We start from the raw sequence: 62,932 nt of genomic DNA, 5'->3' as shown, positions 1-62,932 counted from the left end.
ATCCCTAGGGAGACAAGCGTCTTCCATGAGCCTTGGTGTGCAAGTTCCATAGCAGGACGTGACCACTGTGCCATCTTCCCTGTGGTCACTGGTTGGACGCCTAGAGTCCCCGATCTATGCACCCGTGGCCCCAAAAGACCGCCTGCAGTTGATGTAGGCGGGATTTCTGCGTATTTTGCGTGTGAATTCGGTTACTACTTACCTATATTATTTCTTTGGTATTTTTCTGGGCAAACAGCAACGATTGAAAGAACAAAATTGAACTATTTTATAAAGACTATGTTATATAGGCTATTTTTTTTCTCTGACCATGTAGGCAAAGCCCTGAAAAACATTTAGATTTGTTTATTATTTCTGTTTTTATTAGTTCTCCACTGACTCTTAGTCTGTGCCTTTGTCATACACTTTTTTTTACATTAAGTCTAATTAATGTTTGTAGTACCTATGTTAGCAACAGTTAGTTATAAAATATATTTGTAATTGTAGTTTGACTTTTTCAGCTCTATCAGTAATATTCGAGAGACGTAAAACATCATAAAAGTGTTTATGATTTTTATTAAAAACTCAATAATAGTTTTCTATTCAACGCGATAGCTGCGTGACATAAAACTGAACGATTATTTTGTTGAGAAAAAAAAAATCAGAAGGTAAAACCATTAGCGCCGCAATGTCGGCCATAAAATAAGAATTAGGGGTCGTAAAATAAAAATTTGCTGTGTGAAATATTTTTTTACAAAATTCATTGGACCGCATTGCTAGTAAATAAAAGTAGGTACCTACCACCTATGTACCCATAGATTGATCAACAAATCTACTGGTGATGCATTTGAAACACGTAGGTAGGTCTTATTTCGGCCTCTGCTTAGTCATTGCATAGTATTTGCATTTGCATAGGTACCTACTTATTGTAACTACAAAATGATTTTTCCGTACTTAAATTTTTCCCAGTTACTCAGGTCACTTAAGTAATGGTGCGAAAGCAATACTAACAAAAGTTTATTTGGCACAAAAACCTGATGCACTAAAACCAAACTCCCTTTTATTATTGAGACTCACAAAATAATTAAAAATACCTACATCAATAAGATTTTACACATCCCAGAAATGGGATCCGAAAGCACTTGCTCGCTTGTCGACCTTGCTCGATCAACACTAAGAATCTTTACATTCTAAGCGTAGCTACGTAGAAAAAATACACAGAAAACGTTACAAAAATACAGTACTATAGCTACTAAGGTACAATCATATTGTTTTCTAGTGTTGTTACCGAGTAGGGAGTGGAGAGACATAGGTAAACTTATTTCACTTGTAGTTCGAGAGGCTATTAGCCGTAAGGAGCGCAATAAAACACTGCTGCGCGCGACGGAATGTAATAATGAAAGGATTTTATTGACAAACTGCCTTCCAGCCTCCTAGCCTGTTTGTGTTGAGTGCAATCGAAGCCTTAAAAAATACCTTATAGACGAATTGTTGAAGAAGTCTATATGAAAGTACTTAGGTAAGAGTAGATCTTATTTCTCGAGTGCAACCATGGAAACCCAATATTTATTGGCTGGGAATCCAATGACTTCTCCCGCCTTGGACGAGGCGAGAGGGAGTTTCAGACTCTTACTGACTAAAAACCAACCCGTTCTTACTCCTGCTTTTTGAGCCGGAGCCCCGGTAATCCTGTTATCCGCAGCTCCGGATAATCATACATAGCTGTCTTAATATTTCAGCGAGTGCAACTGTTGAGTATAAGGTTTTAGGTTCGATTCCCACATCTTAAAGTTTGTATGTTTGTTTGTTACTCATTCACGTCATAACGGTTGATTGTAACAGTGATAGATTATGGTCTGGAATAATACGTAAGCCCCGTTTTTATCCTCCGAAAACGTGGGCCAAGTCACTGAAAGAAGCTAGTCATGCTATACTCTTAAATGAAAATATAGAAAATCTCAGTGATCGGTAAATATTAGATAAGCAACACGAAAACTTTTGTTTTAATATTAGTTTTAGAATTTGTCTTAAACCGACAGTAGGTACTCGTACCTAAAAACAAACAACTCTAAGATTAACCACTTAATTAACAAACGATTAGAAAACTAATAAAACTGTTCAAGATCATCTTCAACAGCCACTTTCGAATTCACGAGTGAACAAAAATTATTGAAGTTAAATTAATTTTACACAAAGAATATTTTCAGTACTGTACCTATGAATATTTAATAGAAAAAAAAAAACATAAAAAACGGCTCTACTTTACGTGCAAAACTAGTATAACTAATGCATAAAGTCTTTAAAATCTCATTAGAACATCAGAAAGAGGTTAACGACGCACAAACGTAGCACTTTTTTATATTTCTTTACCTTATTTAGTACCTAATAGGTAAGAACTTTGTATGAGTACCTAAATAGGCATAAATAGGTAAGGGTCAACTACTAATAATACTTAGATATATATTTAGTGTGATTGGTCGTAGCGTCTTAGGGGCTTTATTTTAAGGGGGGAAAATGATCTAATTACTTCTCCTGCCTTAGGCGAGGCGAGAGGTTGTGTCAGACTCTTACTGATTAAAAACCACCCCGTTCCTACTCCTGCTTTTCGAGCCGGGGTCCCTGTAAACGCGCTAGATAGTCCGCAGCTCCGGATCAGGCATCAACCCTACTGGGCCCCATCTGTGGTGGTCTGATGGCTAGCGTCATAATATGGTTTCGGTTAAACTGAAAAAGTAGGTAATGCATAATAAAGTAATTTGTAATGTATGAGCATCTTACCAATGCAAAGTTAATTTATGTTATGTACCTACCTATTTTTTATTCTAAATAGACAGGTACTAACAGTAAACAATACTGTCAATATACTTAACAATACATACCATCAGCAGTCATTGTTTTACCGAATTCATTAGCAAATAACTAAACACTTGTGTCTGTTTACCGTCGCTTCACTGTCCTTTCAAATAAACTACGGCCGCTAAACATAACTTATGACTATAATGTCTTAGAGATAAATCATTAAAACTAAATAATTTCCTTCTCATTATTATTTTAAACTACGAAATTAAAATAAGAGGTAAGTATTAACTAGCAGTTTAAATAAATTGGCTTACAAAAGTCAGTATTATTAATAAAAAACTAAACGTAAATAAATTGTTTTATTACGTTTTGGTTTTGCTCCGATCTTTTGATCAGCTGTTTGGACAGCTGATTGCGTAGCTGTCATCGGTGACAGTTATTGTGGAGTTGTCAATGTTGTCAATCCGGGAAAACTGACGCAGTCACGCAGTACAGTTATCGAATGTTGTCGAGCTACGCTTTAGGAATTACGTTTTCATTATATTTGTACATCGTAATATTGCACACGGGTTCGTGTTTAAATAGCGATAAATATATTAAATGATAAAAGGTCGCCTTCCAGCCAGAAACTGCTCAAGGTCGCACTGTGTTGTTTTCACTTTTAACAGTTTATCATGTAATAAACACAGCTAGAGTTCAGTATTTTTAAAAGAATCGGAAAAATGTCGCTTAAAAATATATTGCTAAGGTAGGTCAGTGTGAAATTTGCACCATTTAGTGCTAATCTAAATAAGAATACGTGTGTAAAGTATTATGTTTATTATATTTATAAGTTATTGTTTTTAATTATTATAATTGTGCTATTGTAGAATACTTAGATATACCTAAAGTGATACTTGACCCTTATAAAACAAGATAAACTAAAAAACAATAGTTAAAAATAAACTTCCAGCCTCCCCATTAATTATTTTTAATTTAAAATACACTACAAACTAATTATTTGCTTCTAGAACTATCAACCAGAAGAACAAATTCATAAGCGTGGCTGCCTCAGCAGTGAGGATCAACCAGGAACAATATAAACACAGAGAACAAAACAGACAATACAAACAAACAGTAGCCACAGCTTTGTTCAGCTCTGTGCTAATTGGAAGTGTATTAGCAGCAGGTAAATTAAACACTTTATTATAATAAAATTAATCAGCCTTTAATCTGGCCTGTTGTTGAAAAGCAAACCTAGTTACATTGAGTGTAAAGTTCATATTTCAGCAGTTTTTATGACACCCACATTATTAAGTTTTAAAGAGCTAAATCTAGTTAATAATGATTACCTATCTATAAGAGTAAACAATCTACAAATATGTACCTACTATTTACATTGCTTAAAATAAATTTTAACATTTATTTTAATTATCTTTCATTACAGAGAAATCTAACAAAGATAAAGACAAGGGTAAAGACGATAAAGATAAAGAAGACAACAAAGATGATCCATGTAAAGCGGGAGAAAGGTTGCCGGATCTACCAACATTCAGGGCTGACGAAGTTATCACTCATAACACTGCGTAAGTTACTGTTAAGTACCAATTTAATATTGTGCTATCACCTTTTTTAAGGGAAGAAAATCAACCAATCTCTCGTCAGCTCCCATCTTGGGAGGGGCAAGAGGGAGTATCAGACCGTCAGCTTTTGCACAAGGACGGTGGCAAAGTCTGCAAAAGAATACAAAATAAATAAAAATGTAGACTCCTACTGACGAAAAAGAAAGAAGGATGTTTTGGTTGCGTGCTATGGATGGCTTTCTTACTATTGATACATCATAATTATAGTTGAGCTGTGCATCTTCCTTGTATAGCTGCATAGCTTAGTATCAGTGGAAAGGGTCACATAGTTTCATGACTTTGCTATTACATCTTCATAGCATAGCTACATAGCACATCTCAAGGACCTTAAATTCAAAGGGAAACAAGATTATGCATTATCCATGCATAACTTTTTAAACTAAAATTGTATTGAAATAATGTAAAATATTGTACAGTCCTTACCTACCTGCCTAGTCATGTTGGCTGTGCAAATACATGAATAACATACATTTCTTGGAATTGCCTTATTAAATACTTTAAGGAAACATATCATACAAAAATATTACTATTTACCTGAATTAGGTGTGCTCAGCGTTTAGTCACAACAAATTAACAGGAAGACTTATGCTATTTATCATTGCATATCTGCAATACATACAATACACATGCATGTTTCATTTTATTTCCGAGATTAACGAACACCAATAGATTTTTATTTATAAAGATCGATTTTAAATTATAAACTGCAGAAAAACGAATACTGCAGAAATTGACAAACAATAACTATAAATAAGTACTAGTTATTTATATTGTTTGTCAATTTCTCGATTTTGTAAAATGTAGAATCTAGGAACCCATGTGTCGCCCTAGCAACTGTAATACACACAATATGTACCTACAAACTGGTTCTCGTTTTGATACAATCAACCAGTAAAGACAAGCCAGACTTACTAGATATCTTGATAAAATTATAAAATAGTTACCCATATTGATACCATGTATTTTTGATAATCAATTGAATCGATAGATAATAAAATAAAGATTGTGTCATTGTTAATTTTGTATCAAGATTTTAAATCAATGATATGGACTAACTGACAGGCACCTGAAGGAAATTTGTATTTTACCTTTGCATAATATATGTATGTAGGAACACCTCATGCAGTATAGAATTTCATCATGCCTGTTACCTAGGTGATAGTAAATGCAAATGGTTTTATTTACATGAGTGTTTCTTCACTTAATGTCACACATGTTAAGACTACCAGAAGTGAAAGTTGCCCTACAAAATAGCACTACGCGATAAAAGAATGTTGTTGAAATCGTATTTTAGCAGACGATATAATTCTTGGGCCGCCTTGTTGGTTAAGTGGTCGCAATTGCGACTGCCGGGCAAGGGGTCTCGGGGTCGATTCCCGACTTTGCTTCTTTCAATTTATTGAAAATTTCTCAGTAGTATGGCAATAGCCGCACCCCTATTAAATGGGACTTATTTTTATATTTAATTAATCTTAATTAATCTAGCCAGCTACTCTCACCAGTTAAGTACCAATTTGTAATGCAAATTGCACAATTGGAAAGGTCAAGAAAAATACTGAAAAGTTTCCTCAGATAACACATACCTACGACATACGTAATAAGATGTTTTGACAAGATCTACACACGTTGATAAGCATCGTACATAACTTCGCAGTGCTATCGGCTCCCGTGCGGTAACTGAATCTAATCTTGACCTGATAAGACGCATGTCAAGTAGATATTACTGTGTACCCAACACAGTAGGTTACCTTGTCAAAATATTAATGTGATATTTTTTTATAGATACATAATATTTTTAACAGTCTGTTATCCAAAAAACACTTCTATATTCAAACACTTAAGTTTTCCATGCTCACGTTAGTCCAAATGCTTACAATTTCCACTGTCTCCCATTGGCGTAAGCAGAGATAAATAATTATAAATAAAGTTGATACTTAATATTATATTAATGTATGATCGTTTAAAAGTGTGAAAAACATCCAATGACTTCTCCGGCCTTGGGCGAGGTGAGCGAGAATGTCAGACTCTTACTGACTAAAAACGTTACTACTCCTGCTTTTCGAGCCGGAGCCCCGATAAACCCGCTAGCACGTGTCTAGTTCTGGCCGGGTGTTGAGTTACCCTAGCTCGCCGTCCGCAGATATCTTCCTTATATTATGGTGGCCGGAGGTCGTCGGGAGTGTCTCTCGCGACGGCTGGGGCGTGAGGACGATTGTTCACACACACGCCCCTCCTCCTACTTAGTATACAAGTATATGATAGTGATATTTGATATGAATCATGTAATGCTTTAATGAGACTTTAATTACTGTTAGAAAAGTCTCGCAAAAAGCAATAAGCTTTACATACAACAATACAGTAATTATAAGTACTTTTAAACAGTGTAATAGAATGCTTTGTCTTCAGTTAACAACCACATCAGTTGAATAAAAGCATATTATGTATTGTTATGTTGCTATGTTTTAAAGCAGGGGTTCCCAACCTTTTCATGGTCAAGGATCATTTTTATGTCATTCTTGTTTGGCTAGGGACCACTATTATTATATTAACTAAAAAGCACAGTTTAGTCACGTACATTAATGGTAAAAAGTCTACTAGTTTCGAGTCACAAAGGGACTCCTCATCATGAGCAGCGTGTGCAGATGCGGTGAAGTCGCGCACCCTACTATTATTTATTTTTCATTATTGATCCCATATTAAGATTTTCTCCAGACATGAATCCCATGAGCATTATTCCTAATCAGCTGCTCCTCTGAGTTCTCTCTTTTGTCATAAGTTTAATTCTAGCTTTATCCCTTCTATTTATTTAGGACAGAGGTGTTGTCTTGTGTATTTTTTTTTTCATTTTGCGGACCACCTATTGAGAACCCCTGTTATAGAGGTATTACAAAACCACACATAACATAATAGTGGTTGCCATGGATACAGTATTATGTGGTCACCCAATGGCTATGATTGTAAAGTTTCTACTATAGCCAACCTTTATGTGCTTATTGAACCTATTATGACATTGTTCAGTAGTGATTGTGGTTTTGGTTATCATAATAATATAATTACGATTCAATTTGTGTAATTTCTAGAGATTTATTCACAGTCAATAAATAAGTACTTAACTATTTCTCTCCATTCTATCTCTGTCCTTTCGAATCTACACTTTAGAACGAACACCTAGCATCACTGACAGACAGACTGAAGTACAATTCAATTGGACGTTTCAAAAGTGCCTAATGTAGAATTTAAATAAATGTTTTGACTTTGACTATTTAACCATTTTGTTATCAGTTGAGTATTTTTAATTTATGAACGAAAAGGTTTTACCAATATTGGTGAAGTAGTTTCTAAGATGTAATGAACAAAGACTGTTTGTTTTATTTATGAAGTTGCTGTAGTTTACGAATATTTTGTTACATGTCGTTACGTTCCGTTTATTTTTAGTACATTTTTGTAACATAATTGAAACTGTTAGTGATAAACTATTGACGCACTCTGATAACAAAGTAATAAGTACGTATATAACTATGTGTAGAACTGACGTAGATATTGCTAAATCGTGATAAAATATTTAAACATGTGTCGGCGACGTAAACTGATATTCACCTAATAATTAACCACTGACATGTTTTCTATTGTTAAAGAAATCGTTTCGTTATAGACTTCATATTTCGGGTAAAGCAAGTTTTGCCTATATTTTGTAATATAAATCATATTTATGTCGATATCCTCCTGAGTCCGAGGGTATGATATTTTCGTTTATTGATTTGATTTTTACAACATGATATCTTACCATTATATAGACACAAGAAAAAATAAAATTATAATTAAAATTAAAATTATAATTATTAACTAAAAATTACAACGTTTCGTTTCACGAAAAAAACTTGATGCTAAACTGGTGCACTTCGGTAAAATATTTTATTTTTTTGGTTGTCCTAAATTTAGAACTTCAGTACTCAGGAGGATATGTTATGATAAAATATCGATAACATGACTTGTTTATCTTTCTTTCGATAATAATGTAACAATCTTAAACGCACACCCCTAAACGAAATTACTTCATTATTCGTAACAGTTAATTAATTTTAAATTATCTAATTAATTACCTTTAGTACCATTTTTTCAACTTTATACCTCGAAACTCAATGATCTTTCACCAACTACTATAGCTAATTATACTGAAGCGGCACTCTGATTAAAAACTAATAAAAAAGTTAAGTAAAAATGTTCAATTCCTTTCCTTTAATTAATACGGACATTCGTACAAAACTCAATAATAAGGTAGGTGCCTATTCAATCATCTTATTCGAAACGAAACGAAACGAAATAGCGCCATGAAAGTGTAATTTCGTTGCAGTCCAATAAGCGTGGAAATCTGTGAGTAAAACGAGGAGTTGGCTGATTGACTGTTAATCTATCGATAGTTAGCAATTTACTGATAGGTAAACGATTTGAATAGATTAAAAAGATAGACATCATAGTTAGGTACTGTAGTTAAGGATCAAAGAGCTACAATCCCCTAGCATTTTTTTTAAATTAATAATACTATTACTTGGTAGCAATTTAGTTTAACACATTGAACGCCGTGGTTGTCTCCGTTGACCGACGTTAGCGGAGGTTTTTCCTTCAACAGTTTTCTATTGGCAGTCATAGTTTTAACAATGTATATCGTCATGCATTCTTAGTCTTAAATGATAAATGATATTTATTTTTGAAAGTAGGTTTCAAGATAACACTTTTACACGTCAATCTCGCATTTCCTATCGGACTATTCTAAGAAGAAATGCCGAAACAAATTTAGAGGCTCTTGTATCAAACCTATACCACTATTATAGTGCCTTACATTAATTTGTCTCTGCCTTTTGTACACAGGGAAAGCTTTTGGGTAATTTACAAAAACGGCGTATACGATGTGACCTCATTCCTGCCCTCCCACCCTGGAGGGGATCAAATCATGATGGCGGGAGGACTCAGCATCGAACCCTTCTGGAGTGTCTACGGAATGCACAAGACGCAGGAGATCTGCGACTTACTGGAGACTTACAGAATAGGTACGTGTAAGATGGTGAATGGGAAGATAGGTCACAAAGGAGGGGCTACCGTTTATAGTTTAATACATGGGACTGTGTGTATACCTTACGTCTTTTCGTCCAATAGTGTCACACCATTGGACACTAAATTTTTGACAGCTGCAATGATTGGACAAATAAGACATCACGTTACACTAACATCATCTGATAAGCACAATGAATGCAAATATCCCATAAAAATCTATCAGGAATTTAGTACTTCACGATTGGCAATCATAATATACGATGTGTTTTCCCAGGTAACATTCACGAAGCCGACATGATAGACCATTCGGCCGAAGAAGAGCTCTGGTCGAAGGAGCCGAGCAGAGACGAGCGGCTGATAGTGAAGACTAGTAGGCCCTTCAACGCGGAGATACCGGCCAAGCTGCAGGTCGCACACTTCGACACGCCCAAGTACGTTGGTACAAGCTGTGTGTTTTTGGATTGCACTGAGATATTTTGTTCTATAAATTACCTAATTTTAGTGTCTTTAGTGATTGGATTTCAAATCTAGGAAATCAGCTATCTTATCACCATCATCTCATCAACCTGCCACCATAATTCTCATCTCTCAGTCTTCTTAATTCATTAATACTTATAACTTTTCTTATTGTACAGATTTGTGTTACTTGATATTATCAATTTCACACACTTCAATCACCCTTCCTTAAGATTCTGCACGCAATTTTAACCCTTATCAACCTTATCTTACAAAACAGCATATGCAACACACTCTTCATTTCTTTACGGTGTTCTTTTGTTTGCAGCGAATTATTTTTCGTCCGTCAACACATGCCTGTTCCAGAGTTGGATGCGTGTAAGCATAAAGTGAAGGTGATCGTAAAGAATGGAGAGACAAAGACGCGTGAGTTCAGCCTGCAACAACTGGACAAGTTCCCGCGGACCAAAGTACGCGCCGCACTCATGTGTGCCGGGAACCGGCGCAGTGAGATGAATGAGGTACTGCCTTATTCTTATTGCAGATGTAAATTTATCTTTTAACTAGCTTTTTTGATCACTGGAAGTTCTTAAATCGCTCTATCCACTAAAACGGGGGGGGGGTAAAATGGGGTGAATAGAATTCAAAGGGTGAATAGATACAGGAATGGGGTGAATAGACACAGGAATGGGGTGAATAGATGTTAGAACATTTTCCCAACATTTATTCACCCCTTTTCTGAATCTATTCACCCCGTTGTACGGTAGTGAAAACCGCATAAAAATCTGTTCAGTAGGTTTTGAGTTCTTAAGTATTTTTGACGGTCTTTTATTCTCCACGTTTATAAAAATGATCAATCAAACTGTTACAAATGGTCTTCTTAGCAGCAGATAATAATTTTATTATTAACTGTTGATGTTGATAATTTATGGTTTTTTAATAAGGTCTAAATTCTATTGAAGAAATCTAATTGCTTCCTTTACTATTAATTTTCAAGCAATAAGTGTCTGTTTTGTTTGAACCCGCAGGAGGTGAAGCCAGTGAAGGGCATCAGTTGGCAGGGCGGCGCCATCAGCAACGCGGTGTGGGAGGGCGTACTACTCCGCGATGTACTCCGCGACTGCGGGGTCGACTGCAACAACGTCGCCGGGAAACACGTCATTGTAACGTATATACCTACTATACTATATCCTAGAATCTTTGTATGTAGCGTACATTTTGTTTGTAGTTTGATAAAGTAACATATAAGTCTTGTAGTATAATAAATGGGTATAACCTGGGTGTCTTCAAGGCCCGAGTGAATAGGTTCCTTATGGGCAGACGGGCTCCATCGTAGGCCGCATCATCACTTACCACCGTGCGAGATAAAGGACGAACGCCGCCCCATCACAAAAAAAAATGTACCTAAAATTCTGAAAATAGGTAGATAATTGATCCAAATAAACACGTCTATTGACCTTGAACTTCCCAAAATCAACTTTGACCGACCTTGGGAATGATGATAATAAATCATTTTATGTTAAAAAGTGTTGTGCTATCATCTTCCTTTCTTAACCTTTTCTCAAATAGTTTTAGGGCAGCACTGAGTCTTAACAGGTTAAGGAAAATTTATATAAAACCAACCTTATTTATATATATACTTTTTATCCCCAGTTCACAGGCGCGGACATAGACGCGACTGGCGTGAACTTCTCGACCTCTATTCCGTTGGAGCAGGCGCTGAACCCCAACAACTGCATCCTGCTGGCCACGCACATGAACGGCGCCGAGCTGCCGCCCGACCACGGGTACCCGCTGCGGGTCGTCGTGCCCGGGGCTCCCGCTGTCAGGAGTGTCAAGTGGCTCGGTAAGGGAGCTTTTGGGAAGGTTTTGTGAGACATACTAAATTAATCATTATGTGGTTTACTCACGTAACTGTTTGACGAGACACTCGACTAGTTTCAAGCCATGCTAGAGGCTCATATTCATGAGCAGCATTCCGCGACACACGACGCGGCGATTGTCGCGCTGCTACTGGCGACTCGAGTTTCGCGCCCATCGCGCCCTCTGCCTGGACTCACGCGCACTTTCCAGCGCGGGAGGCAATGTTGGCTCGTTAGACTCGTTGAAACTAGTCGAGTTCCTCGTCAAACAGTTACGTGAGTAAGCCGATAACATAATAATTAGTTTTTATTATATTATCTACCTTTATTGGTTAAATACGGGGAGGGAGATGTAGATGAATGAACCTCGGCTATGTTGTTTTAGTGGGATGAGTACAAAATTAAAACAAACATCATTTTCATCACAATTCCTGTTTCTTCGTCATTTCTCCTTGTACCGAATTCTAAGCTTTTTGGTTTTGTTGTAGGTACGTGAGATTTTATGCCCTTTTAATAACCTTTACGTTTCAATGGTAGCTAACAGCTACGACTGTGCTTTATGTGATTTATATCTAAACAATTTTCTCTCATCAACAAGCCATTCTGTAAGTATCTCAATACCAATTTTCCACCTATAGAATCAATTACCGTCTCAAAAGAAGAGAGTTGTTCCCACTGGCACCAGAAGGACTACAGATCATTCAACGCGTCCGAGACGTGGGAGACGGCGGACTTCTCGACCGCGCCGCCTATATACAGCCTGCCTATCACGTCCGCTATATGCGACCCAGCCGACGGAGACACCGTCGTTCCAAAGGATGGAGTCGTCGAAGTTAGAGGTAAGAATTGGAGTTGATTTTCAGCTGTTCTTTATATAGATGTGACGACATCTGTTGTCATATAACGAAGATTTCAGTTTGCGTAGGTAACCAATAGATGGCGCGGAACACATTTTCTGTTTCACTCGGTAAAAAATCAAAACAGATAGAAATTCACACTGTATAATCCTTGGGCAGCGGCCCGTAAAGTAAACTTAGGTTTACTTTAGTTAGCTATCTAATCCATAGAGGATTCTCCTTTTGCAGGATCAAACTGATTCTTGTAACAGGCACAAAACTTTTTGCTTGTCTCAGAGACATTGAATTACTCCTTTAAAAAGCTAATTTGTTAATGCATTTTTTTTATCCTCTTACAATAAGGTTACGCATACTCCGGCGGCGGTGCTAAGATCGTCCGAGTGGACATATCACCAGACTGCGGCGAGACCTGGATACAGGCTGACGAGCTGCAGACTGATGATGCACCGGCCCAGCAACACCACTCCTGGGCGCTGTGGACTGTCACGATACCTGTCTGTAAGGGTCAGGAAGACGTAAGATCATTCGTATTTTGCTTGATATGGGTTAGGGCAACGAGCAGAGGTAGATCACCTGATGAGCAATCAGTATCACTCATGGACACCCGCAACACCAAAGGAGTTACAAGTGCGTTGCTGTCCTTTTGGTGGAAGGGGATTGGATCTTCGATAACCTCGCTCACATGGTGAAACAACACAAGCTTGAAAAGCCAAGCTTGTGCTTTTCTTGTTTGGATCAGAGAATTTGTCGTTTAGAAGTTACAAAAGCTAAGTAAAATACAATACTATTGATAAGTAAACTCTAAATACGAGTACCAATAGTTTAGGGATAGGAGCATATTCGACACATTACTATTTGCTTTTTCCCCCACAAAGAAGAAAACGTAATAAAAGGTTCCTGAACAATCGTGTAGTAACTTTATTCGGAGATACTTTGTAGAAATAGAATAGTATTGTATGTTCATCCAACTATTATTTACAGATGGTACTATGGGCGAAGGCAACAGACAGCAACTTCAATACTCAACCAGAGAGATTTGACGATATTTGGAACATTAGAGGAGTACTCAGCAACGCCTACCATAAAATCACAGTACAGATCGCACGTTAGTTATAGTCATTTTTATGAACAACTTTATTTCTTAGTGTTAAGGTCTATTTTTGAAATTCATTTGTTACCGTTTTAATAATAATTTTCTACGACTGTTAGTAGTAGATCGTTGATTTTGAAATGTTTGATATTTAAGAACAAAATATTTGTATCGATATTCCAACTGAGAACACTGTTTTACTTTTACCAAATTGCTTTAGTTCGGTCGATAGTATTTTATGTATTTTTTATTTTTATTTTGACAAATTGTACTTATGATTAATTTATTATAATATCGTGCACCAATTGAAAGGAAATGGCTCGACGTTTATATACTCTGTTTTAGTCAATCTCGTAGTGTTGTGCTTACATTTAGTTTTTAATGTTACCATGCTCGAAACTTGATATTTTTCACATGACTTTTAATAAACTTATCGCGTATATTTTTATACACTTTTATTTTTACGTTGTTTTCCGTACAAGATTGTTCTTTAGTGCTGTCGTTGTAATGATTTCATGTGTCAAACATATCTGAATTATAATGTTTACAAAAATAATTGTATATTATTTTCTTTTATTCTTTTTTTTAATAAATATATTCATAGGTATTTGAATAACTGTTTTCTGAACAGTTAGTGAATTGGAAAGAGGTAACAACATACTGAACTATTATATACTTGACAAATTCCGAGATTATCTTTCTCGACCATGACAGTTAGTATAATATCATACCTACTACTCACGCCAATGCATTTTATTTGACTAAATCAAACTCTTATAAGTTATAAGGTAGTCATCAATCAAATGTTATGAATTTAGATAATATAATAATTATATTTAAATTGTTATATTAATTATAAAATTATATTTTTACATAATAAAACTTGTTTTAATAACAAAAGCCCACATGAGCGCCGAACGCGGTACTACATTTTGAGAGAGGTAAAATTTGCTGTAGGCCCCTCCCATTACCACTCAGCTTGTAGGCACCCAGTGAAATCATTTATCTCTTCAATACCTAATTGTAACAAAGACTTTGTCCCATTATTACGCACGTAGATAATTATTGTATACATAATTATACGTAATCGCACACTTAAATTAAGTTTATATTGACGACAAAAAGGTCTATGGCCTACAGATAATATGAAGGCCAATTTAGGTCCGGTTACCAAACGATTTACAATTCAATCAATGTGGACTTACACCTATAGATTTAAATATTTACTTGCAATATAAAAACAGGTAGGTAGGTATGTAGTGTTAATTTATTGACACAGTAGGCAATAATAGATCGCAGGTGTGTCTTATTTAAAGTATCATTTGGTTGAAATATTCCATCATATCTTCGTAGGCAGGTTTCTGATACGAAGGAACGTAAGGGACGTTAGTAAGATATATGTATTGATACAGTGGATGGCTGGGAATGGGAATGCTAAAGTTGAAGGCTTAATGAAGCCCTTAATTGGGCGACTTTAGGATCTTGATCCAGTTCATAGGTTTCGAGACACTGCGTTGAGGAACTCATCCGAATTTATACTGCCTTAAACAAATTCCCTCTTAAAAAAACAATAGTATTTGCCTTCGTGTACCTAAGAACTTTTGGGTTCATTATAAATATGTACGCACAGGTATACATTAGAATAAAATTGTTCTGTGCGGGAATTGAACCCGCTACTTGTACAGTAACGAGTCGTCCCGTCAATATCTAATCGATCAACTTTTTTGTGATGAGGTAGGTACGCAGTAGGTAAGCCTTGTATCCATGCTGTTTGTCGCTCCCGCCCCTTAATTTTCGTTGCAATTCACATACATATATTATGCTACATAGCACGCCCATCAGTAAATTGTTCTGACATCATCAAATTAAACAACAATTGGCTCACTTATCCAAATAGTTGTCTGCACATAACTATTCCCCTTATCAATACGATTGAATCATATCTCAGTATACACAAGTAACATCCCGGTTCGTTTAAATAAATGAATTAATAATATGAATTGTAATAGGTATGCCAGAGTCCAAACTCACAAAGTCAGTGTGGTTCGCGTGCGGTCGGGGCAGCACGTCAACATGTTCGCCTTGAGACTCGTTACGAGTGCGACAAAATTTGCAAAAACGTTGCCAAGCGCACCGTGTATCAAAACTATTCACACTGTAAATGTTCTATTCAAAAATAAAACAGACGATTTACTCAGTGTTGATATTCGCGGTGAATCTCTACAGTTCCCGTACGTGTGGTTAAGAGAGAACTGCCAGTGTGAACAGTGCTATCATACTTCAGCCAAGAGCAGGATACTCGATTGGAACAATTTTGATCTAAATGTCAAACCGAAAGACGTCTCTAAAGACCAAAATGCTTTACAAGTCACCTGGAACGACGGACATACATCGCAATATAATTTAAACTGGCTAAAGTTCAGAGGCTTCACCACGGAAAATCAAAATAAATACACAGAAACTATTTATAAACCCAAAAAGATTACATGGAACAACGAAGACTTCCCAAAAATATTTTCCAAACACGATTACAATGAGATATTAAACTCGGATGAGGCTCTGTACAACTGGCTATACCAGTTATCTGTTTACGGAGTCGCATTGATTCAGAACACACCGGACTCCGAGACTGCTATAGATGCAGTTGTGAATAAAATCGGATTTACAAAGAGAACACACTACGGCGTCAAGTTTGTCGTGCGGAATGTGCCGAATACGAGTAATGTGGCCTACTTGTCGAGCAATTTACAGTTGCACACTGACCTACCGTACTATGAATATTGCCCTGGAGTGAATTTGTTACATTGTTTAGTTCAAACAGCTAGTAAAGGTGGGGAAAATATACTCTCCGACTGCCATTATGTCGCACAATATATGAAAGTGCATCACCCAGAGCAATATAAACTGCTGACCGACACGGAAATCGAGTGGAGAGACGTCGGGGTAGAGGATGGTAACGAGTTTTTCAAACTACATCGCGATCCAGTCATCTGCTTGGACCGACACGGTGAAGTAACGAGGATTAATTTTTCTATTCCACAAAGGGGCAGTCAGTTTCCTGGGCCCATTGATTTAGTGAAGCCTTGGTATGAAGCGCACGCTAATTTCTTAGCTTTGAACCAGAAGTTCGGTGCGCGGTTTAAAACTGCTGCTGGAGACATTCTGTGTTTCAACAACATAAGGTTGCTGCATGGTCGGAATGCATATGAGGACAGTGAGAACAACGTGAGGCAACTAATAGGAGCCTATGTGGACTGGGATGAGATATACTCGAGATTAAGGTGTTTGAGAGTGAAGTTGAAGAATGAAGATGGAATTTGCTGAGATTCTATGATGTAACTATAGTTATTTTACATTACCTACCTAGGTACTTTAAATAAACAAGAAAAATAAATAAAGTATGGCTTTTGACTAGGTAGTTAAATAAAATAATATGAATATAAAACAAGTGATTTTTATTTATTAATAATATATTTCCGTAATATTAAGGGAGCACCCTAAAAGACTCAAAATTATTTGCACATTTTGTAATGAACATATCTACACAGGTTTAACCCAGCCGATTTTTTATAAAACTTAAGTTTTATTTATTATTTATTAAATTGAAAGCCAAACTACTTACAAAAAATTAAAACAAAAATAAACTATTTTAAATATTTGCGGTAAATATTACCTTCCATAAATAATGTGACAGGGTAAACCCTGATGCATAGTTATTGACTGATATTAAACTATTCACGATAAACAATATTTTTGAAAAGTTTGTTTTATAAAAATGTTTCCTCTTTATAGCCATGGCTTTATATTCCATGCATACATGACACACTTTAAGATACAATAAAATCTTCATAACTACAGTATATTTGTACTTAGTAGTTGATAATGGGATCGGCAGGATTTAAAAAGTACCATTGTTAATTACCCCTAATATTTATTTAGTTTATATCAAGTTAAATTCACATCAGTATTACACTTGTAATAACTACTAAGTTATTATATTGTCATTACATAACATAAAGTATACTTATATTACAATTTCAAAACTTTGAATACAAATGATATTACACATTACTTAAGTTCCACATAAGTATCTATGGCATAACTTCTAATAGAAAACCTGCTGAGAGGAATAATCTTGTCAGTCTCTTCAGAAATATCTTTTACTTCAATTAATGGAAACTCTTCAAACTCTGGATTTATGGACATTGCAACAGCATTGGACTCGTTGGTATGAATGTATATGGAAAAGCTGCTATTATCAGGAAGTTCTTTTAAATTATTACTAACAGAAGACAATTTCAAGCAGAAGGCACGCAAGTTCTGTTCACACTGCACTAAATACGCGTCCACAGTCTCATCAAACATGCTGTTCTTATCAAACTGAAAAACAAACTTTAATAAAGGTTTGTATTCACTTTCTGTCACCACAAACTCCACGCAGTCCAGTTGATTATTCTTCAAACATTCCACGATTGTCTTCAAGCACAGCTCAATATACTGATTCACTTCAGGGTGTATAGAACGATACACTACAACGTTGTACTTTTTACGCATTTCAAAAATATTTTTAGGATAAACTGATGTATAGTAAAGAATACTGTGAAAAGCAACTCCCAAGAATTCGGCAGTGATGTCAATAAAACAACTATCTTTATCCATGTTTATTGTTTAAGCATGGTTTAATAAAAGGGGAATATTTACAAATAATGAATAGGTACCAAAAGTAAACAAACGTGAAGAGCGCCTACTTGCTTGCCAGTCGTCTGTCACTGTCAACTGTCAAATCAACGTCAAACAAAAAAATCCAATGACGTCTTTTATCGAGTACGTACATAGTTTTTGGAATTATCGATTCAAATCGATTTAGTAATCGATTAATATTGATAATTAAAAAAGTGGTTTCTTTTTATTCACATTTCAACATACTTTACTATTTTTATTGTTTTGCTTGAAAGCAGAGCCTTAACCGTTGGGGTACAGAAAGATGCCGCGATATGACCCCGCGCGATGCGCGTGTCCCGTGCCCATAACGGAGGCGCCAAGAAAAATTAGGGGCGCCTAGATGGTGCTCGCCTAGGGCGCTCTGTACACTTAATCCGCCTCTGCTTGAGAGACTAATAAAAGAGAGAATAGATTGGATTTAACAATTTTAACCAATAACCCAACCTAACATCGCCATCTTCTATTCTTCGAAGATACAGGCTAGGAGGAGGTTCTCAATTTGGCCGGTATGTTTTTATTAACGCACTTACTTTTTTTCTGTGTGGACAACTGGACAACAATAATTATGTTGAGTTTCATAGACATTTGTGTTATTACTTATACGGGAAAACTCATTATGTACTTATGTTACCCAATCTAGATATCAGAGACTATGTTTAACAATCATGTTTACAATATACCTTTAGCATTTTAAATTTCTAGTAAGTTCTTGTTGCAATGAACCTAGTAGAACCTAATCTTTATAAATAAAAACCATTGTATTTCAAACAACAAAATAAATTATTGTGTGTTTATTAGCAACAAAAATATCTAATATAGAACATAATTCAATCAATTAGGTCTACTGCAATAAATGTTTCTCTCAATCATCAATTGTCTCCAGACCCTGAAAAAGGAAAAAAAATATTTGAAAAAATTATTTGAAAACAACAATAATTTCATAGTTTTAAATGATTAATTTAATAGTTTATACAAAAAGTATTTAAAGACTCATCAATCTGCATCAATGGCAATGAATAACGCCCAGAATGCTCATTGAATGCATATTTTATATTAACTTTTCACACAATCTAGATCACCTGTAGTACTAGTACCACGGACCAATGATTGCATAGGACAGAAAAAAATGGTTAGTGAAATGAAAAAACAAAGAACACACAAGACAACACCTCTGTCCAATAAATACTACAGTTAAAGCTTAAATCAATCAAATCAAAATTATATCAAAGGAGACAACTGGGAAGAGCAACTGTTTTCATTAATCTGATTTTATGAGTGAAGAACATCTGAGTGTGGAATCATATGAAAAAGTAATAACAATAGTGGTATCCAGCTTAACAAAATGATATAAAACCCAATGTTTTTCTGGTCAGGGACCACTTTCCCCCTTAACCCCTGATTAACACCATTTGGTACTTTGGTACATTCAAGCTACTATAGTTTATAGTAGCTAAGTTACTTACAGTTAGTTTGTAGGGATCTCCATTGAGTCTCAGATCCCTCTGGTAAATATGGCGATCCCACCTGGAGTCAAGAGTGCGCCTGTAATGCTGCAATACAATAAAACATTATTATAATGATTTAATATACATGTATAGTCTATTCTGTTTGTCTGATGATATTAAAAAAGATCACTAGACTAGAGAGCTCTTAATTAACATTTGTATTCAGTAAACATAACATTAAATCAATTTGTAGAAGTACTAGTGGTTTGATTACAATCATGCATGATGATGGCAGTACGTTAAAGGTAGGTAAGTATAATATTATCTGTGAAACCAAAATATTTGTGATTCGGCTCTGTATGATCTATGGAAGTGTAGGACACTATGTTGAGACTGAGAGTGGTTATCTAACAAGTTAATTGTACTTACATTGCCTAATACTAAATTGTGAATGTGATAAAGACCCCATCCCGGCAAACCTAAGGCCGCTGTGATAATGAAAGCGCTGGGCAGGATTTCGTACCACATTTTCACAAATTATCGGACTAAGCAAAGTAGAAACAATTTCGTAATTCGAATGACAGTAAACTGTGTGTTACCAGAGCTACCACCAAAATCCTCCCAGCTGATAGAACAGTGTGACCAACCAATGAAAAGCACAGGTTGGTAATTTTTACTTATTCTAGCATGCATGACACTAGTTTTTTCCAGCGGCTTTGCCCGCATTCCCGTGGTATAAAAAGTGGCCTATGTATTATTCCAGATCATAATTAATCACACCGATCAGAATTTCATCTCGATCCCTTCAGTCGTTTTGTGAAGGTGTAACAAACAAACATACAAACTTATAATATTAATAGGAGTGTTAAATTACCTTTATAATACAAAACAAAATAATGCCCGTTGTACGTATTTTTTACAATATTCAACTATGTCAAGCTCAATAATAGGACTGATAGAATCTACGGGGTGGTACTGGCGAGATACTTTCAATACTTATGGAGAGTACCCGGTATTCGATTCTCGTTAACTTGATATAAAAAAAATAAGGTGCTTAATTTTTTATCAAAATGTCTCTAAAAATTTGGATAAATCTCGATGTAGGTAGGCAACAGCTGTAAAATGTAGGCACCTATGTATTTTGTGTTGATAGCGCACTGCGCGACACGTGCGTCCGCGCGGTGTCCAAGTATTCCGCAGTTAAATAAATAAATACTGGACTCTCGGTGTACTGTGTACGAAGTTTACTAAGAAGTTATTTAATATTTCATTTTTATGTTATTTTATTTCATCATATATGTTCGCATACTATCACGTCCTCAAATATTGAAGGTATCTCACCAGTCACCCTGTATAAAGTAAAGTTTGTTTAATCACGCTAATCTCCAGTTAAGCTTTATACAATATCACACTATGATTAATAGGAGCTGAGCAACGGGTGAAATAGCACAGGAGTGTGAGTGTTTAAACGCGCTAATCTTTGGGATCACTGGTTCGAATTAAAACATTTTTGTGTTTGGTAGCCTATAATATTATATTGATTGAGGAACGCTGTAGACGCTGTAGTGTAAGCTATAAACTCAAACTCAAACTCAAATCATTTATTGCATTCATGTGTACATTAAGATGATACATAATTAGGAGCATTTAAAATATCAAGCTGCGATCAATAGGAACCGAGCAGCGAGTGAATTCACGTGGGAGTAGCTAAGTTTGTATAACTAGTAAGTTGTATTTTTATTGTTAGTTGTAATCAAAAATGCTATGCAATGTAAATTCGCCTCTAAAACGACACTCTGCCAATATATTCGTATAAATAAACCATTCAATAATAAATATTTTCATTACTAACGTTTCCTAGGACCAAATAGTGTAACCACCAAAGCCCGAATCCTGGCAATCCAACGCATGTAGATATAATGATGGCTCCAGGTAAAATGTTGAACCACATTATTCCCAAATTATAATGTAATATTGATAATTAATGATTTTTAGTAATAATTTATATAAATGTCAACTCTTCTAACATACGTATGACATTGAATTATGTTTAATTTATTTTTTGGCTGCCAAGGACTTTGATAACCTTTTTTTAACATCTTTGTGCCTTGAAGTTTTTTTTTAAATAAAGGTACAAAAATGTTAGTAGTTCGTAGTAAATTATTGATGCATTAAAGTATACAGTATTTTATTCTACAAAGTACCTATATTCCTTTAACATTTAATTCTAATTTAGATTTTTTGCATATTATATAGCATTATCATGGTGGAAACACTGTTTTCTAATTATTGGCAATTATTTTCTAATTTTAATTTCTTCCTTTGGCAACACTAGTTATCGGGTCATCAAAAATGGCAGACGCACCGATCGACTGTGATTTCCCCGTTTGGGGATTAATGCCGAAAAAAGAAACGGGAGTTGTATCATTTATCACCAAAAATCCAATTTATGATGGAAGAGATACTGTTATTGCTATTTTCGACTCCGGCGTCGATCCAGCGGCTACTGGACTTACGGTAAAAACTGTCATGTCACGATTTGTTTAGTTGCAGTTTATTACAATTTGAGTCAACATTTAATTATTACTGAGGTTGCAGGTAACCAGTACGGGTGAAACAAAGGTTATTGAGAGGTACGACTGCAGTGGCTGCGGCGATGTGGACACTAGTACTGTCATTAAAAAAGTGTCTGATGGGTGCATTACCGGTCTCACGGGCCGCAAACTGAAGGTAAACTCTTCCGGAATTGAATTAAACAGCTAATAATTTGTGTTTCCTTCAGGTAGGTACTACTTCACTAGTACATTGAAATATTAATACCCACTAATATCCACTTTATCTCTGTCTGTGTCAGTTTAAATCAGCTGTCTTCTGAGTTGGAATATTAGGAATATTTCTTTTTGTTTTTCTTTCTTAGATTACCTAACTACCTTTCGATTAAAGTTTTTACTATTTTTCATCTGCTAGGAATGTTTTTTACTCAACAGAAAGAGGGTATTGTTCTCCCATTACCAGCTATTTTAGTTTTGTTATTTTAGAAGTAATTAGATATGTATGTTTCAGTAAAATAACAAAGAAATTGTTGATTCATTTCAGTGGCATAGTGCCAAACATAAATAATTTGGTTTTCCTTAAAGTAATATTTAATCAGATATACCTATGTAACTATTATTTGTATAAATAAACAATTTAATAAATTGGTTTTTATGTGCCAGAAATTTGTCAAAAATGAACTTATTAATTCTGAAATAATGATTGCAGATCCCAGAAAATTGGAAGAATCCTTCAGGAACATGGAGAGTGGGTATCCTACACCCATTTAGTATATACCCAACAAAACTGAAGGAGCGCATGCAAGAGCATCGCAAGGAACATAGCTGGGACATTGGGTACAAGCCAGCTTTTGCTGAAGCTAATAAGCAATTGCAAGATTTTGAAACTGACGTTGGTTAGTACTGTATTCTTATTGTATTTACCATTTAAGATTGATTCTCTATAAAGACATCAATTAAGATACTTGATAAATAAAAATTGAAAGTTAAGGTAGCTAATTAGAGGTAATTAGAGCTTTAATTACAGGTCTGTTGATAAGTCTGCACTTATCTGATTAAATGAAATCTTCGTCATTATAATCAGCTAGTATACAGAGGTCTTACAGGACAATGTATTTCGACATTACCCATTATATAAAAGTGCTATTTAATTACATTTAATAAATGATTGTTAAACCTATGAATTGTCCTTTTTCCAGTGTACAAGAGTGTAGTATTGAGCCCAGAGGACAAAATCCAAAAGGAGGAGTTGGAAGCCAGGGTGGAGGTGTTGCATACTGCGGAGAAGAAGTACAATGATGTCGGACCTACTTATGACTGTGTGCTGTTCAACGATGGAAGTGTGTGGAGGTATGTTGGCTTTATTTAACATAATCTGGTGACCAGCAAATAATGGTGGTATAGACAAAGTAATACAGTTACTATTTCTTTAGTTTAAATATTTTCATTTAGTTACTTGAATTTAGGTTATCAATTTACATTTGCATTAAAAGCGTGATGGAAACTAAAATTGGAAATGACAATGGTATCTGCTATTTAGTCCGCATAATAGACTAGATTAGTGTTAAGTGCCATGTGTAGAAAATTACTAATTAGAATCTCAATCTAAATGAAGTCATTCTTCTATTATTGCTTATCCTTTGTTCTTCATTTTTAATTGCAAAATGTCATGCTCATAAACAATGCTCTTAATTTAACAATAGTGTACTGCTAATCCTTTTTTGTGATTAATGATTGTATGACATTAATCTGCTTATGGGATTTATTACTCTCTCATTATAATGCAAATTCATATGGCAGTTCAATAATGAGCACTTTAGATTTAATATGTTAATAAATTCATTATAAGATAATCCAATACGTTTTTTTCTATATTATAAGCCATAAATAAACAGATGGAGCTGTTGGTAAGCCATCGCCGCCGTTCATGGACACCCGAAACGCTAGAGGCCTTAAAAGTGCATTGTCGTTGCATGCGGCCTTTTGAGGGTTAGGAATCTAAGGAAAGTTGGGCAATCGGGGATTAGGAGGAGAATGCTGCTGCCCAGTCCCTGTTATACATGCAGTAGTCCTTTCGTCAACTCTTCCTCTGCAAATGTATTCTAACACCAAATATACTTGTAGCATAACTCGCGCGTTTTTTCTGTTCACAGAGCATGCATTGACACTTCAGAATGCGGCGACCTGGCCTCAGGTCCGTTCCTGGGCGAGTACAGCGTCACCCACGAACACACGCACCTTACACCTTTTGACGAGATGACAGTCAGCATCAATGTCCATGATGACGGACAAACTCTTGAGGTCGTTGGCATGTGCTGTGAGTACAATAATAACATATGATTCACTTATATTGGTAGTGATACATATTTTATTTGTCTTTTTTTTTTACTTTTATGCATTCATAATGTATATGGGTGGATATAATGCCAACGTTTTTCCTAAATAACCTTTTTGGTAGGAACTCATTTTATGGAAGGTATAGAATTTTTTTCGTTAGGGTTTTCCTTCATATATCGAAATGATATATTTTCCTGTTTCGTTACAAAAATAATACTATCCACTTGTGATGGACAAGTTGTTATCAATATAATGCAGTTTTATCAGTATTCATGTACCCAACTGAAAGTTATTTATTGATTTTTATTGTTGCTGTGACTGAATCACAGTTTTTACACAGTTTTTCTCTGTATCTTACAAAATATATCTTTCTCATTGGTTATTTGTCTACACTTTTCCTATTAGATTTCTTGTCACTCTTGGAAAAAGTATATAACAGGATAATACCACAAAAATGTGGTTTGTATCCTACTCAATATAATCTAACACTCCAATTACAATTTTCTAGCTACGCACGGCACACACGTAGCCGCTATTGCATCAGGCTACTTCCCCGATGAACCGGAGCGTAATGGCGTGGCCCCCGGTGCCAAGATCGTCTCCCTCACCATCGGAGACAGTCGCCTGGGATCCATGGAAACTGGCACGGCGCTTGTACGAGCTTGCATTAAGGTTATGGAACTGTCCAAGAAGTTTAAGATAGATGTCATCAATATGAGCTATGGAGAACATGCGCATTGGTCTAATGCTGGGTGAGTGGCCTTATTACATGTAGCTATTGACCTTACATGTTTGGTATGACATAGTTGTCTATAAATAGTAGGTAGTTCTTGATTTGTTTTTATAAGACTTATATGGGGTTTAACTAAGGTCAATCAGTCAAAGTATTTAAAATGTGTTTTACTTGTCAGAAATTTGTGTTTAAGAGGTAGACTCGTGCTTGTAGAGAATTATATTGTGCTTAATGATTGTTTGCAGTCGTATCGGCGACATAATCTGCGAGGTGGTGAACCGATACAACGTGTCGTGGGTGGTGTCGGCCGGGAACCACGGGCCCGCGCTCTGCACCGTCGGGGCCCCGCCCGACATCGCGCAGCCTATTCTTATTGGTATGTATTTTTGCTTGATAATAGTAGTTATTACTGTTTGACCTATTAGGGTAAGAATTATAAGGATGTCGTAGTGGCCCGGAGGTTTAGGAGACCTGTTTCTCATGCATGTGTGGGTGTGGGCTTATATGGCTTTTTTCGAGTTATATGTACTTTATAAGATTATTTAGATACCAGTGACTTACAGCTAAGGAAAATACTGTGAGAAAACTTGAACTTTATATGATTGAATTGCCAACCCATCTTGAACAAGCATGGTGATAATGATAAGTGTTCAAACCTCCATGTGAGAAGAGGACTTTGCTCAGTGACTAATCTACACGTATAGATTAGTCAATAAATCAATGTTTGGTGATTCGCTACAGGCGTGGGTGCGTACGTGTCCCCGGAGATGATGTCTGCGGCGTACTCGATGCGGAGCCGCGTGTGCGGCGGCGCCTTCAGCTGGTCGTCCCGCGGGCCGGCCGCCGACGGCGCCGCCGGCGTCACGCTCTGCGCGCCCGGCGGGGCCGTCGCCGCCGTCGCCAGGTACTCCTGCCCAACATCATGCACTACTTCATACACCTTCATTACTCTTCCTCGATGTCAATAGAGTCTTGAGTCGATTCCATACAGAGCTGTCATTTGATCAGTTCCGTTAGTTATTACATTAGTTGTTATCATAAGATGTCTACTTAGAATCCTGCTGGATATAATTACATCACAGCACGGAGTTTATTATTCAAAATCCCACTGAATATATAAACACAGACTTTATTTTTGTCAATATTTGTTACAGATTTACTCTAAGAAATTGTCAGCTAATGAACGGAACATCGATGGCAGCGCCTCATGTTGCGGGTGCAGTAGGTAAGTTATTCAAAATATCCATAAAAACACACACATACATTTATTAAAAGTTGTTTCTCAAATCATTGTATTTCAGGGCATGTACAACTAGTTTCGGGCAGAACCAAAGCTAATATAAAATGAAATGCTTCCTTTGTCCCCCAGCTATGCTTGTATCTGGATTGAAAGCGAAGAACCTCGCATACTCTCCGTACTCCATCAAACGTGCGTTGGAGAACTCTGCCTCTTACTTGTCACATGTCGAGCCCTGGGCACAGGGCTGTGGACTGCTCAATGTTGAGAAGGTAAAATATACTTTAAGTTATTTGTTTTAAAGTTTAGAATATAGCTGCACAGGTGGGCATCTTAGAGTGTCATCAATGTTCAGTTTTATAACATTAAAAAGCTTTTGTAAACTGCATATAATCACTGTTCAATTACGTCTGGATAAAATATAGTTGATGTAAACATAAGTAACTTTGACTTCAGATTTTATAGTAACAATCACTCACATAAGATGTTTTTATGTTCGAAAGTATTGTAATATTTTCTGTTTAGGCCTTCGACCTGCTGGGCGAATACTCGACCTCCCCAGAACGTGACGTGACATTCAGTATCCAGTGCGGACCGAGCAATGCCAAGGGAATACTACTGAGACCGCGGGTTGATGATGTACCCAAAGACATCGGCATTACCGTCGAACCACACTTCCTACAGGACCATAACGACATGGAGAGTGAGTATAAACTTCAAACCTTATACCCATAACACCAAAGTCCACTTTACCTTACCCTAGATGTAGATTTTGTTGTCTTGACCCGTATTTTCAATTCGTAGGCCCGAAAATACCTTTGCTCAAGGATTTTCTTATGGGATGTATTTGTGACGGTACGTTTGTGATGTTTATTTAATGTAGATTGATTTTGCACAAACTTGAATAATGTATGTTGTCGAGAAAATAGAGGCAGGCAATGGTATTCTGTTCCAATGTGAAGATATTATGGTCAAGGAGTCATCATAATGCCGGCGACATGTGCGACGTTTATACCAAACTTCTTGCAATATAGTATTTTATGAATCTAATTCATAAAAGCTAGCTTTTAAAACATCGATTATATTCACCTGTGGAGGATATGCTAAGTATGTAGCCTTTTGACATTTTAGTGGAAACTTGCTAAACATTGGACATTGTTTTAAGCTTAGGTTCCAAAAAAATGGTAACATGTAGCCAGGTTTTATGTGCTAACTGTATTCTAGCCATACCAATCCTCGTACATTCCGGAAGCAGATACAAAGAAAGCTATGTATAGTGTGTGTGTTGCAGACAAGTCAGTAATTCCGAAGCAGATCGCGTTCGGCATGCGCCTGGCTCTGTCCTGCGACGCCGCCTGGCTCTCCTGTCCGCAGTACTTGGACATGATGAACGCAGCCCGGCCTTGGACTGTACGCGTCGATACCACCGGCCTTCAACCTGGACCACATTTTACTAGGTGAGTTATTGTAGTTGGTTTAATGAGATGTTGGTTAAGCTTAATTCATCGTTATTATACGAGTATTAGTATTAATGACTATCTCGTTGGTCGAGCGGTCGCAATTGCGACTGCCGGACAAGGGTCTCGGGTTCGATTCGATTTCCGGGTACCCCCATTAGAGACAGGCAAAGTATTACTGAGCTTTTTTCGGTTTTTCGAAAATTTCTCAGTAGTAGCACGGAGTCTGGAATTGTGTCCAGTATATGGAAATAGGCTCACCCCTATTACATGGGACTTATAACACAAATGGTGAAAAGTTGGTGTACATTGTATAGCGGCATTACGTGCCGTAATATGCACCTCTGCCTACCCCTTCGGGGGTAAAAGGCGTGACGTTGCGTTGCGTTGCGTTGCGTTGCGTATTATATTAGTTACAAGTTATTGTTGTGTGGTTCCAGTATCGTGGCGTACGACGTGTCAGCGGTGTCGAAGGGCCCGGTGTTCCGCGTCCCGGTGTCAGTGTTCCAGCCCGAGCCACTGCCGCTCACTGGCGCCGCGCCGCCCGCGCTCACTGCCAAGGACGTACTCTTCCAACCTGCCACCATCGTCAGGCGGTTCGTTATAGGTAAGGACGAGTCTACACTATATTATAAATACTTCAATTAATATTCTATGTTTCGAAATTGGGACAGGTGTTCATAAAAGTCTTCTATTGGGTCCTGAAATCAAAGTAGTAGTGTAGTGAAAGTAGTGGGAAGTAAATCCTGCCAGTAGTACTTACAGACAGATAAGTAATGTCATTATAGCAAAAAATGTTAGCAAGCATTTGGACCACTAGGACTTTATTCGCCAGTGGCGCCATCTACTGAACGCAAAAATGTTATATGAATCAATATACTTATAACTTGTATGTTCTTTCAGTCCCGCCTGAAGCGACGTGGGGCGTCCTAAAGATCTCAACGGAGGATAAAGAAAAGACTGGTAGATTTTTAATACATACTATGCAGTTATTGCCTAAGAAGAGCTGCAGGTGTCACGAGACACAGAAGATGATCAACGTTACTGCGGAAGCACCGACACTGTTACCCTTCCAAGTTGTTGTGAGTATTTTATGATTGTAACTTACAGAATGTAAACTTATTAAGCTCTTTAAAACTTTCGAAATACTTTAATAGAGTTTCAGCTTTATGATAAGGTGTCTGTATCTATCGAAAATCAATTCAATTCGTTGATATGTTTTTAACGAAGAGTAACTTGTATAATACATATTTTAGTGTTAAATCGCACCTAATGTTTAACAATAAATAATAAGTATTAATAATTAAATCTTTTTTGGTAATAAATACCGTTTTCTATTTATTTATTCAGGGCGGTGTAACCCTAGAAGTAGTGATAGCGAAGTACTGGGCCAACCTCGGCGACCTGGTGGTATCATATACGGTGGAGTTCCACGGTCTGCAGCCGGACTTCGGTTCCAAGTTGGTGGTGAGCGCGGCGGACGGGCTGCGCGCCGTGACGCTGCGCGCGCTGCGCCTGCAGGACGTGCAGCCCAGCGCGCAGCTCAAGTACCTCGAGCCCGCCGTCAGGTACGCTGGATTCCAGCCAGTCCATGGCTAGATGTAGACCTACTTATTCTGCCATAGTTCTTAATCACCTTCTACCAACGGCTTCTAAATATAAAAAGGATCCTATCACCTTAGTCAACTCATACCCTGTCTGTAAACAAAATTTCATCAAAATCCGTTCTGTAGTTTCGGCGTGGTTGACGGCCAAACATCTAAACAAAAAAACTTTCACTTACAAAATTAGTGTGATACTATGATATGGTGCATCGTTTATATCAGTATCCTGAAATGTTGATTACAATATTTACAATGACATGTCCTCAATCTAATGCGCTTTCGGATGGTCTTTGCAAACCTTTGCCACTGTTAAACCATTGAGTAAATCTCTATATGAAATATACTCTCTTGTAAAAGTGTCCGTATTATCATCTCGTATGATCAATATTGTATACTAATACTTTAATTTTAACAATAATTGTGTACTTAACCAAATTCTATTGATTGCAGGCCGTCAGAATCGAAAATAACCCCGTTAACAGCTCGTGATGTGATTCCGCCCAGTCGACAGATATATCAACTAGTCAATACTTATAATTTCCACATTGCTAAGGCAACAGAGGTAAGATATATACCGTACTGATTTTTCAAGAGAAACAATATAACATTTTTTTTTTATATTTGCTGTAATGTGATACAAATAGAATGATTAATTCACTTGTTCCAGGTGTCGCCTATTATATCGTTACTGTGCGACATGTTGTACGAGTCTGAGTTCGAGTCCCAAATGTGGATGTTGTACAATAGTTGTAAACAGCTCATGGCCACCGGCGATGCTTATCCTTCTAAGGTGAGAGTATTTTCTAAGTATATTTCGGATCGAATTCGAGTTGGATTTGATTTTTATTAATTCTACATTGATCAGTAACTGTTGTACATAATATTATTACAAACACACATTAATAAACACATAAAAATGGGTTTACATTGTATAGTTGCATTACATGCCGTAATGTGCACAGCCTATTTAAAAAGTGACGTTGCAAAAACAACGATTTTGGTGCAGGTTCATTCGGACCTGTGACGCGTTGCGTATTCCATTCACTGTTCACAATAAAATCCAATATAGCTTTAGCATTCTATGTATTTACCACACTTTAAAAAGGTGTTGTTTATTTATATTATGTATGTATTTTGTAGTCATACATTTGTTTCTCGTTTGCGCAGTACTCAGTGAAGCTAGAGAAGGGCGATTACACTCTGCGCCTGAACGTCCGCCACGACAATCGCCTTCTGCTGGAGAAGCTGCAGGAGCTGCCCGCCGTCATACAGCAACGACTGTCCACGCCCATCACGCTCGATGTATACTGCAGTCAGGCACAGGTCGGTACTGTACTCTATAACTCTTCATACAGCAACGACTGTCCACGCCCATCACGCTCGATGTATACTGCAGTCAGGCACAGGTCGGTACTGTACTCTATAACTCTTCATACAGCAACGACTGTCCACGCCCATCACGCTCGATGTATACTGCAGTCAGGCACAGGTCGGTACTGTACTATAACTCTTCATACAGCAACGACTGTCCACGCCCATCACGCTCGATGTATACTGCAGTCAGGCACAGGTCGGTACTGTACTCTATAACTCTTCATACAGCAACGACTGTCCACGCCCATCACGCTCGATGTATACTGCAGTCAGGCACAGGTCGGTACTGTACTCTATAACTCTTCATACAGCAACGACTGTCCACGCCCATCACGCTCGATGTATACTGCAGTCAGGCACAGGTCGGTACTGTACTCTATAACTCTTCATACAGCAACGACTGTCCACGCCCATCACGCTCGATGTATACTGCAGTCAGGCACAGGTCGGTACTGTACTCTATAACTCTTCATACAGCAACGACTGTCCACGCCCATCACGCTCGATGTATACTGCAGTCAGGCACAGGTCGGTACTGTACTCTATAACTCTTCATACAGCAACGACTGTCCACGCCCATCACGCTCGATGTATACTGCAGTCAGGCACAGGTCGGTACTGTACTCTATAACTCTTCATACAGTTTGCAGCAGTACTCAGTGTCCACGCCCATCACGCTCGATGTATACTGCATCAGGCACAGGTCGGTACTGTACTCTATAACTCTCCGCTTGAACGTCCGCCACGACAATCGACTTCTGCTGGAGAAGCTGCAGGACTGTCCACGCCCATCACGCTCGATGTATACTGCAGTCAGGCACAGGTCGGTACTGTACTCTATAACTCTTCATACAGCAACGACTGTCCACGCCCATCACGCTCGATGTATACTGCAGTCAGGCACAGGTCGGTACTGTACTCTATAACTCTTCATACAGCAACGACTGTCCACGCCCATCACGCTCGATGTATACTGCAGTCAGGCACAGGTCGGTACTGTACTCTATAACTCTTCATACAGCAACGACTGTCCACGCCCATCACGCTCGATGTATACTGCAGTCAGGCACAGGTCGGTACTGTACTCTATAACTCTTCATACAGCAACGACTGTCCACGCCCATCACGCTCGATGTATACTGCAGTCAGGCACAGGTCGGTACTGTACTCTATAACTCTTCATACAGCAACGACTGTCCACGCCCATCACGCTCGATGTATACTGCAGTCAGGCACAGGTCGGTACTGTACTCTATAACTCTTCATACAGCAACGACTGTCCACGCCCATCACGCTCGATGTATACTGCAGTCAGGCACAGGTCGGTACTGTACTCTATAACTCTTCATACAGCAACGACTGTCCACGCCCATCACGCTCGATGTATACTGCAGTCAGGCACAGGTCGGTACTGTACTCTATAACTCTTCATACAGCAACGACTGTCCACGCCCAGCACGCTCGATGTATACTGCAGTCAGGCACAGGTCGGTACTGTACTCTATAACTCTTCATACAGCAACGACTGTCCACGCCCATCACGCTCGATGTATACTGCAGTCAGGCACAGGTCGGTACTGTACTCTATAACTCTTCATACAGCAACGACTGTCCACGCCCATCACGCTCGATGTATAAAGCAGTCAGGCACAGGTTGGTACTGAACTCTATAAGTTCAAGAAAATAGCATACTCCTTTTTAGAAAGGCCGGCAACGCACCTGTGACTCCTCTGGTGTTGCGGGTGTTCATGGGCGGCGCTGATCGCTTACCATCAGATGACTCGTTTGCTCGTTTGCCTACTATTCCATAAAAAAAAAAACTGTATCTTGAGAAATACAAGCATTTATTTTACATACAAACCATACAGAAATCATACGCCGTCATATTGCCCATCATCAAAAATGCTGTTGGGAATTGGTTGTGTGCTTTCTCAAAATACTAGGTTAAATTTTCGAGAAAGAAGATTTAAGTAAAATGTATGAAAAGAAGTAATGTATTTTGAACTTCTAAATATTTTTCATTTGCAGGCATTGACTGGTGGCAAGAAATACAACTCGGGATCATTAGCTAGTGGGAACTTACTACCTCTTTATTTTGCAGCTTTACCTGCAGACAAGTGAGTATAATAAATACTCAATCATACTATTTGAATATCAAAGCTAGTCCAATTATAATTAATTTCAATTTCAGTTTATTATTGTCACGCAGTACAATACTTTTCGACAAATATGCGTCTTTGTGTGATCCGCAAATTGTTGTTTTGGGTTTGGATGTCAGGTGTATATGAACTTCTATAATTTTAAACGCACTCACGACACAGGAGAATATCCGAGTGAGGGACAACGTTTTAAAAAAAATATTCATAACAAAATTTTATTTCCGAAAGTCTAATGTTTATGTTATATTTACCGCCGCATGCTGTATGAATTAGATGCCTGTTTACATACGACATGTCCCCCTCCCCCAGAGTGAGCAGGTCGAGCCTGTCGGTGGGCGTGTCGCTGTCGGGGTCGGTGTCGTTCCCCCGCGACGAAGGGGCGCGGCGCGTCAGTTCGCACGCGCTGCAGTACGTGCCGGTGGACTACCCGCGCCGCGCGCCCGCGCCGCGCGACAAGGACAAGCCCAAGCACGAGGACTACATGGACGCCTACAAGGACTTCACTACCGGCTGGCTCGCCAAACTAGGTCCGCACACTTATTGCACGCCTGATACTAAACGATCACTGTGTTTAAGCGATTAAGATTATCGACCGAAATTCTTTACAGAAAATGTAAATTTTAAATTGAAATCGTTCACTAATTTCCCAAAATCACAAGCTATCGACTCCTTTTCTTACGCTGCGATATACTATCAAAATATCTTGTTTATTAATGTCCTATTGACTGTAAAAGAGAGATGCACAAAGGAGTACTATCATTGAATCCCGTTTCACATCAACACTAATTAAACTATTGTTGTTGACAGAGGGCGACAAATTAGAACAGGTTTATGAAGAGTTAGTGGAGAAGTTCCCAGGTTACTTGGGAGCGCACATCGCGTATCTAAACGCGCTCGACTCTCCAACTGATGCCAAAAAGTAAGTACATATAAACATTTTAACAATGAAATTGTTATTTTTACTTAAAATGCTGATTGTAATTTTATTCTGTTTTTGCAGACTACCTCATGCTAATGAAGAGCCCGATGTGACGTCAGCGTGGTGCGAACAGCTTATTTCTATTTCTGAAAAGGTAAATTAAATTAATGTTTAATTTAATATGTACAAAAAATAAAAACATCATCAAAAATTATTAGAACTTCAGACAGGGTATTTACCATGTTTATTTATGTCGATGAGTTTCCGATATTTCGGCACTGTTGCAAGCGCTATGGTCACGGATGAACTGTTATCTTTAACTGCTTTCAACTGAGTTCATCTGTCTCATCGACATAAATAAACATGGTTAATATCCCGTCTGAAGTTCTAATAATAGTGTTTGTGACCATGTCAGTTTAAAAACTTATATCATCAAAAATTATAATACATTTTATGCTTTGTCTCCAGGTAATAAAGGCTATTGACCAGGACAAGTTGCTGGCTTACCTCGGCATGAAGAATGATTCTAGGAGTGATGCCAATAAGATTAAGCAGTAAGTGCTTTATATTTTTAAGTCTTACCTTATAGCATAATAAATGTGTACAGAGTGTAGTGTATTCCAAAAGCCAAGAATGCACTTTTGAAAGTTAGACAGCAACAGTATTGTCTTTTTTGTGTCCAAATATTTGCTTGTTTTAAGATTGTTATAGATCGAGAGATCGTGCGAGTTTGTGATTATTCTGTTTGAATTGGTTGAACAAGTATAATCATTACTGAATCTCCCCAGGGAGCAGGAGAAGCAGCGCGGGTACCTGGTGGAGGCGCTGTGCCGGCGCGGCACGGCGCTGTGCCGGCTGCGGGCCGCGCCGCGGACCGCCCTGCTGGACAACATGCACGACCTGCTCAAGTACACCGACCTCACCGACACCAAGGTACCACTCACGATAGCTTTGTTAACTTTATGTATTGGGGTTTTTCTTCAAAACCAGCTCAATTTTATTTATTCTTCCAAATACTTTGTCAATAGTCAAAATCAAAATCTTTTATTTCAACTACAACACAGACATATTTACACATAACCATATTAACTTATGTTTAAACTTTTTTTTCTCAGGCGATTCACTACGGTGTATGGCACTGCTTTACATTCAAGCAGTGGGGTCGCGCCATTAAGTTGCTCATGAAGATACAGGAGGAACGTCCCTCCAAGGAGGTAGAAGAGAGACTCATAGAGGCATACCAACAACTAGGGTGGGACTTCTATGCCAAGGCCGCGCAAGCCGCTATCCCTATCAAATACCCAGCCAACTATAGACCATTTTAAGCATATGATAGTCTGACCATACACAGGGCAAGTTTCAATCTGTACTGATAGATAATTATTATTAGAATTACGGGTAAATATACTTCCATTTTGTGAAAATGAAAATATTTATGAACACTTGTCTCCTCACAGCACAGCTTCCTGTTAATTTCACTCCTTCCTACTGTCAGAATTTTGAATTACTATTTAACTTACATTTTCAAATTACCTTCTTAAGGTCACCAAGGTGCTACAAGGGATGATATTTGATCATTTTTCAGTACACATTGAAACTATTAATATTTATAAACAAAGTTATGCTTAAAGTTTAAAGCAGTTTGCTTCGCGAACATTTGTACCATGCAACTCGTTGTGGATTTGGAACATACTGTTGTTTTATATTGCAAGTATATTCATAAGAAATAATATAAAATAGTAACAGACTCTAATATGTACTCCGTTGTGATTGGAATACAATTTTATATAATGTTCATAGAAATTTTATATGAAGACGCGAATTGTCAACGATTGTATTGTTTTCTTGCAACAATACAAGTTCAAGATAAAATTCTAGACTGTTAATACTTCCTAGCTAAACTTTTAATGTTGTTACCTCAATTAATTTGTTGTCTTCCCCTGTCTTTCTTAGGATTCAATTAATTAATTATTGTTCATATGCTATTTTAAACCATATATCTATCTATACTAATTGTTTACTTGTTAACCAACATTTTAAACTCCTACAATGCTTTAATAAAGTACATAGACAAGTTGCTTACTCGGCAAGAAGTCGACACTGTTGTTGAATTGAATGTTTCCATCACTATGACAATACATTATGTCTACATGAATCTGTAGAGAATATTAGAAACAATATAAATTATGTTCTTTCAAAGTTTTAGAATGAATTGAAATGTGCACTGCCGGAGTGTTGATAAAATAAATAAAATATAAATAATATTAGGAGATTGTTTTAGTGACATAAGCTTGGAACGTGGGCATGTTGCCCAATGCTTGGCAACCTAGCATGCTTGAAAGACCAAGGAGTTTTCTATTAATTGACTTAGAAACGAGTTACTGATTCATTAAATAAGTATTAATTATATAATTTTATTTTTTAATTATGTAAGTTACATGAAGATATCTCAATAATGTTATGAGCCTCATTTAATTTTTGCATTTAAATGTATGTGCATACAGTCCATTTTTGTAATGCAAAGCTTTTATACATTTTTATACCAAGTTAATGTTAATAATGAATAGAAGATTCCTTAGTCAAATTGTATGTTATCAATAGTCGGTCGTTTGTGTTAAATAAGCCATTTTATAGTTTTAATTTTTAACAAATTATAATGACAGGGTGCTCTATGTTGTGCTCAAAATAGTTGAATGATTAAATGGACACATGAATACAATGTCAAATATATTTATAATTTATACGCAGAATGTTACGTGTATTTATTTACTGTTACACGAGTATGCGGGGTATACAGTCTTACTGAAATTAATATTTATTAAACAGCGACCGAGATTATAGTTCCAGTTCTCGATAGCTATTTTATCGAGCTGACGTGTTTTCTAGTATGAATATAGTATAGTAACGGTTCTAGTATATTAATAGTACTTACGTTGACAGCTTACATGTTATGTCTGTACATATTGGGCTAAATTTTCGTAGTCGAATATTAGCCAATCGGGTACAAACTCCAACACCAATTTCTAGGCCAATGGCCAATAAGATAGTTATAACAATATATTGTCTCAAGTACACACAGTTCTAAATAACCAAATAATGCAATAATCTAGTTATAAGTACCACTTTATAAAAGGGCTTGGTAAACAGTACACGAAGCAATCATAATAAATATATTCGGGTTGAATTTAATGATGTATTAATGAATTTTTACACGATTTGTATATGAATTTTTATGTGGCATAGTTTAATATTGAAATGGTGGGGTGGTGTCAGGATTTTAAGTACGGTAGACAAGTTTGTGAGCTCAATTATTGTACAATAAACACTTCCATAGCATATTGCGTCAGAGTTCCACATTGAATAGACGAAAAATATAATTTATGAGATAGATTTGTCCTTTCCAAACTGTTCATTTGTCATCCATGGTACATTTCCTGCTAAACAAAGTTGTCTTCCTCGTACCATCTTCTCGTACCTACTTCCGAAGCTGTTATATCTAAACTTAATAGTATAATTCATAGATCTTGTTTGTACAATATTTGTTAAGTAAATGACATAACAAAAGTTTAACTAGTTAAATAAATATTATGAAATTGATTCTAAAATTTTTATCAGACGCAAAATCTACAATGTTTCATGAATTCTCGATTCTAATTATGTGTATAAGTTTACAAGGAGATTTTTTTATTTGTATTGTACCAATGAATTGTAAACTTGTATCGTCAATTGTTGGTGCAAAGTTGCGAGTTAGTGAACGCGCTTGTCCTGTGCGACGCGACCCAAGGCCACAGGACTTATTTTAATGAATTTGTTGGATCTAAGGATGGAGAAAATAAATATTATTTGATCACTTTCTTGTTTTAGTTGCAATCCCTTTGTATTTAAATATTTGTTCATTTTAACTACAGAAACTAGTATCGGTAAATGCACGACTTGTGTTAAAAGTAATATCGTAAGGTCGCGTTCGGGAAACTAAAATGTGTGTTATCATTAATCATGAACTAAAATGTATTAGTCTATGCATTTATTTAGTTGCAGTTTACGAAAATCGTTGTGTAACCGGTTTACCTATGTACCTACCTTAGCTAAAAATGAGAGTAAGTAATATGCTTGGAAAAGCCTTATTTTATTCCCACTACTTAAATACTAAACCTAGGATACGCAATCAGGTCACCCATGTACTGCAATTTTATCTCAGAAATCTGCAGTTTCCAGCGAAATTGAATCAACTTTCAACTCGGATGCAAAACGTGGAATCGTGGCACATGGTCGTAAAAAAACCTATTTGCTGAAGACGCCGAGCGAATATTTGAGCGTAATCATATTATTTCACATTTGCAGTTTTCTCTTGCATGAATTTCTTTAGTGAAATATGGATGTTGAACGTTTAGGTTAACAAGATGGCCGCTGCACCGCGCGCCGTGCGCCAGGCAGCTACGTGTTACTGGGTGAACGTGCCTTTACCGCGAAATTGTAGGTACCGTTACAAATATCTTTTACTTATTGTGGGTCTATACATTGTAACTATTGTAAGTTTTTATAATGCACTAAGATAAACAGAAAGCGTCTGCTGGTGGGTAGGTTATAAAAGAAAATACTGTTGGGATTTTCGATTTTCGAATTCACACGACACAGTCGCACAATACTGAGCCCGTCTTCACTTTATCGCGATATTTTACGATCTCACTGATGAACCCTGATGAAACAAAAGACAGAAATAAAATTGAATTTGTCAGCACTCCCAAATCGGAGATGATTAAAGAGATTGTTCAGATATTGTTTGGCTGAGTCATGTTCCAAAAAATGCGTTGATTCCTCAATTCATCGGTTCCGGTTTTCCGAATTTCCTTTGAAAATTCTCAGTTAAAAGTTGATAAATTTGTTATTATGAAATGGGACATTTAACGTAAAATAGTTAAGACGAGGAAGTCAAGTCAGACTAAACAATATACCTAACAAATGTCGCCAAATAAAGAGCTAAACTTCACCTGAATTTTATAATGGCTGCCGACATGAAAGTAAATGAGAGCTCGTTTGGTCTAATCGCGAATTTATGGAGTTTTCATGTTCTACAGAAAGGGAACGGTAAAAGTAATTATTTGTTGCAATTATACGGGGATGGTTCCGTACGGTGGAGCAGATAGGTATTTGAAAGAACTTCTTTCAAGTATGGCGATTGGTCTCTTTGTGGGTAGATGATCAGTGATCTAATGTGTAAATCTGTTAGTAGGTACCTAAAATATTATTTTGCTTAACGTAATTCCTATCTAAGTAGTTCGAAGTAACAGTAGGTAGGTATTTATCTACTAACTTAGTTCGCTAGCGCTGCAGAATTTACCGCAGACCGAGCGCGTCAAAGCGCATTGAAGCGTATTTAGCGATGAACTAAATCAAAATTGACAGGTTGGTCAGCGTTAGTAAAGGGTGCGCGCCTTGCACGCTGAGACAACACGATCGAATGACTTCCAATCAGATCAGCGCCCTGACCGAATTATATAGCTAGTGAAAATATACATAGATATTTTATTAGTAGACCAGAATACAGGTATTCTGGGTTGTCGTTGGGTCGGTATACTGCTTTTTTTTTGAAGAGGAAAATCATCCAATGACCTCTCCCGCCTTGGGTGAGACGAAAGGGAGTGTCAGGCTGTTACTGAGTAAAAACTACCTCGTTCCTTCTCCTGCTTTGAGCCGGAGCCCCGGTAACTTGCTACGTTGTCCGCAGCTCCAGGAGTTGGGGACTGCTGGGTACTTCGTTACCTACAGGTACAATGTTACTGACTGTACATTCATAGAGCATGACGCTTGTAACCTGTATGGATAGGTAGACGCAAGTTAGGTAATTTTCTTAACAATCTTAACCTTCATACTCATAGGACCATACTTGCTTATCTTTAGGTACCTGAGGCTACTCAAATTTCGACCGTAAAACTCGATACTGATCCAATTCACGAAAGAAAAAATGTCCAACTGAATAACGCAATCAATCAGCATAATTTAGTTTGAACTCCTTAAAAATTCCGCTGGTAAATTTGCCAGTGGAATACATTATACCAATGACTAGTCACGTCCGCTTAACTGAAACGTTCCAACTAAGTTTAGGTCCAAAAAGCTTGTAACTTGGCTAAAACATGCAGAGTGCCAATTATGCAATTGGCGCAAATGGCCGAATAATCGTGTGACCGGCTTCTAGTTCGGGCTAAACCCTGCGCAGGCTGACTGGGGAAATGTGGCCTCGTTTGGTGCTGAATGTTGATTGGAAAATATTGAATTGATTGGTAACTAAAACTAAGACAGAAAAACTAAAAAAAAGAGATCTGCTTGTTGCCTGATACGATGTAGATACGTGTGAGTAAACGTTGTATGTACTATTCTTAAACTTTATTTAACGGTGCGTCGTGATGGTATTTTTTTTTTTTTTTTGAGGGGTGATAATCATCCAATGACTTCTCCCGCCTTGGGCAAGGCGAGAAGTGTCAGACTCTTACTGACTAAAAACCACCCCGTTCCTTCTCCTGCTTTTCGACCCGGAGCTCCGGTAAACCCGCTAGGTAGTCCGCAGCTCCGGATCAGGCATCAGCCCTGCTGGGCCCCATCTGTGGTGGTCTGATGGCTCTTTGAGGCGCGCGCGGAAAGGTATCTATTTTAACAAACTAAATTTAGAATCCTTTAGTCACAATAGAAATTCTGAATTAAATTAGATCTAGTTTTCCGCATCAAATATTGAACACCACAAGGCAAGCTCGAATGCAAATACAGTTGGCGATTCCTTTAATGAATTCTGTGTGAACTGTCGCTGCGGTCTCCAGCAGTGGTCACCGCTCTAATTGGATTAACACTATTCACTTCCGAAGTCTGGACAACTTCTAATTCAATACAGAAGCTAAGACAAACTTTGGACAAAGTTTGGTTTTGGAGACAATTGTCTTCATCTTTACGAGGGATGGACTTACTTCATAATTGGGTAAATCTCACCTCTACCCAAGCTTGTTGAACTTATGAGAAGTGCCCATATCCCCAAGTAATTCGTAGCACGTGACCATTGTACCTAAACCATTGAGCCTTCAGGGCACTTTAACTTATTTAGATGTACCCAACGATAGCAAAGAAGAATCGAAATAAAAAACGCAATGTAATCAACTTTGTCTACGAAACATCACATCGCTCGCTTTGTTTCGCTCGCTACAAACAAATCAAGTTATATTTGTATTAAAATTCGTTATCTGCTGCAATTTGTACTGGAAAGCCTTTGTAAACAAACAGTGTAATATGATAGATAATAACAATAAGCGAATGTCTGGTCGGACAACACAAAGAAAATAAAATTATATTTGACGGCACACAGCGGGCACTAGATGCGAGGCGATAGTACAACACGATTGCTGTCTCGATTTTTCTGTTCGAATTCTGTTTGAACAATACAATTTACATTTTATATTTTCTGAAGCAAAGACTACATAACCAGGGTTGTATTCATTGATTAGCTATTTCGTTATTTATTATGTATCCAGAACTAGAATTCGAGAAATTATAGCTAGAACTGTAGCATCATTAGTATCATTAGTTTAATAGATGATTGTGATATCACTAGGAGCATTTTGTCGAGCGACATGTGTCCCAAGAGATATCGGTTGTCATTGTTGACTGTGTGACAAGGAACAGTTCAAACAACAATGGCTTCATGATTAACAAAATTATCCAGATAAATCAGCAATAAGTATGATTAGAAAACAGTTCAAGTAGCACTATGCAAGAGAGAAGACACTAAGACACTAGATCACAATCAACAACGCGAACTCACGGTGAGGTCACAATCCTTTTTGGTTGTTCATCCTCGTCCTCAGGAAGTTTCCTCACGATGTTTTCCTTCTTCGTTTTTGTTCCAATAAAAGTAATTACGGTCTCGTGATTAACGACCTAGGTGTAGTGCTCGGGTTAAGTGTAAATTGCTTAATATTCGCGGCACGAGATAGTGGCGTAAGTCCGTAACTATGATATAATAGAAACGAACGACGTGAATTTTAAACGAGCTTTAGATATTCCTTGTAGCCTAGATAAATATTGTTGTTAAATTCATGAATTATTTTTATAAACAGTTGTGTTGTGTCATTTCGTAGCTGCAGACTTTTACCAGGGCTCCGGCTCGAAAAGCAGGAGTAGGAACGGGGTGGTTTTTAGTCAGTAAGAGTCTGACACTCCCTCCCACCTCGCCTGAGGCGGGAAAAGTCATTGAATGATTTTCTCCCCTTCAAAATACTAATTAAAAATGTGCTGTGTCATTAAAATATTGTTTAAGTTAATGGCAAAGAGGGAATATGAAACCTTTAAATGAACTTAAGGACGGACACAATAAAGGCACAAATAGAGGTCTTCTTTCACCTACATAATATCAATGTGAAAACCAAACAGTATTCAAATAAAACGCACGAATGAAGCTGCATGCAGAATTAGTTCTAACAAGTTAGAGCGAACGATTTCAATTCAGAGTCATAGGACGCGGTGCACGTCCAAATGTGCATGTGTTTGTATGTACGCTGCAAACTCTTGAATTCCGAGTGTTATTGCCGATCACATGCACTATTTCATATTTGTACTCAACGTTCTGGGAATAATGATTAGGCAGTTAGGTGCAGATGTCCGTTGTGATACTTTACACGTCTATGATCGCTTTGACGTATAAAATCTGATGAAAAGAGTATCGACTCTCGATATTTGGGACACTCGTTACATTAATCACATCACTCATGTAGTAAATACATCTTGTTTCGACATTTTTTATACTAACATTGACACTCGTGTCATTAAGGTTGCTTTTTCACCAGAGATATGCTGTGCTACGTTGCTGTTGACGCGTTTCATCATCATTATCATCAGCCGAGAGACGTCCACTGCTGAACAAAGGCCTACCCTTGACGTTGACGCGTTTGGCTTCCACCAATCATATTCATTGGTAAACATAGCTTAGCTCTGATGGAAACGGACTCAGCTAAGCTATGTTTTTTTGTATGGAAAGACGCCTGCTACGGATGGCTTAATGGCTTATGAATTCAATCTTGATAAGTACTTGTTACGCAGGTACATTAAATTTGATGATCACCGGACGAATTTCATTATTCCAATTAAATGATAATCATGATACTAAACTATAGAAACGATATCATTGTTCCCATATTTGATTAAATCCTAAAAGATGTAGCTAACGTTGACTAAGCTACTTTATGAACAAAACAAACTTAACCTTAATAACTTTAAGACAAGTTCATAAAAATGTCTGTACTAGCTTACCAAATATGAACGTTAGGTTATAAAGGCTACCTTTTAACATGATTAACAGACAAACATGAAAACGGTCGTTGAGTTATTATCTCTATTAGTAGGACGTATGTAGGTACTAGGCGCACATCGCCCACATAAACTGCCAAGAAAGCTTTTTACCATTAGTTTACTGTATAAAATGACTACATGAAAATAATATGAAGAAAAATATTTCGTAAGAAAAAATTTTGTTAATCTAAGATCACATCGGCTTGAAAGTAGTAGTGTTCCTTGTCAAATAATTACGTGCGTAAGTCGAAAAACATATTAATTGATATTATGTCTAACGAATATTTCTTTTTTCAAAAAAAATGCCGATGATTTAGCCTTTCAACAGACACGTAATGCCGATACAATGTACACCTACGTTTACCATTTGTGTTATAAGTACCATGTAAAAGGGGGTACCTAACAACCGTCGTCAACTTGTATTATAAATCCTAATTTGTTTCAAACATGAAGGTTTATGCTATCTTTCCGACTCAGATTTCCTAATTTGCAGAACTCGGTAAAGAAATTTACCTAGGTAATAAGGAACCGGCACATTTTGAGTCACATTTCTGGAGGCGGTGGGTTTTGAGTGTAGACAGCAGATGTAAACATTAATAATTATTAGCTGTGCCGTCCGTAACATTAGCGTGTGTTGTGGAGGAACGGTTAGGGTGCCAGTGCCAGCGACAAGAAAATTGTTACTGCTAATTTAATTTCACATTCTCCAACAAAATTCGACTGCATGGTTGGTGCGGTGGGTAACTGGTTGCCGTAGAACGTGTAGCGGGTTCGATTCCCGCACGGAGCAACTCTTTGTGTGATCCATAAATTGTTGATTCGGGTCTGGGTGGGCATGTGCATGTGAACTTGTACGTTTGTAAACGCACCCACGGCACAGGAGAAAATGCTAATGTGGGGCAACAATTTTTTTTTTTATAATAATTATACAATTTGTGATTTATACCTACAATACAAACGTAAATGAATACGTTCGTCAACGTAACCCATAAAAAAGTCATGACTGCCAACAGGCACATGAAGTAATTAATAGTCAAGTTCTTTTATTCCGTAACTATTCATGCATGTGATTTCTACTTCAAACGTTAAGAATTTTTTTTTTCTTTACGTTAATATTTCATCAGGGACTCCAAACCGTTGGAATTAAAATTACTTATTCAATGGGAAGTTAAGGAATATTTGATGAAAACCAACACCATAAGGTATAAGATTGGTTGAACAGTTAATATTTTTGAGATAGGTACATAGATTGGTATGACTTTTATGTAGGTATACCTAGTTGTGAACTACGCGCGTAGTGTACAGTTAACAATATAATTTTCTTAATTTAGATTGGAAGGCATTGGAAGCAGCTAACTTCATTGACAGACAGCCTGACGGACAATTCAATTTAACGTTTCAAAAGTGCTTAATTTAGGATTAACACTTTAAACGCCACGGGGGTCACCGATGACCGACGTTAGCAGAGGATTTGCCTTCAACAGTTTTTAATTTGAGGACAGACTTTGAAGGACAAACTACCCGACAACTGGCTAGCAACACACTAGAACCTGTCAAATTAATTAAAACAAGTAACACAGTCAAAGAGCATGATCGCTATCAATCAGCCCACGCGCCGTCCTAAAGCGAGCTTATTATTATTCATGAGACACAACGACTAGGGATTTAATTAATTATAAGATTACTGTCACTGCTCAGACTTCAGATAACAGCGCCGTGATAATACTGGGCTCAGGTTATATTACACCTTGTCACAATATACGTAGGATACGTAACTCCTACGCCTCGGATTTTGTGGAGAAAGAGGCTTTTTGCTACAAAAGTTTTAAGAAAGACTAATAGAAAAGACAGAATCGTTGATTGCGTTCAGATGCGAATTTTCAACTTACAATAATGGTTGCAATACGCTCGCTTTCTGATTCTGCTGTTTACTACTACTCTGTTTACTCTTTCAGGAGATAAGAGGCGTGATGGTGATGGCCAGATGCTATGCAGCAAGAAAATCTTATTAGCTGCGTCTAATTTAGATAGATTCTTATCCAAACCACCCTTGCGAAACTTGACCAAAAAACACAATTACGAGTTAAGTAAAGTTAAAGATTACAATTACAAATTCCTTAACAAATTCCCACCACTTCCCCCTTTTAAAATATCCACAATAGTCACAAAACAGTTGTTTCTCCAATTCAATTATGAAAACTCCGTCTGGTCTCGAATTACAGAGAATAATTCAACAGACAGCATTGTTAAATTATTAAAGTGCAATTAACATGGGCAAATTAACATCCCGTAAGGACAGAACTTGGGTTAAAATTAAAACTGTGACGTTGGAACGCGATCGAGAGGAACGGGTATTATCAATTAATTATTAATGTGTAGCGCCATTTACTGTTGATGGAAAATTGACGTTTGTATCGATTAATTTGGTCATTTAGTTTTGCTCTTTTTACTATAGGTATAAGGTTGCAAATGCATTTAGCGTTTTCTAATTTAGATCTCTAGAAACAGCTTACCGCACATAATTTAAAATTCTTTTTGGGTAGACATTTCTGAATAATGTAGTTAAAGAATATTATCGGTTAAGATTATTATAAGTACTACGAGTATTTTTCAGACAGAATATGTAGGTCTGTAAGAAGGTACCTATATGGTAGGTGGAACTTTTAACCAACTGCTACTGAACCACAGTATTCTCCAATCTCCGATCTCTGGAGGAGTAGGAACGGGGTGGTATTAAGTCAGTAAGAGTTTGGCACCTGGCTGCGCCTAAGGCGGGAGAAGTCATTTAATGAATTTCCACCGACCAAAAAAAAAAGATGTTAAATTAGGCTTCAATTCTAATTAAATTAGGTTCCCTTATTCTTCGAAACTCATTAGGTACTAATTGTACCGTGACTAAACTGTATCGCTTCATCTAGCACCTTAGAACCTTACGCCACATTAAGTGGGCACTTTAAAATTTAATTAAGTAAACTGTTTAATTAAAACTCACACTTAACTGTCCTTTTATTTTACACAAACTGAATTAAATGATCCGAAACTTAAATATTTTTATACGATTATACGGTGTTTAAATACAAGAGAGTTTTAATTATTATAAAGTGTGTGACTGTATGGTTGATTGAAAGGTTTCATGGCGGCCATTTTGGAATGGATTGTGGTCTCTGGTTGTCCGCCATTTTGTTTTGTGTGGCCATGTTTTTGTTGGAAGGTGTGAATGGAGATTGGTTTTTATTTTGCGGTAAGTTGTTTATTTCAATTTTGTTTAATTTTAATGGTGAGTTCAAAAGTTTTACAAACCAGTTTTTGACTTTTCTAAAGGTTTAATACATATGTATGAGGTTATCAGGATTATTAATTTTATTTCTCCGGAAAGTACCATGCGTGAGCCCTGAGATCCTGAGCTACTGACGTCTTTTTCTTGATTTTTTTTGTAATATAATAACTTTGGTACAGTAAGTACTTATAGTCTACGAAGCACTTTAGAATATAGAGCACCATACTACCTAAGCAGAATTAAGGAATTATGAAAATTTTAAAGCCTTATACGGGTTACGGTGAGTAGAACCACTACAGACCGCTATAAAATACCTGAATAATAAACTGACTTCTTTATAAATCGATTTTAGTACTGAGCTCCAGTTTTACGAGCACTTGTAAAATTATGGAGCTTTTACACACGCGGATACAACACTTTATGACTGCATTCGGCTTTCGTGGGCGAATTTTTGAAATTCGGAAGATTTTATTTACAATACATATTTGAAATATACTTTGTATGGTTAATAATATCATACTTGTAATAATCTTCGTTAGTCAAAATATTTTCAAACTTATAATTTATATATTTTATAAGGTTATGATAATATTTTCATGTCCAATCCATGTGATTTTGCTAAAATTACAACAGCCAATAAAGCTTCGAAAAATGTTTCTCAATAAAGTAAACACTTTTCCGTAATAATATTTCAATGGTTAAGTACCTATACGTAGTTTCACTTCTGTATTTAAGCAATGGCCGCCCGAATCCTGAAGCCTGAACACATACAATAAATCGTTCCCCATAATAAAACCCTCCCGTATACTCGTTTTCAGTTTCATTTTATTTCCATGAGTGTGGAATTATTCTCCGATTCCCATGGATTATCCCGTCATATCCGTGGGGTTTATGGCTGCACAATTTATTGACAATTTTATGACCTTTCCGGCTAATAGGATTTACGATTGATTTCGAACACAATGTACGAGTACTGACTGACAGCCCAAACTAATACATGGCTTATAGATACAGCTTCGTATGTCAGCGCTACTGTTATAAATAAATAATCTTTTTGAAACACTTAATAGCTCTTTATCCAAGTCTGACATTAAACAATCACTTGGTCAATGATGTAGTTCCGAGATAATAAATTGTCAATGGAAAGTGAAATATTCATTGACACTTGACCTCTGAGTTTGTTTCGGCATTCTTCTCAGAGTAGTCCGTTAGGAAATGCCGGCCTCATCTAGATGTTATTTTTTATTATAATTTTTGACGCGTAAAAATGAACTTTTGTAGTCTATTTACAAAAATTTACAATGCAAATCCCCTGCGAAATAAAAACGTATGCTAAGTATGTGTTTTTTCATATCCCATAAAATTATAGAGAGTCATGAAATTACCAACATGGAAAGAACGTCAACGTAATTTCAAAAAAGAAACTCATAATATAAAAAATAACAGAGCCACTCAACTTTCCACCTAATTTAATATTAATCTTGAATTTAATATCTTTAACTTTTTCCTTGGAATCCCTCGGGTATTTCAACGCAGGAAACTAATGTAATATATAAGAATGGTAACTTCATTAGATTGCTCCCAAACGTATATGTATAACAGTATGTTTTTATAGATAACATGTATAAAAAGAAAACACAAACGACTTTCGAACAATTTGCTACAAAAAGTATTTTGGGCAAATCCACATAGGTACTTAAATGATCTAGAAAGAACTCCTTTGTAAGAAAGTTAGGGCAGTTCGGACCATTGTGTATTTCGGCTATCTACTACTTGTGTTACTTTTTTAATATAACAGGTCAAGTGTGTCCGTTTTTGTTGGTATGACGTCCTCTTGTCCGGGGTTCGATCGATTATATTATTAGGTAGCTATTTCCTCATGAAAATATCAGTGATGCCTTTTATTTTCGTATTTGTAGGCCGACTATATACCTACCAATTCTTGTAATTACATTATGATATTACCAGAATTACTTTATTAACAGGTATAGTCAAAGTCAAAGAGTCAAAGCATCTATTTCAATTAATCCTTAATTAGGCACTTTTGAAACGTCAAATTAAATTGTCCGTCATTCTGTCTGTCAGTGAAGCCAGGTGCTCGTGGTCGCTCGTGCCGTATCCTACTATAGTCAGAGAATATTTAGCCTATCGGTCTTACCATAATCCTATTGATCGTTTATCCATCCTAAATCAATAATTCATCATTCACTCTTGTTTCTCCCAATATCCTGAGCCAATCAATATCCGTGTCTAGCAGCTAAGCTCAACAATTCAATTTCCTACATCTGGTGATTTATAAAGTATTCAACATTGCCTCGACTTTCTCCAAGTTTCCTTAATGCATTATGAAATATTGATGCAATAAGCATCTACAGCTGCAACTGCATCTGCTGGCTGCGTTTTGTTATTTTTGTATGAACTGCCAAGGAAATTAAATAACAACTGTTTGTACCGAGTAAATTGAATGCGCGCTTCATTTAGCTTCTGTTTATTTGAGAAATGGTCTGATGGATCGCTTGAATTAAATAATGGTAAGTATTTTTATGTTCTTGAAACAGTTTGTTGATAATAAATGTATTTTTTGTTGGTAATCAAAATTTTATCCTCGGTGCTCAATAAATCACAGTACAGAATCCTTTCTTTTCTTTTTTCTCTTTTTCTTTTTTTTTTTTAACGTTGCCCCACATTAGGGTTTTCTCCTGTGTCGTGGGTGCGCTTACAAACATACAATTTCACATGCACATGACACCCAGACCCGAAACAACAATTTGTGGATCACACAAAGAGTTCACACCGCGCCAACTGTGCAGTCTCTCCTCTCCTAATAACTGTCTTATTATTTGCCGCGATTTGTTTCATATTGTAATCCCGTAATGAAACGCCTTCTGTGATTCACGCACAGTTATCGTAACAAGCGTAGTGTTATGTTTGTTTAGCTAGTTATTGCATTAATTGGATTAAAGCGGTGTTAATTTAACCAAGATAAATAGACCCATGACTTTTTGACTCCTAAAACAAATGTAAGTTAAAAAGTAGCTCACCACCAAAATCTCTCATGATTTAAAGAACAGCCGTCTATTTCACGCAATTAAAGTGGAAGTAGTACCTACCAACAGTAGTTGACAAAATACTTCATTCTCGGTACAAAACTCGTTCTGCGTAAGGTAAGCAAAACAAATGATGTTATTCCACCGTCGATTAGTGTGGGAATCTTTCAATTCGATAGTAAATGCTGGTCGTATGTTGGAGTCGAGTGATGCGAGCGTTTGCTAGGTACGTGAGGGCATCACTGCAATGTTTGGGGGACGAGACGAGCTCATATTGGAGGTAAAATACCTTCTGGTCTTGGTATTTGAATTGAGCTTTATGTTGTACCTAATAATGGTAGTTGAGTAACCACTGGACGAAACAGTAAGTGTGACTGTCAGTGTCGTACATGAGGTTTCGAAGTTGATTTTCAAATTTGGTTAAATTTAAATACAGTCTCAATTACAATGATAAGTACTGATAGCATAGAATGGTTGATACAGTGACTCGGCTACTAACTGGCGGCTACTACATATCGGCAAATCGATTTCTACACAGAACAATATAATTGTATCATTAATTTGTTTTTATTAAATCTGCAAGAAATTAGCACTTAAAGGCGAAGGTCAATATTCAGAGCACAGACGAACAAATAAGTAATAAATAAATATGTCGTAATATAGATTATATAATTCTTAAATTGGTATTCCAGGTACGGATCTTAGTGAGAAGCAACTGTTTTTACTCAGCAGTCGTACTTCCAACCATTCTACCATCGAGGAGTAAGTAGTGACAACTGAAATAAATCTAGCGTTCGTGATACAGCGCTGCTATCATTTGTCTAGCACGTGACACTTGCTCTCGAGATGAGACTGACCTCTCTAAACCTGACTGCTGTTGTACATTAGTACAAAGCGTAGAAAATACAATGTTTCTGCACTTGTTTAGAAGTCTAGTAATGGAATTTTGTCCAGATAATAGAATTTGGTCATCTGTAATATGATTCCTGGTAACATTACGGATATATTACATTAGATACGCCTCGACCAAGGCCTCACAGAAGACCGACGTGAAATAACGCTTGCGTTGTGTTTCGTTGTGTGAGTGAGGTTACTGGAGGCTTAATTCCCCCCTTCCCAATCTTCCCAATCCCCGATTCCCGAACAATAACTTCTAATTCCTAACCCCCAAAAAGCCGGTAACGCACTTGTAACGTCTCTGGTGTTTCAAGTGTCCATGGGCGGCGGCGATTGCTTACCATCAGGTGATACGTCTGCTCGGCGAAATACCGGCGTGATTCATAAAAAATGTATGTTTTTAAATCAATAATTGTTTAGGTCTATTATGTATGAATGAAGATAAATAAACTCTCTTCCCTGCACAAACAGCAAGACTATACAATTATTGAAAGTACACTCATAGTCGTATGCATTAGCAAAGCAACGTGCGGCCATCGCAAACATCGGGAGATTCCTGAACTATTTACTTAAGGCGGAGCGCTACTATTTCCGAGCAAATATAGGCACTTATTACTTTGGTCGAAGCTCAAGTAAATGCCAAGATATTGCTACGATATCTACGTTACAGTTTGTAGGCACTAGGGAACTCTAATTTGGCAGCCATCTTTAGTCCGTATGTGCTCGTGTATCATTTCGATATAGTCTCAGAGAATCAATTTAGGAGATTGATAGAATCTATTGTGTTTTTTGGTCTAGCGATCTGTTTGGCCATAGAATTGAGTAGGTAATTAAGTTGTATTGTGTTTTAGGATTTGTTCTTTTGTATTCATTGGTTTGGGCAATTTTTTCTCTGTGTAAGACAGAGATGTGAAACAGGTAAAACACTGGATAGATTTTTTAACTACTTTTGTTAATAATTTGTCTGCGCACGCTGCTCATGATGAAGAGTCCCTCTGTGACTCGAAACTAGTAGAGCTTTTCTCCTTTGATTTACGTGAGTAAACTGTGATATTTAGTTAGTTTAGTATGTCTCACGATAGTTTTTATAAAAATATTACTGTTGGTCAAGAGGGATTAGCCTGATTGCAACTGAAAAAATGTTTTTAAATACAATATTAAATTCAACATATCCGAAACGTAGATGAATATTAATAAATTATTCCCGAACAACAATAAAGGCAACATAAACTGTCGTTCGTACAAAAACAAAACATTTTATTTCCGTTGTAGCTAACGTTTTTGTCCGTCCAGTGGTTTCCAAAGTTGCTCATTAGGTCGCAATCCCCCATTTTCGTGTAATGATTGTGCCGATGGCCGAGTGGCCGGGATTAGGCGTGCTCATAAAACCGATACAACAATTAATTGGTCGCTGCTGAGTTTGCCAAAGAGGTTTATACATCCGTGGGGAGTGGGCGGGAGCTGTTAAACTTTATGCCTATTAGTTGATGACAGGTTGATGGTTACTGTTCACGCTGCGTTATTGTGTTCCGTGGTAGATAAAGTCAAAGTCACGTATTGCGTAGTTGTGTGTTTTCCATTTATCTCAATATATAATTATGTAGCTATATATTTTTGTATCGTTATGTAAAATTGCATTGTAATGATGGTTTCAGTAAAAGTTCGAAAAGTAGTCATGGAAAAATAACATACATCTATAGTGTACCATTGCATAATTTTGATGTGTTGTGTTATTTAGTTACACATTGGCATGTTTATTGGTATAAAAATAGTACAAATATACTACTAGATAGCATAATTTTTATTTTCCATCAATACATACATATTTCAGAATTTTTTAATAAAATAAATAATTACCACAAGTTTGACAACCACTGTTTACTAGGGATGTACCAACGTTATCGGTAATCGAGTCCCGTATCCCGTACTGTCACGCTTTATTGGGCAAGCTATTTATTTTGTTACAATAATTGCCCCGATTTGTTTCATATTGTAATCCCGTAATGAAGCATCGCCGTCTGTGATCCTCGGACAGAGGGCTTAGCACTCGTACTGAGGATATAGTTATCGGGGCAAGCGTAGGATTTTGTTTGTTTTGTCAATTATTGCATTAATTGGATTAAGGCGGTGTTAATTTAACCAAGATTAATAGACCCATGACTTATAGACTCCTAAAATGGATGTAAGTTAGTTGTGCTTCGTATAGTGGATAATTAATCAATAGTATTGTGATGGAACTTAGTTTTAGGTTTGATTGATTAGGTGCCTTACTTACAGGATTAGGCATATGTGACTATATTTTTCCACCGTAGACTGGTACCTGAGAATGAGCTTGAATTTTATTTCAATTACTATAGAACACACAATTTTTCTTCTCGTTCATCTTCATTGGAAGCTATACTTTGGAACGAGTACCTAGTTTCACTGACAGACTGACGGATAATTTAATTCGACGTTTCAAAAGTGTCTAAATTAGGATTAATTGAAATAAATGCTTTGACTTTGACAAATACTTATAGAACACACATACCCATTTCTAGAAACCAGCATCATTATTATACCCGCATAAAATAAACAGTACAAACAAGACATCACTATGTCTCTGTTACAGGCACATACAGAAGTGTGTCACATAACGTATCGCTCTAATAATAGAATTTTCACGAGTTCCCCATCCGCGACAGTACACACAGCGTAGGGTTGACAAATAGACGGTGTATGTAACACGGAGTTAATGATTTATTCATTCACATGGCAATTTTCGTAGTATTTCTTGGGATTGTTTAAAATGTTGTGACATAGGATGGTACTATTAATAACTGCTACGTTATCATTTAGATGTTTTCATAATCATATAGGTTTATATCCTAGCCCTCTCTTTCGGCTTTTACGTTTTGTTAAGGCCAATAAATTAAGGTTTGATATTTAGTTCCTGGAAGAAGTCAAAATCTATCGATAAAAGTAAATAACAACCGGATCCCATCAGCCGTTTTAACTTGATTGATTAAGTAACAAACATACACAAACTCTTACTAACTGACCCATGTATGATATTAGTAAGATTAAACTAGACTTCAAACAGTCCGAGAAATCCACAAGTTACTCATAACATTTCCGTAAAAAACTTTCTTGCCCCATGACACAAGAGGGTTAACATATTTTTTCCTCAGACCCAAATCCATAACAGTTTTCCTCAAACCCTCCATGAAACAAATATGATAAATAATAAAAAGCTACTTCAAAATGAACCACTCGGTTTTATATTCTCGTTGGCAACCCTACACTCATTTAGTGCCGCGCCGCCCCGGGATAATCGCGGGACTCCTAAAAATGAACGATTACGGTCACCATCCCTTATTCAGGTGATAGACCAACGTAAGTGAATCCCTCAACCTTTATATTGTCGTTATATTATTTTGGGCTGTGTTGTGGGTGTTAGATTTTATCAGTGTTACTATAGTGCTCACTAGGTTATATAATTGTGACAGGAATGTTTGATAAGAATAACCTGTGTATTCCATGACTCGTTCTGTTTTATACTATGTTTAGGATTTTAGTAATAATAGTTTATTTGTGAACTTAGAGTAGGTATAATATATTATGTACTCGAAAGGATTGTTAAGATTTTAATAAAATTCCTCGATTTTTTAGTTTAGTTCAAGTACATTTGTAATGCTTTTTGGTATACACACACAATTATTTTGGTACTGATTCAACCTTTTTTTCAAAAAGGTAATGCACAAACAGGTAAACTCCGTGTATAAAAAACAGTAAAACTTTGCTTAGAGAGCAATCTAATAAAGGACAGTATATTGATTTCCTCACTTCAATGAAAACCACCACACAGTACCTACACTTGTAAAATAAATCCCAAAAACCCTAATACTAGGACTTCATAAAAATCTCGGGTTTCGGGAGGGTCCAGTGAATGGTGGGCGTTGGCTATTTATGTTCTCTCCGTGCCCATCCCTAGCGATACCGTCATATTTATCGATGGCGATCCCGGGCTCGACTCTATTTACACAGCACTATCAATTGATATCGACGCGTTAGATATAGTGTGGGAATATATCGATGTTTAGTTCCTATTCAATATTAAAATGGTTTGACAAACAATAGTTTGTTTGTTGGTTTATTGTGCGGTTGTGGTTGAAGACAAATTGTATTTGGTGGTTTTGCCTATTGAACAGAATTAATAGATGGTAAAATTAATGTCACAGTACGAGTATTCATTGCTCTATGTTTCATGAGATAGTGATCGAATAAATTAGCGAAGTCATGATAAGAGGAACGAACATAATTTAAGATTAATTATTACTATTATATTCGTATTATTATGATATTTCGTACTTATAAGTGTCTCACCCGAACGAGAGTCGAAAAATCTCTTTGTATTCGAGACTATGTTACTATGTTCAGTAGTTTGTCAGAGATGTGCTATGTAACTATGCTGCGAGTATAATAGCTAAGCTGTGAAACTATGTGACCGTTTCTACTGATAAGTACTACTGTGCGAGTAAGATGTGCTATGAAGATGCACCGCTGCAAAGTAATTGCATGAGGATGCATAGCTAGAATATATATCGATAGTAGGGAAGCCATCCATTACACATCTATAGCACGCATCCATAGCACACATCCATAGCACGCATCCTTCTATATAAAAAACATATCTTAGTTGAATCCGTTTCCACCAGTGCTAAACTATGTGTACCAATGAAAATGATTGGTGGAAGCCAAACACATCCGCAGCAACGTAGCATAGCATATTTCTAGTGGAAAAACTCCCTAAAGCTGCGAGCAGTTAACCTCAAAGTAGGAAAATCCCTCGATGCTAACCTTGGAGACACCACAAATAAAGGTTACTTACATATATAGCATATTGACCCTTAATACAATTCAATTATCCCATAAATAATAAGTACTATTAAGAAAACAAGTGAGTACCTAATGCTAGTAACTTGTAATAATAGAATCTCGTGGGATCTTTATGAGAGGAAGATAAAAATGTTTCTCTTTGTTAATAAGCTGTATGTATGTAATTCTCAATGGAGTAGTATTACTTATGTTCAAGAATAATGCTTAGACATAAGTAAGTAATCTACTTACTCGTAAGTAAAGTAAATCGCCCAATGATATCTCTGGCTTTGGGCACTCCGTTTCTACTCCTGCTGTTTGAGCTGGAGCCCCGGTGAACCCGCTAGGTGGACTACCTAACGGGTGCAGATCCGTAAACTTTTCACTGGTGAGGTAGGGTTAAGTAGGTAGGTATCTCAATAGTTCCTAGATAAATTGCTACGACCTAACAGGGTCATGTACTGTACTAATCTACTATAATGCCGTTATGTATGTACATTGTGCAATAAATGAATAAGTAAAAAATATATTCAGAATCATTGTCCAAGGAAATTGAGTAACAATGTAAATAATAGATTTAATTTGAATGAAAAACTATTTACACATTTTAGAGAATTCCATTCTGATTACACAATCTTACTACAACTTTCTTTTATTACGTTTTCCACCAAAAATGTGCCCAGTCACGAAACATCATGAAACATCTTACATAAGACCAATAAAAATGTGAAAATTATTTCCAATACTGTCAAGTGTAGCATAACATAACTATAATATAAACTGTTTAGCAGTTTCCTAGAAAGTGGTAACTAAACATACATAATATGTGGGCATGACTTTCCTCCAATTAGCACTTTGTTCGCTGTTTGAGAGTCTAAAAATTACTGTAAGCAAGTTCTTTGAGCATAACATGGTCGATACAGGCTGGATACAGTACCTACAGGCAATAGAATATTTTTAAAAATAAAACTATATTTTTGACATTTTAAGTGTTGCCATTTAAAATGCGTTTCTTGACGGTGTTGCTAGTGTTTTTATATGTGGTGTTCTGTGAAGGGTCTGAGGATGCTGTCGAGGAGAGAGGGAAGAAGAAAAAGATTGGATTATTTAGTAAGTATTTTAGTCTACATATAGTTTTAATAAATTAATAAGTAGTTGAACCGTTAAAAATAGTAATATGAAAATTGTTTCATCTCGTAATGATGAATTTAGAATCGAATTTAAATTACTATTTATTGCACAGAGGTCTGCAATGAAATCAATTTAGTTTTAACAGCAATAAAAAATACATTAACACAATATTATTTAAGTTATAAACGTAGCACTAAAAAATAAGTCTCAATAGTAAAAGGTAATATGAAATAGTAAAGTCAAAAACAAAAACTGATGCGAATTTTACGAGCACTGGTTCTGTAGTTAGTTATTTTTTCTTAGTTTTCATACTACAATGTTGAAGACTAACCGGCACACTCAGAGTCATTTAATGTTTACTTAAACTATTTAGAATTAATGTATACGATTTTCTTCTAACCAATTGCTAAGGACTGGTTTAAGTAACCATTAAATTAATCTGTGTACGACGGTAATAGATTTACCCAGTAATTTCTTACCATCATAGTTGTTTTAAAAAATGACAGGGTAGATCTACCCTGTCCCTAGACTACGCGTTATAATTTATAAACCTTTGCGCAAGGAACTCCAAAAGATATAAATCGTCCGAAAGCAATCAAATACAATTTCCAATTTACAGTTAACTACATCACTTTGTATATTAAAACATCACTCAAATAAATGCATTGTGAATAATGAAGATATTTCACGTACTAAAGGGTAAATGGACGGTTTTCAATAAATTCAAATGTGCACAGCCATCGGAAAGCGATTATCGAATACCACTTTATCGAGTCAGTTGGCTCATAACTATTGCGCGACGCTATTTGTCACCCTTTCAATAACATCCACTATTTTATTGTTTTAACTTTCTGATTGATTCGTGAAATGTGTTAGTTTTATAGCGTTTTTAATGTAGGACAGATGAAGGACGATAGTTTATAGACGTTTTAGTTTTTATGATATTGTGAGAGAGATTTTGGGAAAAATCTGGGCGAGCTTATATGGTCGGTACCCTTAGTATGAATTTACTTTACGTTTAAAGTATATGAAACGAGAGCGCGTTTGGCGCTCTGATTGGTCGGGTTAAAATAAACCAACCAAAACGTCAAGCAAACTCGTATTAAGGGTACATATGTATGAATATAATGTAATCTAGAATGGATAAGGATAGTACTAGACTCCCATCTTGTAGTTCTATCTAAGTATATAAAACGGAATAGGTATATCACGAGTCTTGTTTATTATTTAAGTTATAATAAATAACAAGAACTTAATACTATCCAAGTTCACCAGACCAAAAACAAACAAAATATATTCCTTGCATACAAAATAATATATGAATAGAAAATAACAATTTGAATAGGAATAAGTGCATACATATTTTATCTAAGCTATGCTTTTCTTCTTTTTTCTAACATTGCTTAGGTATAGCCATAAAGTAAGTACAAAGGGGAGATGCCATAATGTGGATGTGCACTGTGACACAAAACATAGGTCCTACCCAATGATATTATACGTAAAAAGGTGTAGATTGGTTACAAGCGCTCAGTAAGTGGCACATTAAAATGTGAACAATTGGCAACGGAAAATAGAGAGGAACGTGGTGTGTAACATCCCGCGCACCCTGTAGACTATCACGCATTGCATTATATTAAAGGGAAATCCTGTTATGACATCTGGTCTTTATATCAGCTTCATGAGTATAACCTATCACAGTAAAAAAAGGTCTTATAATAATTATGGAAAGGATAGAGACAAAGAGATAAGCCGAAGTATAAACAAGGGTAGTAAGACATCTCGTTAATATTAATATCATAAATAAGATTGGTTTATCGAATTGTTCCTCGCATGGACGGCCGAAGCAATTACTTTCCTAATCTCTGTTTATTGTTATGTCCAAAGACTGTTTCATGCTCACTGTACTATGAATAAAACCACTAGAGAATCTTTTTCAATTTGTTCTACGAGTGATTGGCGGTTTTTGTTCTGTTTCTGTTAGAGACGTTCATGTGATTGAGAATAAGTCGTTAAGTTGTTCAGGGTTTGGTGGATAATTTAATTAAAGAGGTTGATTGAAATGTTCTTTGTTGTGTTTGTTCTTTAAGTCTTTAGTTAGGTATGTCCTACAGAACAAAATATGTTTTATTTTTTACATAACGTTGCCCCACAATTGCCTTTACAAAGATACAAGTTCATGTACACATAGACACCCAGATTCGAAACAACAATTTGGGGTTCACACAAAGAGTTGTTACGTGTAGGAAACGAACCTACTAAACGCTGCGAAGCAGCCGGTTGCCCAGGCACACAACCGTGCAGCCATCTGAATTAATATCTATGTGATCCATAAATTATGATCTGGGAACGGGCGTGACGTTTGCATAGTAGAATATGTGTTTCTTAACAAAGAATATTAGTATCATTATCATATCGTGACGTTTCGTTCATTTATCCTTAAAATAAATCCTCAAACTAATCTAATCTATTCTATTATTTCCAGTATACTTCGTGGACCTGGTGATCAAGAAAGTCTTTATCCTCAAGCTGATATATGCCTTCGCGTTCTGGTTACTCCTCCACAAAGCTGGTTACCTCTTCGGCTGGTTCCTCAGCTACATCAAGGAGAAACCAACGTACCATGGTCATCACGACCACCACACGGAGTATATAGAGACCCCACATTACACAGAGTATGGGCCCCCAGGACCTTATAGACGGGGAAGTCAGAAGCCATACAATCCTTATTCTAGCCCTAGTCGAAAAGTGAATCCTTATTAGTTTTTGAAATTTATGTTAAAAAAGCTTTTTTTGATAAAAAGTAAATCTACTTTCAAAACAGAGGATAATGAAATCACTAGATGAATATTGAGAAAGAATGTTTGTAAATACGAATTAATTTATTTATAGTTTTTAATTATTATGGAGATATCGTGTGACTGTTTGAATGAATTGTTGATTGTGTATTGTAAGTAGATAATTAATTAAATTATTTAATTTATTGCTTTTTTTTCATTTTCTTACCAAAGTACTATTGGTATTATACATATGAACTTACAACACTGATTAAATCTTTTACCATTTATAAAAAAGAACCACTTTTCAAATTTATATTCTCATTGAAATAAATATTCTCTAATGAAATGAGTGAGCATATTGAGTGATGCTGAATTTACTGATTTATAGGTTTCACTGGACCACTACACCAAGGAACTGAATATTTTAAAAGTACATTGAAAAAAAAAACACAATAATCCATGTTCTATACACATATAATTTTCTTCACTTTAGGGAAAAGCACACTATACATACATACAAACCGACATACATACATATTATATCACATATATGTTATAAGTACACAACCCCACAACAAGAGAGCTGAGAGAATCGAGTATGATTTCAAGTTACAATTGGAATACACAGTTATATTATTGTCCCTAGCGACTTTGTAGGTGAGCAGAACAATAGGTACTGCGATAGTACGTGCTTCGTGAATTTCTTCAAGTAAAATATACAGTAGCTGTTTCTGTAAATGTGAAATGGAAGATTCTTGTTTCTCCAAGGGATAGGTAGAGGTGTGTGGATTTTGTTCTTATCTTTTCTTATGTTATAGCTGCCGTACTCAGAGTCATTTAATGGTTACTTAACCCAGTCTCTCTGAATTGATTTCGGAACAAAATCGTTACTAAGGAATAGTTTAAGTAATCATTAAATGTTTTTGCATACGGTAGTTAGTCTCATTGCAGTTAAGTGCATTTTAGTTATAGGGGAAAAATAGGTACTCAGTAAAAACACCAAGTAAAATATGTCACCATTTTCTAGATTTTTTTATCAAATGTACAAAAATCTACACTGTAATAAGCTAACTACCACAATTGTCCCTAATTAACTATCTCAAAATATCATTCAGTATCTCTAATTACAGCTACACATCATAAACTAAATGAAAATAACAATTTTCCAGTACCACCCAGTCATAAACCGGATAAAATCGGTTCGCTCCGGTTGTAACCGCCCGTATCCAGTTTAATAATCTTTAGTAACGCGCTCGAGGCTCTTAAGATTGTCATTAGACACTGTACACCATTTCAGCGAGTTTATTGGACTGTTAAAAGCAAAAACTAACTGTTTCAGAACATTTCTGTGTGGAAATTTTGCGAAAATATTAATACAGTCGACGAAGTTGTGAATTTTAATGTTGTATTCAGATTGTAGACTCTGTTGCAAGCTCCGTGCTATAAGCAAAAGTGATTAGTCATAATTACACTTCTTTAGATCTTTAAACTGTTAAATTGATCTACGAGTAAGTCTAAATCGAAGTGATATGAAGTGAGTATCATGAAATACCTAAGTAGTAAAGTAAACTTACAACAATAAGTGTAGACACACAACGAATGCGTTATCAGAAGAGAGATTTTGCTACCGAACGTTTAAAAAAACGAACTGCATAAAAAACGAACAGACAAGAAAAATATTCAGAACAAACTAGAAACTAAAATATGGAACTGTAAAAACGTTTTTCAGTGATATTTTTTACGATGACGTATGTATACGTTAGGGGTGGCCATCACAATAAAACGTTGGTATCACGTACAGTTTGTTGTCTCTGTCACACAGTATATTTTGTATTTGTACAGTGCAGTTTGGAAATTGATTTGTCACGATCGTAAATCTGAAATAACAGCGGGTTTTAATTTATTCGGCCGACTGTACCGCCTCTACGTGATAATTTGTAATTTAGGGCTGTACATTTGTTATGGGATGAGTTTTTGGGTGCATGGACAGGGTCGAACTCAGGGCTATCTATAAGGGTGCATAAGAGTATAGTTTAATGTTAGTATGATTGACTGCCTTGATGGTCGAGTGGTCGCAAGAGCGACTGCCGGACAAGAGGTCTCGGGTTCGATTCTCCGGTCGGGCAAATATTACTAGGTTTTTCGGTTTTTTGTAAAGTTCTCAGTAGTAGCACGGGGTCTGGTATTGTGCCGCAGTATATGGAATTAGGCTCACCCCCTATTACATGTGACTTATAACACAAATAGTAAACTGGGTGTACATTGCATAGCGGCATAACGTTTCGTGATGTGCACCTCTGCCTAAACCTTCGGGGGATAAAAGGCGTGACGGTACAGTGACACAAATGTTAGTATCCTGTTAAATTTTAATTTGTTAGGCAAAGGTCTCTTGTTATTACAGAGAATGTAAAGTAGTATAAAAATAAATGCGAAACGGAGATTTTAGATAATGCAAATAGCATTATTCCTTTACGTATAAGTTTTGACTACACCCTTACTTACGTCATGTCAGTATTGTTCAAGGAAAAGTCACAAAGATATCACCAGGTTTGGAATCTTGTTTTTTCTGATATATTGTATTTATTTTAAGAAGAGGAAGGCTTGGTAAGAACACAATAACGTATGTTATAAAAATACCAGTTCTGTAAAATAAAACTTAGTGAAACTACGGCACGTGTCCTTATTTCCATGTAATAAAAAAATATAAATCTACATTAATAAAATATTATAACATTAGGTGACGTCGGTTCGTACATCCCATGTAGATAAATATTTAACATAGATATTGACACAAAACTGATATTGAAACCATTTTGGCAAAGGCTTCTTTAGGTTCACTGAAATTTTATAAAAAGATAGTTACAGAAGTATAAATACTTCTTTAAACTTACAAAGTATATTATTATACTTCTGTAACCTAAAATCATAGAATATTAATAAATTATCACTTACATAATCTAGGTATAACTATGAATACCTTCATTATATTCTGTGTATATTCCTTACATTATAAAAAACACCAATGCACCCATGTCCAGCCTTATTACATCCCTGTGCAGTGTATATGCAAATCGGAAATTTTCTGCTCATGATGATCAACGATTGCCGCAGCACATAAAGTCATATTTGAACTTTAAAACAAACTGCGGTAGTTCAGCAATCCGTTAAAAGCCTATTTCATATTTGTCTGAATCGTGTCGACAATCCGATAAGCCTTACATATTTATTCGGTAAATAATTTCCATAAAAATTCAAGCTACGTATATTTCTGGCGGAAATTGTAAAGCGAGATTTATATTTCAGTAGTTCCGGGATCGCAATAACTGATAACAGTTGAAAGTTTTCAATTTTTAATGAGTGCTCGTGGTT

The 62,932-nt window shown here is 36.6% G+C and overlaps 6 protein-coding genes across 8 annotated transcripts; 4 read left to right on the top strand and 2 right to left on the bottom strand.

Annotated features, from left to right (window-relative positions):
* Window positions 1-3,236: 3,236 nt before the first annotated feature.
* Window positions 3,237-14,270, top strand: LOC118276821 (sulfite oxidase, mitochondrial). 2 transcript variants are annotated; one of them, XM_050698744.1, is made up of 11 exons: window positions 3,237-3,526; window positions 3,789-3,946; window positions 4,205-4,343; window positions 9,267-9,445; window positions 9,724-9,880; window positions 10,234-10,426; window positions 10,934-11,068; window positions 11,559-11,751; window positions 12,406-12,606; window positions 12,967-13,139; window positions 13,606-14,270. In XM_050698744.1, exons 1-11 carry the CDS (start codon window positions 3,501-3,503, stop codon window positions 13,732-13,734), a joined length of 1,683 nt encoding a protein of 560 aa, XP_050554701.1. In that variant the 5' UTR covers window positions 3,237-3,500; the 3' UTR covers window positions 13,735-14,270. The 2 variants fall into 2 exon arrangements, with proteins under 2 accessions (XP_050554701.1, XP_050554702.1); XM_050698745.1 differs by lacking the exon at window positions 3,237-3,526 and having other exon boundaries at window positions 3,798-3,946; window positions 4,205-4,353.
* Window positions 14,271-15,718: 1,448 nt separating this feature from the next.
* LOC118270636 (gamma-butyrobetaine dioxygenase-like) lies at window positions 15,719-17,162 on the top strand. The gene has a single exon (XM_035586329.2). The coding sequence runs from the start codon at window positions 15,788-15,790 to the stop codon at window positions 17,036-17,038; it is 1,251 nt and encodes a 416-aa protein (XP_035442222.2). The 5' UTR covers window positions 15,719-15,787; the 3' UTR covers window positions 17,039-17,162.
* Window positions 17,163-17,625: 463 nt separating this feature from the next.
* LOC118272652 (mitotic spindle assembly checkpoint protein MAD2B) lies at window positions 17,626-18,696 on the bottom strand. Its single transcript, XM_035589282.2, has one exon. The coding sequence runs from the start codon at window positions 18,371-18,373 to the stop codon at window positions 17,783-17,785; it is 591 nt and encodes a 196-aa protein (XP_035445175.2). The 5' UTR covers window positions 18,374-18,696; the 3' UTR covers window positions 17,626-17,782.
* A 142-nt stretch (window positions 18,697-18,838) lies between these two features.
* LOC118270623 (tripeptidyl-peptidase 2) lies at window positions 18,839-38,103 on the top strand. Of its 2 annotated transcripts, none has more exons than XM_050698743.1 (26): window positions 18,839-18,942; window positions 22,217-22,398; window positions 22,480-22,611; window positions 23,143-23,329; window positions 23,633-23,783; window positions 24,587-24,750; window positions 25,279-25,522; window positions 25,749-25,879; window positions 26,245-26,407; window positions 26,658-26,728; window positions 26,873-27,012; window positions 27,266-27,443; window positions 28,032-28,197; window positions 28,638-28,804; window positions 29,101-29,279; window positions 29,548-29,765; window positions 30,252-30,363; window positions 30,469-30,591; window positions 30,969-31,124; window positions 33,204-33,292; window positions 33,644-33,861; window positions 34,142-34,253; window positions 34,335-34,407; window positions 34,722-34,807; window positions 35,042-35,186; window positions 35,369-38,103. In XM_050698743.1, exons 2-26 carry the CDS (start codon window positions 22,234-22,236, stop codon window positions 35,576-35,578), a joined length of 3,780 nt encoding a protein of 1,259 aa, XP_050554700.1. In that variant the 5' UTR covers window positions 18,839-18,942; window positions 22,217-22,233; the 3' UTR covers window positions 35,579-38,103. The 2 variants fall into 2 exon arrangements, with proteins under 2 accessions (XP_050554700.1, XP_050554699.1); XM_050698742.1 differs by lacking the exon at window positions 18,839-18,942 and adding an exon at window positions 20,292-20,543.
* Window positions 19,213-21,917, bottom strand: LOC118270642 (NADH dehydrogenase [ubiquinone] 1 alpha subcomplex subunit 1). The gene is made up of 3 exons (XM_035586377.2): window positions 21,734-21,917; window positions 19,900-19,986; window positions 19,213-19,322 (listed from the first exon to the last, which is right to left on the bottom strand). The coding sequence occupies exons 1-3, from the start codon at window positions 21,830-21,832 to the stop codon at window positions 19,299-19,301; spliced, it is 210 nt and encodes a 69-aa protein (XP_035442270.1). The 5' UTR covers window positions 21,833-21,917; the 3' UTR covers window positions 19,213-19,298.
* Window positions 38,104-56,551: 18,448 nt separating the features above from the next.
* LOC118270121 (uncharacterized) lies at window positions 56,552-59,769 on the top strand. The gene is made up of 2 exons (XM_035585581.2): window positions 56,552-56,765; window positions 59,269-59,769. Exons 1-2 carry the CDS (start codon window positions 56,660-56,662, stop codon window positions 59,544-59,546), a joined length of 384 nt encoding a protein of 127 aa, XP_035441474.2. The 5' UTR covers window positions 56,552-56,659; the 3' UTR covers window positions 59,547-59,769.
* The last annotated feature ends 3,163 nt before the right edge of the window (window positions 59,770-62,932 follow it).

Source organism: Spodoptera frugiperda, chromosome 15, assembly GCF_023101765.2.
Source record: "Spodoptera frugiperda isolate SF20-4 chromosome 15, AGI-APGP_CSIRO_Sfru_2.0, whole genome shotgun sequence".
Taxonomy (NCBI): domain Eukaryota; kingdom Metazoa; phylum Arthropoda; class Insecta; order Lepidoptera; family Noctuidae; genus Spodoptera; species Spodoptera frugiperda.
Note: the sequence above shows the minus strand (reverse complement) of the source record. Positions and strands in the feature narration are given on the sequence as shown.

Excerpts from the sequence above, each read along its gene's own strand:
- LOC118276821 (XM_050698744.1), top strand. The coding sequence starts at position 3,501 with ATGTCGCTTAAAAATATATTGCTAAG. Across the intron at positions 4,344-9,266 it reads GTTATCACTCATAACACTGC|GGAAAGCTTTTGGGTAATTT; the intron begins GTAAGTTACTGT and ends TTTTGTACACAG. Across the intron at positions 9,881-10,233 it reads GCACACTTCGACACGCCCAA|CGAATTATTTTTCGTCCGTC; the intron begins GTACGTTGGTAC and ends TTTTGTTTGCAG.
- LOC118270636 (XM_035586329.2), top strand. The coding sequence starts at position 15,788 with ATGTTCGCCTTGAGACTCGTTACGAGTGCGACAAAATTTGCAAAAACG.
- LOC118272652 (XM_035589282.2), bottom strand. The coding sequence starts at position 18,373 with ATGGATAAAGATAGTTGTTTTATTGACATCACTGCCGAATTCTTGGGA.
- LOC118270623 (XM_050698742.1), top strand. The coding sequence starts at position 20,378 with ATGAAAGCGCTGGGCAGGATTTCGTACCACATTTTCACAAATTATCGG. Across the intron at positions 20,544-22,216 it reads CCAACCAATGAAAAGCACAG|TTATCGGGTCATCAAAAATG; the intron begins GTTGGTAATTTT and ends TGGCAACACTAG. Across the intron at positions 31,125-33,203 it reads TATACTGCAGTCAGGCACAG|GCATTGACTGGTGGCAAGAA; the intron begins GTCGGTACTGTA and ends TTTCATTTGCAG.
- LOC118270642 (XM_035586377.2), bottom strand. The coding sequence starts at position 21,832 with ATGTGGTTCAACATTTTACCTGGAGCCATCATTATATCTACATGCGTT. Across the intron at positions 19,987-21,733 it reads ACTATTTGGTCCTAGGAAAC|CATTACAGGCGCACTCTTGA; the intron begins GTTAGTAATGAA and ends ATTGTATTGCAG. Across the intron at positions 19,323-19,899 it reads GAGATCCCTACAAACTAACT|GGTCTGGAGACAATTGATGA; the intron begins GTAAGTAACTTA and ends TTCCTTTTTCAG.
- LOC118270121 (XM_035585581.2), top strand. The coding sequence starts at position 56,660 with ATGCGTTTCTTGACGGTGTTGCTAGTGTTTTTATATGTGGTGTTCTGT. Across the intron at positions 56,766-59,268 it reads GAAAAAGATTGGATTATTTA|TATACTTCGTGGACCTGGTG; the intron begins GTAAGTATTTTA and ends TATTATTTCCAG.